The sequence below is a fragment of the Diadema setosum genome, chromosome 6 (genome assembly GCF_964275005.1).
Source record: "Diadema setosum chromosome 6, eeDiaSeto1, whole genome shotgun sequence".
In the NCBI taxonomy this organism is placed as follows: Eukaryota; Metazoa; Echinodermata; class Echinoidea; order Diadematoida; family Diadematidae; genus Diadema; species Diadema setosum.
In genome coordinates, this window is record NC_092690.1 from 4,979,484 (window position 1) to 5,051,572 (window position 72,089).

Genomic DNA, 72,089 nt, shown 5'->3' on the forward strand with positions numbered 1-72,089 from the left:
AACAGTACTCGGAGAAGGAACAGATGAGTCCTGCATTGAGATGCCGTCTTCATTGCGCTGCCATATAGACAGTGAATATAGTATGAGACAGTTCGTGAAAAGTTATTAGATATGAGGTGTTCACAGTGACTTATTCTAACTCTTCAGCTTTGTTATTTTTTTTTAAGTCTAACATACAATATACAGCGGTAGGTTGTGTATATGCGTCTTGAAGACATAAAATTACACTTATATATGCCTATATACACTAGACTTCAGTAATGTACACATCCACACACGTATATATTAAAAAAAAAATATGTATGTGCATGAACCTGAATGCACTATGTAATACTATACTTTATATTCACAGAAAATGAATAATTATGCGAAGTGTAGTTTCATTACACCGAGACCGATGCCCGGGGTGAATTAGGATTGTACGAAGGCATGATCATGCACTTGGAGTGTGTAATGGCAATTACGAAAAAAAAAAAAAAAATGCTTTATACACCTGTGTACAGGCGCCGCGCAAAAATCAAAGAACATCGTTCAAGACAGTGAACTACAACAAATTATTGACTGTCACGTGGTACCGATTCGACCAATTACCAATTGCGATGTTAATGCACTATATGTATGATGGAATATTGTAAGATACTGTAAGTAGTGCCTATACATGAATATACACACAGGACGATTTTGTGGATTGCATATTTTGTGCCTCGTATGTAATAAACGGATCCATTGTATATCGTAGTTGTTATGATATCATTTTTAGATACATTTTAGTCTCTTTAATTCTATATACTGAAAGACGTTCTCAGATAAAATAGCTAGATATAAATGAGCATACGACTCTTACACAGATACCCATTTTGAGATTTTTGTAGTAAAGTCTTATTGCTTATGATTTTTAACCTTTTTAAATGTAATTTTCTTCTCTGGTGATTTTAAACATGTTTGTTAATTGCGAATTATGTATAATCCCGCATTATTTACATATAACATATAACTGCAGTTATTATTTCTTTTTTTCGTATCTATCTTTCTATCTACCTACTCTATATATCTATCAATCAATCTATCTATCTATCTATCTATCATATCTATCTATCTCTCTATATAAACGTTTATTATCATATGCAAGTCCGATGTCAATATTAAAGGACAAGTTGTTAGTTCACCTTCATTAATATAAGGATTGAAAGAATGCAGCAATATTAGTAGAACACATCAGTGAAAGTTGGAGGAAAATTGGCCAATCGATGCAATAGTTATGATTTTGTGTGTGTGTGTGTGTGTGTGTGTGTGTGTGTGTGTGTGTATTGGAACCGCTGGATGAGGAGACTACTAAGGCTCGTGATGTCGTGTGAGCACAACAGTATAAAGAAAATGTTAAGAAAATTCAACATATTTTCACTTTTTCGCATAATAAAAGAGCACTTGACTTGCCTCTTTCTAAAGGCAATGGGAATGATATTACCCATAACGATTCAAGGGAATGTGTACTTTTTTTCAAAGGATGACATTTTGTGAAATTCTCTTTATATTTTCCATATATTGTTGTACGCATGTGACATCATACACTGCAGTAGTCTTCTCATCCAGCGATGACTGCACAAAAACTTCAAAAATTCATAACTTTTGAACGGATTGTCCGATTTTTATCAAACTTTCAATGATATGTGTTCTACTAATAGTGCTGATTCTCTCAATCCTTATGTTAATGAAGGTGAACTTGTCCTGTAAATTCTCTTACACCCGCTTGCGTATAGACATTGCACACACAGAGGCACATACACACACACACACACACACACACACACACACACATATATATATATATATATATATATATATATATATATATATATTATGGATATATTTCATACACACACACACACCACACACATTGTACAAAGAAACACACTCCCCCCCCCCCCCAAAAAAAAAAATAAATAAAAAATGACACATTCAACATTATAGTGCGCTAGAATAAATTCATGACAAACGTCAGGGCCGTAACTGTTGTCTTTTTTTAATCTAATTTATACACAGTTTTTACATAATATAGACCTACATCGCTTTGTGGTAGTCGGTGATCGACATTGACAGGGCTCCGAAAAGACGCAGACTTCGTGTTATGAGTAGTCGGCATTATGCCGGAATCACTTAATCACTTCCATGCAGAAACTTACACTTGCAAAACCCTTAACAGGACGCGACCATGACTAAAGGGCGGGGGGGGGGGGGGGGGGTAGGATTACTGTTGGCCTTGACCCAACCACGTGTACTATACCCTTGACCCTCGCCGCCCTCTCCTTCACACACACACACACACACACACACACACACACACTTTTTTTTTATAATATTCTTTTATTTGAGTTTCATTCAATGTGAAATCCATATTAACAATAAGATTAATACATCCACCAACAAAAGAAGAAAGCAGCTGTATTCTTCTTTCTTGTGCTGCTAAATCATTTTTCAAACATACAGTACAATATATTTGATTCTTTTTACCAAATCATACCCTGTTTTTATAAGGGAAATGACATAAAAATCTACATAATTCTCAGAAAAAGCTATTTTGATCAGCCTAATCAAGCCAATCCGAATGTGCCTTATCACTCACACACCGACTAAGAAATGTGTGCTACTCAATCACTTTTTCACTTAACTTCCTTTTTTTTTCTTTTTTTTTTTTGGCAGAGCACGCACTATATACATAAATATATCAGATAAAGTTTAACTCTTAAAGGGAAAAAAAATCTTGATCAACTTGATCAGATTGCTCAATATCCACTTCATTATATAAATTCTCTTACACTCTTTTGAGAATACAGCAGTTCCTAAAACATATAAAAAAGCATTCTTTACTTAACCGAACAAAACTCATCATTTTTTTTCCATCTAACCTATCAACCACCCCTCTCCCCCCCCCCGTACAAGCACAAAATAACCATATGTGTATATCATCAAAACAACCATATTCCTGCCTGACCCCTTAACCATTATTCTACCATTGCCTAACTACATCTACCTAACCCTAACCATCCCCACCTATTTCCCCGCTAACCATTACTCTACTCTAACCTAACTACATCTACCTATAACCCTAACCATCCCCACCTATTTCCCCACTAACATACTCCCCCCCCCCCCGTAGCCTTCCCTCAACACACACACACACACCCATATATGCACTAGACATCAACCAAAACAACAACAACATACCCACCAGTGCGCACTCACAAACACCAACATTTGCACGCCAAATCACACTACATACTTGTGGTATCTTGGTTACCTGTTTCTTTGACAGTTAAACACACACCAAATTAAAACCGAAGCTAACTAAACATTTTACATGGGGGAAAAAAAAGTGACCAGCATAATGCTGATACATACCAATTCCTAAACATTAATACGGCTAAAACCTAAACTGACCATACATCTGACTCTATGAAAGTTTCAACTGCTCCCATTTTTGCAAATGAAAACCGAGCTTACCTGCTTTAACCGCAACGTTCTTTTCCTCCTCTATAAAATCCAGAACAAATTTCTTTATCTTTTCCCTCTTGGGTAACTTATTTTGTTCTCTTGACCGAAATATTACAATTTTCATCAAAATTATCAAGGCATTCACGCATTTGATTCGATTTGAACTACCTCGTAAACCTAAAAAAATATCTCTCCATTCTAATTCTTCTAACTCAACTAAATCATAAAACTCAATAAGAAACTGCCATATCGGCTTTACTTTCACACAATCAAAAAATATATGTGAATAAGTTTCCCTTTCCAATTGACAAAAAGAACAAAGATTATCATTCACAAAACCAAACTTAAACAAATGTTCCCTTGTATATATCACCCCGTGTAACAACTTAAACTGAAATTCCCTATGTTTACTAAGTAAAGTCGTGCTTCTAGGTCTAAGAAATAAATTTCTAATTTCCTTATCACTGCAATCATACTTCACTTCACCATATCTTATTTCCAGAGTATACAATTCTTGTAAAGCTGTAACAAAATACTCATACACTATTTTTGATTTAATATTTTGAAATTCTAATATCTTACCAAAAATCTTCACCTGTATATCATAATTTAATACATCAATTTGCTGAAACCTTACACTCCCTGTGGACTCTTTCCACTTTTCTGGAAGAACATTATAAATATCATTTATCTTAAATATACCATTTCCCATAATACCTAAATTCGAAAATACCCAACGGGTTTAATAAAACCTCCTTGTAAAATATGATGTACATTATAAACACCTTTTTCATATAAATCACAATCAAAAATACTCTTCCCTTTTATACATACTTTTCTATTATTAAATATAACTGGATTCATCACTTCATCTTCAAAATTCCTACATTTATCCATTTCCTGCCATACCTTAACCATTTCTAAATAAAAAGGTGGAACTGGATTTGTCAATGTCAATCTAGACCATTCATAGTCACATAAAAATAAGAACCTTCCTCCTACTGATCGAAAACTAAAATCAAAATACATTTTCCACCCAGATTTCTTCTCACCATACAATAAACGTTTCAGCCACATAATACGTTGCGTTTTGACAAACAACTTAAAATTTATCATTCGCAGTCCCCCATTAACATAATCTTGATACATAATATTCCTTTTTACCCGGTCTTTACCATTCCACAAAAATTCAAAAATCATCTTATCCAATTCAGGAAATATCCATTGAGGAACAACTATGAGTGATGAAACATAATTTAACCTTGATAATGCATAAGTTTTCAACAAATGAATTTTTCCCATGAGTGTTAAATCACGCTGTTTCCACCATCCTAACAACTTTTTTTATTCTACTCAATATTTCTTTAAAATTGATCTCATTCATCCCCCTCACATCTCTTACAAAATTCACCCCCAAAATTTTAACTGCATCAACATATTTTCCAGATACAGATAATACAGGTTTCTCTGTATCCTTACCCATCCACAAAAAATTAAATTTTTCTTTATTTACAATTAAACCGCTTATTTTCCCGAATTCATCAAAAATATACTGTAACCTATTTAAAGATTTTATGTCCTTTATAAACAACGAAATATCATCCGCATATAAAATTTGCTTTATTTCATTTCCCCCAAAACATATTCCTTTTACAGTGTTATCTTTCCTTACTACTTGTGCCAGTGTTTCAATTACTAATAAAAACAAATACGGAGACAGGGGATCACCTTGCCTAACCCCTCTCTTGATTTTGAAATAACCAGTAGAGTGCCCTCCATTCATAACACAACTGCTAATATCCTTATAAAGCACCTTAACCCAGGAACAAAACGATTCACCGAAACCAAACCTATGTAAGACCCGAAATAAAAATTCATGTGCAACTGAATCAAACGCTTTTTCGAAATCCACTGTGACCAAAAACCCACTTGTATAGTGCAAAGAATGAAATAACATATCATCTACTAATCTTACCGCTTCTCCTATATTCCTATTCTTTATGTACCCAACTTGATCAAAATGAATAATCTCTCCCAAAACTTCTTTAATTCTATTTGATAAGACCTTAGATAATATCTTATAATCTACATTCAAAAGTGTAATTGGTCTATAATTTTTGATGTATAGTACATCCCTATTTTCTTTTTCTAATAAAGTAATAACACCTTGCTTTTCTGATATTGATAAAGCCCCTTCATCATATGCCTCATTCAGAGCATCTACCATCATTTGCCCCAGAACCGACCAGAAAGTGAGATAAAACTCCACTGTGAAACCATCGTTTCCAGGAGCTTTATTACCTTTCATTTCTTTTAAAACCATAAAACATTCATTTATATTAACTTTCCCTTCACAACTTTCTCTACTCTCTTCACTTAATTTCGGAATATCATCAAAAAATACACAATTTATATCATAGATATATTCATCATTATTAGAATACAACTTTTCATAAAATAACCTAATTACTTTCATTATTCCATTTACATCCTTTATCAACTGTTCTTTATTATCATATATTTCCTTAATAACACTTTTCTTTTTATTAGATTTCAACAATTGTTCAAAATACTGTGTTTTTGTTTCTCCTTCTTCAAACCATTCAGCCCTAGACCGAACTCTCAAACCTTGTCGAGAATACTCATATATTTTTCGTAACTCCGATTTCTTCTCCTCTATATCATCTACTACCGCATTGCTGGATGAAACTAATATCTGGTTCTCTAATTCCTCAATATTTCTTTCTAACTCCTCTATTCTACTTCTTCTCAATTTTGCTTTATCTTTAGAATAACTTATAATATATCCCCTCATTTTCATTTTCATAAAATCCCATAACAATCGTTTACCCTGAATACTCAAACTCAATTCTTCCCTTAATCTAATTATTTCATTACTAAATTTTTCAACAAATTCTCTATCCATACATAAACTGTTATTAAATTTCCAGTATGACTTACCATAACAAAATATATCTACCAACTGTTCAACCTGTAACAAAACACCAGAGTGATCAGGCGTTATTGACGTTATTATTTCACACTTTTTCACAGAGTGTTGTAAACTAGAAGAACAAAACCAGTAATCTAAACGGCTTTGAATAACAGGCCATTTTTGTCTAAACGTAAATTGTTGTTTATTCAGATTTCTCTTTCTCCATATATCTATCAAATTATATTTATTCAAAAAATCTTCAAATTTTTCATTAAAAACAGTTTTCAACACCTTCCTTGGTCCCATATAATCTAAACTTCCATTCATTATCAAATTAAAATCCCCTCCTATAAAAAACAATTGATTAGGATTATACAACCTAGATACACTAATATCTAATTTCTGCAAAAACTCCACTTGCATTCTCTCTTTATCTCTTGTAGGGAACTTGCTTCAGAACCTTGTAGATGTAGATGCCGTAGCTCTCACACACACGCACACACACACACACACACACACACATGCAGATGAAAAACGTTCCCCAGCCCCAACATGCCCCACCAGTTTAGTCCTGTTCTGAGGTGCTATATCTGGAGAAAAGATCTGAATTGAACCCAAGAGGTATATAAAATAGGCCTTCCCTCTAGAACGTCTTTAGTTTGTTCCCTTTGCCTGGCTTTTCCTGGTTGGGCAAAAACAAAAACAAAAACAAAAACAAAAACAAAAACAAAAACAAAACAAAAACAAAAAACAAGAAAAATGCTTTTTACATGTAGAGTAGTTAAATCTTCGAGGAAAATAAAAACACGTTTACCACAAGAAGGGCGTTTCTCCTCCCCCCCCCCCTCTCTCTCTCTCTCTCTCTCTCTGTTCCTTTTCAGTCAACGTCTATGTTATTAATAGACACCTATAACAGGACAGCAAACCACCCTCGTGCTATATGCACACCAACACCTCTATATTATTTAAATAAGTATACGAACAAAGCGTATTCTTGGGATATGCTAACAAAGAAATAAAAACAGAATAATGAGAAGAAGCAGGCGACGACAATGGCAACGGAGATGACAAAGAAGAAGAAAAGGAGGAGGAGGAGGAGGAAGAAGAAGAAAAACATAAAAATCGATAAAGAAATAAAACAAAAAACAAAAATAAACATTATCTGGTCCGAAATTGCTCGAAGCAAATATCGTTATTCTCTTCAATCTGTCGGATGTTAAAAACAGCGATTTAAGGAAACAACAACAACAACAACATCAATAGTCAGGAATATTTTATATAATCATAGTCGAGTGAGTTACGCCAAATACAAACCACATAAAACTTTATGTTTGTTTCTTCGTTTGTTTTTGTCTTTTTGTCTTCTTTTTTCTTCTGGAGGGGATGCTGTACCTATTGGAGTCAACGGTGTGCGTTATGATTTTACAGGCTGGGAAGCGACAACATTATATAACGTAGAGGGCGCTATTCGGCATCTGTCAGAGGCACAACAGGTGAGCTGCAGCAGTCGATTGGACAGTCTGTGGTTACTAGTACTAAAGTGTACGGCCGGGCTATTTACTATTAAGTATAGATGATAGAGCGGGGGCGCTCCCAGCCCCCCCCCCCCCCCCCCCCCACCCCCCCCCCCCCTCCAGATTTCGGGCCGTGGGCCGTCGACCGCGCGATCGCGACGAAAATTGGCACACACATTGCCTATGACGTAATTTAAAGTTATACCATTAAGTTAATTTTTCAAAAAAATTATCATTTATGCTAAATTATGCTAATTTATGCATAGGTATGCATGAAATCAGACAATTTGGTGTAAATCACTAAACAACGCTCAAAACAGGCACATTTTTTTGTGTAAATATTCTTTTCAGTGTCCTTAGCAAATGTAAGAGAAAAAAAAATGTGCCATCAGAAAAAAATGTCTTAAGTATTTTATTGTTTTTGAATTTCTTATGTAATTCTTTGCTTTTTGTACTTTATGTTTTTCATTGTTTTTTCAATGAAATTTGTCCGCGACATTGTTCCGGACAAGAAATATGTTATTAATTTATTTTAATCAATAAAACCCCAAAATAATCATCCTTTTATGAAATTTGCCTGTAAGCATCGTTTGCATTGGAACTGTACACGAATTCACGTTTTTGAGCAATTTTTGGTCTGACAGGCACGTACATATTAATGTGCAACTTCGGCACCGCGCGCCCGGGCATCGCAAATTTGGTGTCAAAAGACGCGGGAGACTCGAAAGAAAAAAGTCATGAAATGTCGCGGCGATAGCTTTTCGCGATAGCGACATCGCGCGGAACGTCGAGGGGAGCACCGCCCCCCCCCCCCTCCCGGCCTAGTTAGGGTTAAACATCAGATGAAATAATATTACTCAGCATTGGTTGAAGATGAAGAAGTAGAAAAGTGAGGAAGAGAAGAAGAAGAAGAGAAGAAAGGAGAACACGAAGAAAGAGACAAACGAAGAAATTCAGATAAAGAGGAATGAGAAGAGAAGAAGAAGAAGAAGAAGAAGAAGACTAAATTAAGGATCTGAGGAGATGGCCATAAGAAGACAAAGAAAATGAGAAGGGAGGTGACTCTTCCCAGATGTGAAGGAGAGAGAGAGAAAACAACAACAACAACAACAACCACGAATCGGTATAAGGGTTATGACTAGTAGATAGCATTATTATACTGTCTCTGTCATTACATATCCCTATTCAATATGCTACGAAAAAGTTAATTTGACCACTCTTTTTTTTTTAACGAGAACGATCTGTCTGTTTATTTTGTCTGTTTGTCTGTCTATAATATATGCCTGTTTGTTTTGTACGTCTGTCTGTCTGCTTGATGTTTATTTCTGCCTCAGCTTCCTCCCTTTCACTCTGTCAAAACAGCCAGTAGTACATATAGATTTTTTTTTTTTTTTTTTGTAACCGGTGAACAATAACGTTCCATACTTAGCCTGCTATTACCCATGAGTATCTATCTAGATGTATTCCATGTACTATCGAATACTTGAAAGTTTTTTTGTTTGTTTGTTTGTTTGTTATCTTTGTTTACTTTGTTTGGTTGGTTTTGGGCTGTGAACTGTATCAATCGCGTCTCCGCGGTGAGCAAGTTTCATAATAATTTTGTATTCATTGTCCTTACCTACTACAGCAAGTTCTTCGGCACATAATGGTTCGGCTAACATGGATTCCGAAATAATGAACGGCAAACGCTAAAAGGCTATGATGATATTACTTATTAAACTTCCGGGTCATGAGATTTAAAAGTGGAAAGGGTCACACGCCGAGTCCTCTATACACGACTACAGGACAGGATAGGCTCGTAGTATAGGCCCTTTTTATAGTATAAACTCTTCTCCGTGCATGGGCATTATAGCGACTCTTGTATTATGCATTCATGCCAGTGCATGCTTCCATATACATTATAGAACAAACTCGGAGCCCAGAAACAATAAACACTGAACGGCAACAACAACAACAAAAATGTTAGGCGTGGCTGCGGAGCGTTTTCCAAATTCCTGAATGAACCCATTACCCCACACTTCCTTCTTAATCGATCCTTATGACGTCATCTCATTGTCACAATGTTCCTTCTCTGTTCTACGTTTGTCTTTCTTTTTTTCTTTCTCTCTCTGAATGTTGTTTACAGAGTCCTTGACCATGCAGTATCCATCCATGTAGAAATTCAAGAATGATGTGATACTCCCGCCCCTTTATCAAGCATGCAGGCTAAAAATGTGTGCTTTGGTCCCAGATTAAAAAAAAAAAAATGTAGCAACTCTTGCTAAAATAATTAGCATTATCTGTATTCTCTTAGCAACAGCCAACCATCTCAGGAAGCAGGATTATTGTTATTCATTATGACAATTGTATGCACTGCATAGCGAGAGTAAATTTATCATTTTGTAGGCCTATTTAGCATTGATCACTGTATACTTACCACCGGGATTACTTTACTGTAACCATTTTTTCCAAGGAGCGCGGAACACTTTGTGTGTATGAGTGTGTGTGTGTGTGTGTGTGGGGGGGGGGTGATTTTCGGTTGTTGTTGTTGTTGTTTAGATCTTTTTTTTTTTTAAACGATGGGGGACAGGGGTGGGGGAGGCTGCACCCCCAGGAGGTTCCGCGGCTCCTGCTCTATAGAAAATGAGAAGCTCTCAGGGCGACACAGAATTCCAGTCATAGGCCGGAGTGTCACTCATGGGGGCGGATCTAGCTTTTTGCTATAGGGCTGGGGGGGGGGGGGGGGGGAGAGAGGGTGACCCAATGACCTTGGGTCATGACAAGCAAACCCCCCCCCCAAAAAAAAAAAAAAAAAAAAACAACAACAACAACAACAACGAACAAACAAACAAACAAGAAAGAAGAAAGAAAGAAAGAAAGAAAAAAAAAACATTGTCACATGCTTTGATGTCACTTCTATAATATACCCAAATCGGCGACAAGGAAAATGAATGAATGAATGAATGAATGAATGAATGAATGAATGAATGAATGAATGAATGAATGAATGAATCAATCAATCAATCAATCAATCAATCAATCAATCAATCAATCAATCAATTAATCAATAAATGAAAAAAAAAGTCACTGATTGCAATGTACTTGGATTTTCAGAACCAAATCTTTGACCCTGGATCAGGATCATGATGACCCCCTTTAACTAATCTCTCCCTTTTAACCCAATGGACCTATTCCAGACATTCATTTATACATTCATTAATGAATTTCAGATGGATAATTATTGCTAATCAACAGATGATAGACAAGCGATGAACAAAAACATTATGATATTATATTAAATGGGTTAGTCAAATACCGGTTAGTGATTGGCTAAGCACAGTCACGTGATGGAGGAACATTGGTAATGTTCGCCCATTGGCAGAACATTTTTGTAATGTTCTTCCATCATGGGAAAACATTTTCACGTAACAAATGACAAACGATACCAAACGATTGAACAATCATATTTTTCACGCAATCGATAAGATAAATTTGACTGTAAAATTTAATAATCGAACAGAATGTTATGATGACTTTTGTTGTCGGGAACATGTTACCAAACGTTCCACCCTCAGGGTTTGAAATGCTATTTCGGGATGCTATCTATCCCTCGACTTCGTCTCCGGACTTATAACCTCCCTAAATAGCATTTCAAACCCTTCGGGTGGAACATTCGGTATGTTCCCTCCCCCGCCAGTCATCATCAGTATTTATATAAACCAACCATCAGCAAAGCACAGCCCTGTTATACCAAATAGGCGGAGGTCGGTATCTTTATTTTTATTCAATAACAGTTCACCTGTTTCTTCATGGCTGTGGAAACTATTTTTAAATAATGTTGGGTGGTATTGTCTGTCCATGTATACCAGGAGATACCAGGCTGTACCGGAGAGAATCCTCCCTACCCCCTCTATATCCAAAAAAAAAAAAAAGTAAAAAACACTAAAGACAAAACAAGTCACTAGTGTGTGTGTTTTTTTTTTCTTCTTTTCTTTTCTTTTCTTTTTTTTCTTTTTTTTTTTTTTGACGGGGAACCAAGGAAGAAGGGAAGAGTTACAGCGATGTCTGTCTGGTATAGTAAGCTGATTTTGAAGGGGGGGGGGGGGAATCGAGTGAATATTGAGGGGTTCAAGATCTTTTGGGTATAGTATATGAATGGTTAGGAAAGGTAGGTATAGGGAGACTTGTTTTGGAGGTGGGCTTTATTCTGTTAGCTCTGCCTGTTTTATTCAGCATATTTCCAGTTTTCTAGCATGGGTTGAACAGATAGACTTACATGAGAGTGTTCAATTCATGCTAGAAACGTGGAAAATATGTTGAATAACACATAGCTAACAAAATTATAGCTAACAAGTATATGGCCTATCCAGAATAAAACCCTCTAAAATAATTCTCCCTATGCTACCCTTCCTAACCATATTACAAAGGCAAGGGAATAACATCTGTAGCAAACCTTGGAAATGCGTACTTTTCTTTTAAAAAGATGTTGAATTTTCTTTGAATGCATGTACTATAGTATTACATTATTTTTTCTTTGCTAATCATTATCGTTGTCCATGTATGACGTCATGAATTGTAGTCTTCTCATCCAGCAATATATACTGAACCTTTTTCGATGGGCTGGAACGCAGCGGCCGCCGCGGTATCGGTACTGCGGTACGGTTCGGGGAGCCCAGTGGGGAACGAGCTAGCATACTGTACGAGCTGAAATTTTCGCGGTGGTTTTATTTTCGCGAATTTCGCGAATCGCCTTTGAACCGAAAAAAAAAATAACAACACGCGAAAATAATAACGCACAAATAACTAAGATCAGTTCAACCGTTCAGTTCGACCCTCGCTACCGCGAAATTAACAATACGCGAAAATGTCCGCTAAGTAGCTCTTCGCGAAAATATCTGTACGCGAAAATTTCAGCTCGTACAGGTGTACACGGCGCGGACTAGTCAGGGAGTGCTCCCTGGTGTAGTTCAGTGCAGTGGGAACGTGTCGAACGTGTACATACAGGAAGCGCGCATCGGGCGGGTCGGCTGCAAATGAATCGGTACGCGGTACCGGTGCACGCATCGCATTCATTTACATACAAGTTTAGTCCCCATGTGGAAGCAAAGACAGGGTACCTCGGCCACTCGCGATGGATTTCGCTACGCTCTTAATTTACTAAAGTCCACTTTCCAGCCTCACTGGTAGAAAACATACTTTGCCGCATGGACTAGAGTCTAATCCAAGGAGAGAGAGTGATCCGCTAGAACTCGACAAACGGTAGCCAAATATCTATCCATCGTAGCAGCACGTGTGATAGCATCGGATTCACATCCTCTTCGTAAGCCGTAGACGTCGGGCCGGCTGCTTGAGAGCGTTCGCTGGTGTGCGACCTGGCTGGGAACTCTACTACTACGCTAGCAGCAGAGTAATCATTGCATTGTGTGCATGTGTTTAGCTGTAGCTTCGTGTACAAGCTACATTTGCAAGTTAAAATTCCATGTAGCGTGACCCTCGAATCGAGGGCTAGAATTACTATATGTCACCATTTGAATTAAATTTACTGGCAGTTTTCCTCGACTGTTAAGGATTTTCCTCTTGTATTTGCATTGAAAACCACTTGAGGAGGTTCAGACAGTGAATTGCACGTTATCACCCTGTCTCACAAGCGATTCAATAGACAATACAATACCGGTATTCAATATCCAGCTTACATTCTGTAGTAATCAATACTACTAGTACTACTATACTACTACTAGAGTGTGGACTGTGGTCTAGAACCGCAGTTTGCTAAGATTTTCATTTTAAGGCAAGGGAATCCAAAGTGTTATTACTGTTACTAAGTGTAACGTTACTTGTTAGCGCTACCTACTGTAGGCTAGGATGATGCCTTGAAATTTTACTTTTTCTATGATTGTGCAAAACTGTCTAAAAACTGTCAAAAAAATACTGGCATTGACTTTAGTAACACTCGTCACATCACGATGGGTAAAGCACTATTCTACACCACGCTCTACTGGAACGTGTTTATGAAGAACGTGTCATCGCGAAACTGGTACGACAGGATAGACAAGACAGTGATCCTTGGAGCATTACCATTCAGGAGTTACATCTCTCAGGTATGTTTAAAGCCAAAGACTGAAAGAGATAATTACAGAGATTAAATTTTGAAATAGAGTTTGCCGATGTACACTGAAGTTGAAATTGGCCAGGATATATGGTGTGATATTTCCAGGAATACTGTCTCATTTAATTTTGTAGGTTACATCCATGTCAAAGCTAATTTATGTTGTGTGTCTCAGAAGAACATTTTTCAGAGGGGAGGACTACTGGACTCTTTCTGATTATGTATCTTTCATTACCTCCGCCAAGGAAGGAGGAGGTTAAGTGATCAGCAGCGTTGGTTTGTCTATTTGCAAAATAACTCAAAAAGTTTTTCATACCAGTACCGATTAAAATGAAACTTGCATTCTCTTTGCACTATAACGCTTACTGTGCCCAAAGCTCGCAAGCAGGCTAAATCATGGTCCAGCTGGCGGATCTCGAACTTGAAGAGCGTCGATGGGTCGACACAAGGAACATAGCCTCATTCAATTTTGAAGGATTTTTCATCTTTTTAACACTATGTAAGGTCAATGAACGTGTGGCTCAAGCTGCACGTACTGCAGGGCTGCCAACTCTCACTCACTGAGAGTGAGACTCACTCATTTTGGTCCTTTCTCACTCTAAAACTTTATTTCATTTGCATGCATTTCTATTGATCTCACTCATTTTGACTCCAAAACTATAGCATTGGCCTATGGGAGTCTCACTCTCAATTAGTTTCCAATGTTGGCAGCCCTGACGTACTGGAGGTTTACATACATTGTATATGCGCCCTACAGTGTAAAGCGCGCACTCTACTCGGGCAAGGCGCCGTGCAATGACGTTACAAAAGGCTTGCATGCGTGTAAGGTTGGAATATGAGTTGCTGGCTTGGCGTAGGTCTGTGTTTTCTGAGTGCTTTTCTAGTTATATTGTTATTATTTTTTATGAGCAAAACACAAAATGTAAGGGAGAGGCTGCAGCCCCCCCCCCCCCATTCTACTGCCCCAAAAGTGAGCATTATGACCTCTGTAATACCATAAAGTATTCCCATTCAAATAACATTGACAACCTTCAACTTCCAAAGACTCCTCAGAAACTCCCATCTTTGTGCATCTGTACAACATTACAAGGACAGCCATCAGATCATTTTGCTTGATGAGAATGTGAATTGATGATTTCCAGAAACTAAAATAACAAATTTACCAATTTGCAAATAGCACTTTTAGAATCTGTGCAGATTGGTGTCCCATTTGACCTTGTTTTATATCAACTTCATGATCTCAGAAAAGCATGTTGCAGACAGGAGGGTGATTTGTACAGCTACACTTTGCTGATTGATTGGTATCTAATTTTTCAAGGAGAGTAGACCATACCGATTGCAAGAACTATTGAGGAGAGAACTTTAACTGAACTATATTGGACAACAGATCAGCTAGGGCAAAACACACACACACACACACACACACAACTTAAAGGAACAGTCTAGTATTGGTGGAGATGAGGATTCAGCCTTTAACCCGTTTAGGACAAGTCCCGAGTATACCCGGACAAGTGTGTATGGGAAATGCATGTTGTAGCAAAATTAGCCCGTCCTCAGTGCCAATGGGTTAACTTTTTGCAAAATACTGGGAAACCAGTTGTAAAATGTTACAGAGCATACCATTCTGAGAGGATTTCAAAGCTTATTTGATGAAAATAAATCAGATTTAAATTGCTGAAATATATCCTAAAACAAAGAAAATAATGCCTCCGGCGACACTTATTGGTGGAGGCATAAAAACAGGGATCCTAATAAAAGATGGGAGCCAGCTTTTATTATAGCTCTTAGTTTTGGATATCTCAGCCTACTGTAAATGAATATTGAATTCCTGTTGGAATTACATGCTCTTTCATATTTCATGAGAGGTTTCTCATTATCTCCCCCCCCCCCCCAAAAAAAAAAAAGAGAAGAAGTTAGAAACCTGAAGCCAGGTTCAACAAAAACTATACTACATTCCATTCATGTACATGTATACACTGAAAGTAGATTGGATAGTCAGTTTGCTGTCATATAAATGTTCTAAGATGAGGACTGGTTAAGCCATTTATTGCAGAAAAAAAATATTTGAAAATATTTGAAAAAAAAATTCTAACTTGTGTCACTTTCTGAATTCAAAGTCTTAAAAGAATGATGTGACATTAGAAAATAAAAATGTTAAAAAAATACTTCATGGTACAGATTGTGTTGTTTTACCATGATGTACCACTGTTGCAGGCGGTCTGCAAACTATCGTAAAGTTTGAAGCCTTCTGCATATCTGTCAGAAATTTATGCCATGATGTGTAGGTTATTGGATTTTCCAATGTTAAGTCATGGAAACCTCAACATGGTTTGATTCTAGGCCAGATGCACTAGTGTTATTCAAGTTGTGACTGAAGTCTCTAGAATGTTGAACAAATTCTGTCTGCAAAGTCTGTCTGTCACTTAACATTCATTACAAGGATTAACTCACCCTAATTCAGCTAAAAAATTATAAAATGTCTTGTACAGGCAGTCACAGAATGGGTAGGGTCCAATTCATAAACACTGCTCTTTTAATACTTTATCTGATGGTATTCAATCTGTACACATTTTGTACAAGAATGACTACGGTAGATAAACACAGCATGACAAGCATTTATAAGCCATCACCCTGTTCGGGTATTGCAAAGGAGTACAACATGTATATTGTATTTAACTACTAACTGCTTTGTAAGGAGCTTTGAGATGATGTCATCAGACTTGTGAAGTGAAAGTGAAGTGAGGAAGAAGAGTTGGAAGGATTTGGGATTTTGCATGCAAATTAAATCCAAGTTTCACACTACAACAGTTCTGCACATATGAGGTTGGTTTACAGGGCGCAGTTGCGTGCATTCCACGAGCCTATTCGTCTCAGTGGTCCAGGACAAAAACACTGACAATGGCTCATAGTCGTTCATCCGTATTGTGTAGGAACGAGCGTGACCTCATACCAACAAGATCCGACTGTATTCACTCTTCAGAAGTATTTCCAAAAGCAATTCATTGAGCGGCCTCGCCCTCAACACATGATGTGGGTGTGTGGGAGGCGAGATCCACTTGAGCATTTGTATGTCATGTTTGTGCTCGTGTGGACGACAATAAGTTTTGAATGGCTATGTACAATACTTTCTCAATCACTCTACTGAGATAAGTTTATATTAAATACAGAATAGAATCTTTTATTTTTAGACTGCAGTCGATATTGTTGGTTATTTTCAGTGAATCAAGTCATGTAGACTATGCCTAATTCCCACCAGTATGCTAAGTGTAAATTTGTTGAATTATTGATATGATCTGTTCTTCTTTTTTGTTGATATGTGATTCACAGGCTGATGAATGTATTGATTCAAACAATGCTGAGTTATTTGGTTTGTCTTCCCCCCATTGGAATAATGGAATTATACATGGGGAATGAAAGTTTTCATTGATCAGATACTTATAACAAATTTCAAGTGGACAAAATCTTTCCAGATAACATACAACATCACAGGAGAAAGCATAAATTGGTGTTTCTTTATTTCTAACACCCTTTACTTCTCAACCAGTGCTAGACTTGATGAGGTACAATGGTGTACAATGTAGTGTGAAATCTAGCAAACAGGGTGTGTGTGAAAAGCAAGAATGTGTTTAGTGAAACATGTTCAATTTTAGTTTAGTACGTGTACTAGTATACCACACAAATTGCAGCAGAATATTGAGAACTTGATAAGCAGTTCTTATCAGTTTTCTTTGCAAAGAAGACATTTTCAAAAGACACTTCCGGAGGAATAATATGAGTATAATGGTTGACATACATGTAACTTGCTCATGGATCTACTATCGGGCAAATCCAGGAATTCCGTAAAAGGAGGGGGGGGGGGGGGGGCGCCTTTACAACATTAAAGATGGTGCACACGCCCCCTCCATGTTTTCAAATTCATTTCTTCTAAAACAATAAAGGGGAGGCCCCCCCGATCCACCACTGACTATTTACAATAGTTGTTCTTTTTCGGTCCAATTTGTAAATCTGGTCAATATATAATGTCTAAACAACTGACAAGGATCAATTCTTTGATGTCATTGAGAATATGGCAACAAAAATTGATCTACTTCAATAGTGATGACAAGGTGCAATATAATGCCACTCGAGTAAAGAGTGTAACCATACTCTGAAATAACTCACAGTGTATCCGCTTCACAGTTTAAAAGGGATGCCGTATTCCGAAAGTTAGTCGCATGCCAATATCAATTGAGAGAGTTCAAACAAATGGGTGAGACGAACAATGGGTGTGTTTGATCGAAAAATCAATCGGGACTGGTCACCACTCCAGTTACTGGCCAGTGGCACATACAGTATATTGCACCCCTATTGCACACACCTACTGCAGACTGTGTACAAGTCTGCTGGCTTCTTTTGACACTGTAGTTGGACATTTTTATTGACCACCAGGAAGGCGTTGGGGAAGGAGAAGATTCCAATTTAGCATCAAAGGGATTGTTTAGTTTGGATTGAGATGGGGGATTCAAAATTTAACTTTTTGTGAGATAATTACATTGTAGAAACCACATACATCTGTAAATGACATATTAAAGAGTATATAGGTACAATCCTAATAGGAATTCAAAATTTATTTGATGAAAATCGGTTTAGAAATGGCTGAGATATCCAAGAACAAAACAAAACAAAGGGGTCATACTTAAAGGTGGCTTCCACATTTTACTCAGCCATTTCAAAGCTTTTTTTTTTCCATCAAATGAACTTTTGATTGCTCTTTGAGGTGTATGCTCTTGGATATTTCATATAAGTGGTATCTCACAAAAAGTTAAAACGTGACTTCACATCTCAGCCAAAACTATGCCATACCTTTATATTCTGTTGTAAACCCACCTCAGAGGTACATGTATAGTGCATCATCAATTTTTATCAGGTACTTAACAGAGGAGGGGAAAATTTCACATATTTGTTTTTTATAGCAAAATTGAAAAGTACTGTAAATTAGAGTTTAAATTACAGTGGAGTAGGATGGTACTCTGAACAAAACAGAAGCACCATTCTCATTGAAATTTTTAAAAAGCAGGTTGTAATGTTTCACACTACATGTGTATTCTCAGCTATAACTTTTGATGTTACATTGCAGCTCTGATTCCATGATAAAGACAGCTCATGCAAAGTTTCTCGGAGGTGTACTGCCAGAGACTCCAACTCTCCCGTTTTCGACGGGAGATCTCCCGCCGAAAACCCATTTCTGCAAAATCTCCTGTTCTCCCGCTTGAGATTTAATTTCTCCCGCCCTGGCTCTGTGTCTCCCGTTGGAAAGGATTTCTTACTTATTGCTATTGTATGTTGAAAAAAATAAGCCTTAGATTAGCACCAGAGAGCATCTAGAACCCTAGGAACTTCGCGCTTCGCACACATCAACTTGGAGTCTCCCGTTTGCTAGGGGTTTCAGGCGGGAGAAGCTCCAGATCAGAAGGTGCTTTGGGTTGGAGTACTGCATGTGCCCTGTTTTGACTTTTCCCGAACTGGGCTCACAAGATCAGCTAAAGCATCCAAACCCTAAGCAAATCATTCTATAAAGAAAATACTCTGTTTTACCCACATATAACCATGGTAAATGGTTGCCAATTTGAATGTACATCAAAGGAAGTTCAGCAGGATTGCAGCCAGATTAACATCTTTCACGATAGACGGAGAAAGCCTCACTGAGGTTGTAGCTCCCAGTATTAAAAACATGTCAAGATTTGTTTCCAGTGAACTTGGTAAAACAATTTTGGGTTTGCAGGATGGAGAGAATGGTTGTAGAGATTACCTTTGTTTTAATATATTCATACACTGTAGGCCTAAATCTACAATTTGCAATATGGGAGCAAACATTTACATGTAGTGGTAGATGACTGCTTAATGCACACAGGAAATTCTAAATGGATTAATATCTGGCTTGCCTTGTTCGATGATTATGGAATAGAAATTGTTATCGTATCAGATTACAATTGTTGTAGGTCAGGATAAAGTACATTTGCATAGTACGTTCCTGACCTATATTGTACAATATTATACAAAGTCAACATGGTACAATGTATTAAAGGGACTATACAGTACTGGTTGAGGTGAGGATTCAGGATTATAACATTCCTAAGTGAGATAATGAGAAACGTCGTAATATGAAATATATGAAAGAGCATGTAATTTTAAGAAGGATTCAACGTTTATTTGATGAAAATTGGTTTTTCGAATGGCTGAGATATATCCATAAAAGTGAAAATAATAGAAGGCGACAGGACACGCCTTTTATTAAGATCTCTTTGTTTCACCTTGTTTTTGGATATATCGGCCATTTCAAAACCGATTTTCATCAAATAAACTTTTGATTCCCCTTAGAATTGCATGCTCTTTGAAATCTCATATATAGAGTGGTTTCTGAATATCTCGAAAAATTTTAAAAGCTACAGCATGTATTAATCCTCACCTCAACCCGAACTGTACAGTCCCTTTAACACACATGTATGTATTTTTCCTTTTGGTAGGTCTCCTATCTCTGCTTTTACTCAGGGACTACACAATGTCTTGAAGTATTTGGTTCTTTTTATTTTTTTTTAAGTATTCATTTGGTGAAGTGTTGTATTTTTGTGTAAATCTGTTCACCTTTGACATTGATTTCTGAGATGGCATAGTGTGTTTTGTTTAGTTGCTTACATTTGCTATTCCCTCAGAGTCGACCTCTCTTACTTTATTCCTCCCTATACATGCAGAATCATTCTATTAAATTTAATACCATTCTTTTACTTTTGCAAATTATCCTTTTATTTAAAGCATCCAGCAGTAGTTTTCAATGACATAATTTCTGACATTACTTTTATCTTGAAAGTAAATGCATGGGCAGTGAATAGAATCGAACCATAGCCGTGCTGTTTGTAGAGTGGTTTTCTGGCGCAATGTATTATGGACAAATATGCCAAATATGGTATTGTCAGACAACACTCTAAAACTGACTGATATTTTTATTCACTAAGTGGTAGAATGTTGTAGCTATGGGTGTAGAAAAGTGTAAGGCCAAGATGGCTTTTGATATTTGTGGCTGTCTCCAGCTTTTCAATTTGAGAAGTTTTACTTCATGCCAGGGTACGTTTACTGCCCTGTTCATCTAACAAAGAAAAAAAAAGTGTACTGTATGTATGATACTGTACAATAATGAGCTTTATAAAAGCACATTGCATAACATCCAAACTACTTTTTTTTTCTTCATGTTGTTTTACTGTGATATCACAAACTGTTGTACAATCTTCACATCCAGCAAATATGGTGCCGGAACTTTAAAAATTTGTATAAATGTTCTGTTGAATGGATTGTCTTATTTTCCTCAAAGTTCACTTACAACTATTTTGGTGTGCTAGTAATATGTTTGCATTCACTCCATCCGCATGTACATTGCATGTTTGGGTTTTATTCCCCTTTAAAAAAGGTATACTTCATACTGACATAGTAGTGACCGTGCATCCCAAAACAAACAAAAAGTCGCACCCCTTGATTTTACGTGAGGACTCAAGAAAGGTGAAATGGGTCAACGTATACAATTTTTAGTTTTTCATATTTTCTGAAAGAGCTATTCTTCTGCATTATTCTTGAGTTTGGGATCACGAATTGAATGGGAAAGTGGGTTTTCAGCAGTTTTTCTACAAGCCCTTTTTTGGTAGAGTATTGTGATCAGGTTTTTAGAGGCCCCTTTCATTTCCTGAAAATCCTTTGCACCCTCTTCACTTTCAACTCTTAATAACTTTTGAAAGGATGATGCTACTGCTCTGAAAGTTGACATTTATCATGGTCAGAATGTGGTAATAGACCATGCTCAATTTCAGCTTAATCTGATAATCCCTTAATTGTTGGTGCTACAGTGGTTAACATCATGATTTTGTCCCATTCATGGCACAGGTAGCATGGCTTAGTAAAGATTAAAGGGTTTGTACAGTTCTGGTCGAGGTGAGGATTTAGCTTTTAACGTTTTGCGAGATATTCAGAAACCACTCTATGAGATGTCAAAGGCATGCAGTTCTAAGGGGTATCAAAAGTTTATTCAATAAAAATCGGTTTTGAAATGGCTGAGATATCCAAAAATAATGTGAAACAAAGAGATCCTAATAAAGTTGTGGCATGTCGCCTTTTATTATTAGCTTTTTTTTGGATATCTCGGCCATTTGAAAACCAATTTTCATCAAATAAACGTTCAATCCGTCTTAAAATTACATGCTCTTTAATATTTCATTAGAGGTTTTTCATTATCTCACTTAGGAATGTTCAAAACATGAATCCCCACCTCAACCAGTACTGTACAGTCCCTTTAAGCACTTGAATAGACCCTGTACTTCATAACCTCTTTTCTCAGTTCACACTTTGCAGAGTGTGTGCTTTCTTTCCAATATTTAATTAGGTTAGGAGAATCCTTTTGAATTGAGTTATACATCATTTTAAAGCTTAGAGTCTGCTCTTTCAGAATCTGCCCTTAACTAAAAATCCATGTCTGGCGACTTTCTGTTTGTTTTCTGGTGCAGGGTCACATAATATACTGTATGTAGATTTGTAGTCAGTGGCTCCGATGGGGACACTTTAAACTGTCCATCCTCTGATGATATACCTTGTCTTTACTGACCAGTGGTTCTTCTTTCCTTTTGATTTCTTTTGCTTGTGTTTCAGCTGAAGGAAAAGGAGAATGTGAGAGGCATTATTTCCCTCAACGAGGACTTTGAACTTCAGGGTCGGACACCCAACAAAGAGGTTCGTGATTTTCCATCCATTGTAATGTACAGGGTGCTCCCATTACAATTAATAAAAAGTTAAGCTTCCCGAATCTGTATCGGTAACGTCTGCAGTGCAGAATTCCCTTTGGTTAGAATGTTGATTCAATATACATTTGTAGCGAAAGAAAACTGCTGGTCTCGAAGACTTCATTATAAAGGGACTTGCCTGTGTCCCCTGGTTTGACACATATTCTTTTGATCCATGAATCTGGAGTTCTACAGTTTATTAGATTAACAATGCAGGGATGATCCTTCTGAATAGTCACAAATACACATACAGTACATGTACCAATTCAACTCTTTCTTCATGGACAAAGCAGAAAACCAAAGGAACAAATAATATATTTCAAATTTTGATATACTTGTTTAATACACCTCATAATCATTACATCAAGTACTGTCTAACATTATATGATGTGGTGTGTTTTTCAAGTGCACTTTGTGATGGTTGGGCATAATGTTTTCAAGGTCATGCTACATTCACGAGTAAAACATATATGAAGCCCACTCTGTCTGTTTATTCAGGTTTCATGCAGTGTCTAGCTCCATCTAGACAGGGTGTGTTCAGCTCATTGTCGCAGCGTCCATGAACTAGGCATCTGTCAATATGTTGACACTGTAGGTGCCACTTGCTCCACAGGTGAACCTAGTGCCAATTTAAAATGAAATAGAGATACAAAGATTGCAGTCTGATCCATGAAAAGTGTTGATAATGTCTGGTCCATCTGAGGTCGGGCAAAACAGACAGTGCAGCTCAAAACAGAAGGGGAAAACAGCAACAAAATGCAAAGATGAATGTACTCGAAGGCTTTGTTTGCAATCCTGGTTTATCGATTGTCGATGTTCAGGGCGAAACAAATAGAATCACCCGCAGTGTCAGAGAACATCAGCTCGTCATGCGTGGGAGACACACACTTGTACATCACCTTCAGCACATTTTTCCTCGACCATCTGTCTAGTCGCATTCATGTGCTTTTAATATCACTCACTCCACATCACCAAGATGTGTGGTAGTACATAGCAGATTACCCTTTCCTTTATTATCCTGGCAGACAAGTCCATGAAATAACATATGTGATTTGGTGTTGCTTTATATCCCTTTATTTTGATTTACAAAAAACAACAGCCAAATTGCTAGTATATCATACAGTAGACTTGAAAAAAAAAGTAATTCGAGTCCTGATGTCGTCATTTTCATTATTTCAAGTGCAGAATTATTAGGATCCTCTAAATGATGAAATTCATGTTGGAACATTGAAATGGCAATATGTAGAAACACACTAAAGTGTATTGCTTCTGTCTCAAATTTGGTGGTTTTTTTTTGACCTTTCAACCTGTTATATATTTGGTTCAGATGTTATGCAGCAGTAGAGAATCTTTTCAACATTGTACAAACAGAATATGAGTGAAAATAAAAGTAACCATGAAAAAGAAAAGTCACATGGCACTCTTGACCTTTAACCTTTCTGATTTTTTTTAAAAACCATTCTTATCCTGCTCCCTCTATGTGCAGGAGTGGGCCAGCCATGGCATAGAGCAGTTGCATCTTCCCACGGTAGACTTCAGTGGCGTGCCCAACCAGGACTTTCTGGAGCAAGGGGTGCATTTCATCCAGAAGCACGCCGAGGAGGGGAACTCAGTCTATGTCCACTGCAAGGCGGGGAGGACGCGGAGCGCCACCTTGGTTGGATGCTACCTCATGGAGGTACGGAAAGTTGTTGATATACAACGCACTCCTGTTTATAACGAGCACAGTTAAAACAAAATGCTCATTACAATGATGTAAGAATTCAAGTCAAAAGATTGTCATCTACTGTATAAGCTGTTATTTTCGTGAGGGTTTAATTTTCTCGAATTTCGCAAATCACAGTTGGACCGCGAATTTAACAACACGCGAAAATGTCACCATATGTATGCTAAGGTAGTAGTGCACTTATAGAGGCCTCTGTGTCAATTCGTGAAAACAACATCTTGCGAAAATGTCTGTGACCTCCTCATTCGCGAAAATATCTGTCTGCAAAAATAACAGCTTATACATTCATGTTCTTTGCTTTTTGACTGTAACAAAATTTTAACATACGAAAACAGAAAAACTGACCAGAAATGAATATTATTTATTAGTGGAAAATTGAGCAAAGAAAATGGGATTCCATCGGGAATCATTTTGGCATCCATATTTTGAATATCCGATCACATGAACATTCTCCTACCTACCAGGTACCCTTTTGCACATCTGGATAGAGAGGAGCAGTGTTAATATAAAAGTGAAGATAGGATTTGAACCCAGGCCTTTGTGATGGAGGTGCACTCCACTAGACCACTTCATCTCCACTGTCTTGCTGTTCTATGAAAATATATTCTCTCTGTAAAGTTGAATGAAACTGAGCGTCATTTTTAGCCTTCAATAGCCAGGTGGGGTGGGAAAAAATAGCACCCCTTGACATTGTGTGCAGTATTTCTTACTGGAAGTGAATTTCATGCTGAAATTTTATGATTATTTTCTTTTACATCTCTTGCACAAGTTGAGACCCTATTTGCAAAAATGTGTGGGTACTGTCGTGTACAATATCGTAGATATAGTACATATTTGTGACCAGTATCACAAAAAATGGCAGTTTGTGATTTTTGTGTGTGAAATGTTTGGGTTTTACAAGAAAAGTTGTTGGAAGAATTTCTTTTTTTTCTAACTTAATTTGCTCAGATAACATTCTCTTAGGCTATTGTTAACTATTTAAGATAACAAAACAAGGAAAAACAAAAGCTTTAAAACAAGAAATTAAAAAAAATACATAGTCTGAAATGGGAAGCAAAGGGAAGCAAGAACCATTCGACTTTCATGTTGCTAATGAATATTCATATGTCTCTAATTTGAATAAGCATTTCCCACTTTTTGTCGAGCCCACCGGAGGTGAGGGGAGACTAGGAGATCGCCTGCGGCGTCTGTCCGTACGTCATCCGTCTGTAACGCTACAAAAACTTCAATAACTCTTTACTCTGGGCTTCAATTGCAATCAAACTTCGAGGGAAGAGGGGTCATACAAAGTTTCACATTTTATCGTATATGAAGGTCACCTCAAGGTCAAAGCTCACAGGCAGGGGTCAATGAACTTTAGGGCCCAATGTTAAGTTTTTATGGCGCGTTTCTATTATGGGTCATAACTTTTGATACATAACTCCATTTGTGACCAAACTTGGATGGTAGATGTCCCTTGGGGAGTGGATGGTCACCACAAGGTCAATGGTCACAAGCATGGGTCAACAAACTTTTAGAGCCCAATGTTAAGTTCTTATGGCGCGTTTCTATTATGGGTCATAACTCTTGATCCATTGATCCGTTTGTGACTAAACTTGGCTGGTAGATGTTCCTTGGGGAGTGGATGATCACCACAAGGTCAAAGGTCATAAGGAGGGGTCAAGAAACTTTTAGAGCCCTATGTTAAGTTTTAATGGCACGTTTCTATTATGGGTCATAACTTTTTATCCATAACTCCATTTGTGACTAAACTTGGATGGTAAATGTCCCTTGGGGAGTGGATGGTCACCACAAGGTCAATGGTCACAAGCATGGGTCAATGAACTGTTAGAGCCCAATGTTAAATTTTTATGGCGCGTTTCTATTATGGGTCATAACTTTTGATCCATAGGTCCGTTTGTGACCAAACTTGGATGGTAGATGTCCCTTGGGGAGTGAATGGTCACCACAAGGTCAAAGGTCACAGGCAGGTGTCAACAAACTTTAAGGGCCCAATGTTAAATTTTTATGGCACGTTTCTTTTTTGCCATAAATTTTTACCCTTTCATATCTCTTTTTATCTGTTATATCCCATTTGCGTACAATTTCTTGTACGCGAATGGGCGAGACACATTATATTGTTCATTATATAATGTCAAGATATACACTTACACATCACCTTTCTTCAATTTACAAGTACAAAAGAGATTTCTGCTCTGGTGTATTAAACAAAACTATGAGAATTCAATATGTTGGGGGAAAATATGCATATTTCCATTATTGACCAGATTGATAAAGAAGAAAATTGGATAATACATGTAGTTCATAAACATAACTATGTATTCCTGAAATATATCTGATGGGACACAGGTACAAAGTGTATGCCAAGTATGGTAACAATCGGTCAATAAATGACAGAGCTCCGGGGTTCGTGGATCATTGTCGACATAAATTGAAGAAAGAGGAAATGGATTTTGCTAAAGTTGCATTATCATATTTATCAGCTTACAATGCTGTTGATATACAGTACTGTCATATTACCGGCACAAATTGCAGAATTAAACTTTTTTACTCACCATCTTTTCCTTTCTCTATCTCTGTCAATAGTCAAACCACTGCACACCACAGGAGGCGCAGGTGTTCATGCAGGCGAAGCGCCCTCACATCATCCTCAAGGACAAGCACTTCCGCGCCATGTACCGCTACTATGACAAGCACGTCAAGAAAGGCAAAAAGGGACCTGTTAGCCCCAGATCGCCTTCAGAGAAAGCTGACGTCCCGGACTCATAAAAGGTGCAGGAAACCCGCTCCCCATCTGGAATCGACAAATGATCCATGCAAAAGCGATGTCGAGCAAATGAAATAGGAAAACAGTGGTGACTTGCTTGAATGGTTCCAGACCCAGTACCCGAATGGGGATAAAAGGCTTGCATGATTGAACTTAGCCTTTTGCCAAGGCCCCCTTGCTGTATGGTGAAGAGAGGGCAGCCGGGTGGGGTTGCTCAAGGGCCTTTCTTGAGATCTGCATTCCATCCTTTTGTTAGCCCTTTGAAATAACCACTTTTGCTCCCCGATTTTGGGAGCAAATGTCGACCAATCTGCATGTCTGTCTGCCCGATCCTGAATTGCATACAGCGAATGCACGACACAGACCTCCACAAGTGGTCAGTAATGCGTGCGAACAGGCAGGACAGCACCCAGACGGAGGTTGTGGGGAGCACGCCATTCCATTGGTCGACTGAAACCTGTTAATATGACTATTCAGTTATGAGGGATCATGTGTCATGAATAATAATGTGTAAAGCAGATCTCAAAAGGCCCTCGCACTGTCGTGATCATCTGGGCTCACTTCGTTCACCTGTTATAGCCATCATACAGCGAGAGGGCCTTGACAAAAGGCTATATTGAACTGGGGCCCCCGTTTCATAAAAGATGTTAGGATAGCAACTCTTGCTAGAATAGCAACTTCCCATAGCAACAGCCAGTCGGGAAACTTGACTCTTGTCGTTACCATGACAATTGCCACTATTCCAGCAAGAGTTGCTGTCATGGCAACTTTTTCATATGAAATGGAACCCTCGTCTTCTTTCATTTACAGCCCCCAAGGGTACATTCGAAAACCACAACTAGCACAGGTCTGCAAGAATGGAATTGCCCATCAGCGAATATGTACATTGAAGCGTACATTCATTGGTGGCATCCGACACCATTAGAGACTCTGGCTTCATGTGTGTGTGGAGCTTATACGTAAACACTGCATTCAGACAATCTCCCGCTTTGCGGGGAATGTCCCATTTACCAGGATTTTTCCCCGGTAATCTCATCGTGTAAACGCTCGGTGGCAAGCTTGTCAAGTCTGGCGACAAAATTTTGGAGGGGGACTGACCTTGATCTCTCACGCACCTGTTTTCCTCATATTAATGTGCACATGCTGGAAATGTGGCGGCGAATCAGGCAATAGTATAAATTTGCAGTTGTGCACCCTACTGCACCACGTACGGTGACCAAACACTCAGCTTAAACTACCAGCCGTGATTTTGTCTCCCTTTCAGCAGGGAATTTCAATGCACGTGTGGACGGTCAACCGTAAAATTCTCCAAACTGCCCCCGCAAAGTGGGGGATCGTCTGAACATTGGGTACGCTGTACACAATGTGGTACAGTGTACAGGAAATTTCAATTTTATCCGAGTCAGGCCAATCTTCCTATTGCATGGCTTCCCCATACTACAGGTTCTTTCATTTCCTGTAGAATTTTAGTCAATCATGTTAACCTGGTAAGAGATGGTGGCAATGAAATTGTAATTGGTTGTGAGGTTATGCTGACTTTTCTGTCGTTCTTGTCATTTGAAATAATACAAATGTAGAAAGTGTAAATTCCTCTGCAGGAGATAAGTTTGTCTGTGTTAGAGAATTTGTTTGTCTAAATGAATATGTGATTTTTGTCAAATCAGCACTGCTGCCTGGTTGTTTGTTTTAAGGAAATTGTGAGCTGAATAGATGCATCTACATTTCTGAATACTCTATGTCACTTCAAGTCGAAATGAAGAAAACAAAGACTTTTGTAGTCATATTCAATCTAGTGTTATGGATTATATCCTTTTTTATGCCTCCACCACGAAGTGGTGCCGGAGGCATTATGTTTTCGGGTTGTCCGTCCGTCCGTACGTCCGTCCGCTTTTTGTTACGCGATAACTTGAGTAATATTTGCTGGAATTTTACCAAACTTGGTCCAAGTATGAAGTATGATGGGGCAATGATTTGATTAGATTTTGGGTGAAATCGGCTAAAGGTCAAATGTCAAAGGTCAAGGTCAAATCATGAAATTGTATCCATTTATGCGATAACTCAAGACTGGATGGAGCAAATTTCACCAAACTTTCTTGGAGGATGATGTATGATGGGACAATTACTTGATTAGTTTTTCAGTGAAATCGGACAGAGGTCAAAGGTCAAAGATCAAGGTCAATTCCTAAAATTTATCTGTTTACGTGATAACTCAAAACTGGATAAAGCAGCTTTCACCAAACTTGGTGCAAGGATGATGTATGATGGGACAATTAATTGAGTAGATTTTAGTGACATTGGCAAGAGGTCAAAGATCAAAAGGTCAAGGTCAAATGATAAAAATGTTGCCATTTCCCCCATATCTATGCAATGCCGGCAGTTATTTTCTTGAAACTTAGTGTAGACATGTACATGTACTACTGCGTAAAGATTATTCAGAGAGTTTCATGTCATAAGGTCAAAGGTCAAAGGTTAGGTGAAATGTTGCAATATCACGTTTCTTGCAAATAGTTCAATGTATCTTCATGGAACTTGGTACATATGCGTGTACTGACTGGCAGGGATTATCTAGGGAATTTAGGGGTCATGGGTCAATAGTCAGGGGGTCAAAGGTCAAGGTCAACTCCTCAAAATGTTACTATTTCCCTCATATACTAGTATATGCAATGATTGCATTATTAGTTGTAGAATTTAATATATGTACATGTATTACTTAATGGAGATTCTCTTGGAAATTTCTAGCCAGAAGGTCAAAGGTCAAAGGTTAAGGGCCAAAGGTCAGGTTTAAATGCAAAAAAAAAAAAGAAGATATATTTTGTACTGTAATTACACTCTTTCTTCATACCTTGAAAATTATACTTAATGCATAAACTTATAATAAGGTCGGTCAGAAGTCAAGTAAAAATTTTCAATTCCCCAAATATGTGTACCTGCACTCTTTAATAGACAATTATAGCAAACCCAGTTCGTGGAAAGTGAACATTCAAGATATTTCTGACAAACCTGTTATTTCGATATTTTGCCAGTTATGTGAAACTGTCATCACACATTGTGAAGACATTGTACTATACACCTATTGGGAGAATCATGCATTATGGCGGAGGCATCAGTCGCCATAGCGACATTTCTAGTTTTATTCTGAGGTGATGCATTTTTGTTTTGTAACTTTATATGCCTTACTGAGTATTCTTGAGATGTAAACACTATTATACATGAAGGAAAATATTTTGTACATCCTTTATGGTTACATGTTAGTACTGTTAGTACTATAAAACACAATATTTTCATTACAACTGATTGACAAATTGTCCTACATCGACATAAATAAAGAATTTCATGAATTTGGATATTTTCGTGGCATGAAATTTTCGGCGAATTGGAGCCGGCAGCCTTTTTCGCGGCATGAAATTTTCATGTGCTGCCACTAACATTCAATGCATATAGTGTAGACAAGAACTTTCGCATGCATTTCAATTTCACGAATCTTGGCTCGTGAAATTTGTGAAATTAAAATGCACACGAACATTCTTCGCTTTGTTTGAACAATTTTAAAACAAAAAAAAAAAACACTTCTAAAGTTGTCTGGGAGATTGTATCATCTTTTTTAAAGCAATGCATCAAATGAGCTTCCTTAAAAGTTTCATGAATGTAACTGAAGGGTCAAATTGCATGTCAAGCTATGTCATTTTGTGAATGATATACCAAAGAAGTATTCAGAGTTGTATCTTTAATAACAATTGGCCAGATATGATGGCACTACAACAAAATTTAGTATTTCTTGAACACTGATGCACAAAAAACAGTTTAGTTTTCATATCAGTATTTTTTTAGCTCCTTAGTCAGCTCCATATACTGTGAATTGCATGTGAATAAGTTGCTATGTACATTGCATGTACAGTTGAACCTCTATTATCCGGCCTCCCTTTTTCCGGATCTCTCTATTATCCGGACGCAATCTCGCCGTGATTTTTTTATCATTTTTTAAGAAACTCCTTGAGAACTCCTACACAAACACACATGAATTACATATACTTGATACATTTCTTAATAATTATTTAGGTAAATCATCCCAAGAATTTATAAAAGAAAATGATTTCATTCTTGCAAACACGAACCTCTATTTTGGGGTCTGTTACTGAGTGTAACAATGAAAAGGTTGCAGCATACACATTACTACATGTGGTACTACAATGGGTTACATCAGTACATGTGTATGTATATGTACATGTATAAAGCATTGAGTCTCCCGTATCCGGCCAAATCCCTTATCCGGATGAGCCCCGGTCCCGACTTGTCCGGATACGAGAGGTTCAACTGTACATAAGTTGTATGTACATTTCATTACATAAGTTGTACAAATGTATGTACATTGCATGTATACACATTGTAAGTTGTGTGTACATTGTATATACATAAGTTGTATGTACATTTCATTACATAAGTTGTATGTACATTGCATGTATGCACATTGTAAGTTGTGTGTACATTGCATGTACATAATAAACCTACAGTTGTATTCGAAGTTGTATTCTTCCTAACTGTTCCAAGGATATGTAATGAAAAGTGTTGAATTGATCTCACCTTATTTCTACACCTTTATGAAGAGCTTGCTGTAAACATGGCGATTCAGAACTGGCTGACTCTCTGATCATGACCCAGTGTAACCTTGCTGTATAATTATAACAAAAAAACCCCCTCTTTTAGCAAGGTAAATTTTCAGAACTCAACTCTTTATATTTCTGCGCTTTTGTGCCCTGATTTGGTAGGAAACCTGATGTAACCAGGTACACTGTAATTGTTGCAGGTTTTTAGGTTCTGGGTATTGCACTGTTCCCTGTATAAACGTGATAAACATCGCCCTCCCCCCTCCCCAAATACCCAGAGTGCAGGAAAGCAAAGTGCAAGACTATGGTGCCCTCTATTGACCCATCCGCCTAGTTCCTAGCTGCTGTCTCAGTAAAAAATATGGTATGTTCTACTTGCATTTTCCTTGTCATGAAATTAAAGTGCATCCATCAAACCTGACATTTTTTTATGCCTCCGCCACGAAGTGGTGCCGGAGGCATTATGTTTTCGGGTTGTCCGTCCGTCCGTCCGTCCGTCCGTCCGTCCTTCCGTCCGTCCGTCCGTCCGTCCTTCCGTCCGTCCGTCCGTCCGTCCTTCCGTCCGTCCGTAATGAATTTTGTGGACAAGGTAACTATCGAAACCTGTTGAGGTATCCTAATGAAACTTGGCATGTATGTGTATTAGGGGGTGAAGTTGTGCCTATCAACTTTTGGGTGCACATGCTCAAGGTCAAAGGTCAAAAGGTCAAGGTCAAATACATAAAATTTCACTATTTCCACCATATCTATTGAATGCCTGAAGATATTTTCTTGAAACTTAGTGTATACATGTATTACCCAATTAAGATTCTCTGGTGAAAGTTTGGGTCATGAGGTCAAAGGTCAAAGGTCAAAAGGTCAGGGTCAAATACATAAAATGTCACTATTTCCACCATATCTATTGAATGCCTGAAGATGTTTTCTTGAAACTTAGTGTATACATGTTTTACCCAATTAAGATTCTCTGGTGAAAGTTTGGGTCATGAGGTCAAAGGTCAAAGGTCAAAAGGTCAGGGTCAAATACATAAAATTTCACTATTTCCACCATATCTATTGAATGCCTGAAGATATTTTCTTGGAACTTAGTGTATACATGTATTACCCAATTAAGATTCTCTGGTGAAAGTTTGGGTCATGAGGTCAAAGGTCAAAGGTCAAAAGGTCAAGTAGAAATATTAAAACTTCTTTTTTTCTATGTACCTTGGAAAATTGTTCAAGGTATCTTCATGGAACATAGTATATACATGTACTGACTGGAAGTGATTATCTAGAGAATGTAGGGTTCATGGGGTCAAAGGTCAGGGGTCAAAGGTCAAGTGCAAGACTTCAAAATTTTACTATTACCCTCATATTTATGCAATGCCAGCAGGGTTATTTTTTTTACACTTGGTGTATGCATGTGTAACCTAATAGAAATTCTCTGGAAAGTTTTTTTTTTTCTCTTTTTGCCTCAAAGGTCAAAAGGTCAAAGATCTATTGAAAGTGCTGAACTAACTTTTTCCTCCATATCTCGGAAGTGGCTCAAGTTACCTTGAAACTTAGTACATATTATGCATGTTCTACCTGAAAGTAATTATCTCATGAATTTTAGGGTCAAGGGTCAGATGAAAATGGTAACAATTTACTATTCAATTCAGAAATTGCACTTTTTCTCCACACCTGTACCTTGAAAATTACTCAATGCCTAAATGTATGAATGGTTCAAAGTCAAGTTAAAGTCCTTAAATCCCTAGATACATGCTCTCCTATTCATCCAATTAAACCTACGTCGAGGAAGGTGAACATTCAACACATTTGTGACAAACTTGTCATTCCAATATTTTGCCAATTTTGTGAAAATGTAATCACACAGTGTCCACATGTACTATCTAGACCTATTGGGAAAATCATGCATTATGGCGGAGGCATACCAGTCGCCAAAGCGACATTTCTAGTTTTCAATATTAGTTTAAAAGTCTTTTTTTTTTTCAATATGAGGCTTCAGACTAGGAATTGATGTCATTATGTGACAAAGTTTTGGAGGGGTGGTTTTATTGCCCATGATAATAGCTTTTATAGTTGAGATACATGTGCAGAGGTACAGTCTGGAAATTGTCTTTGTACTTATTTCCACTGGATATTTTACAGCAATATTGCTGTAGTAAAATACAGCTTTCTCCTCAGTACACAAATGTTATCCCTGACAAGGTCTATATTGAATTATTGCACCACCACCTTGCCACACTTGATAAATCAAATGGTGGTTGCTTTTGTTCTTGATATGTTCACACATTCAGTACTGTAGTTACCTATTAGTCATTGTTTGAGGATTGGCAAAATCAGTTGTAAGAATACCACACCACCCTTCATATTTTCTCTTTACTATATATGACCAATGGCTGAAATATGATTGCCAGTGATCATATAGTATTGGGTAGTCACATAGCTCGATGTGGCAAGAGACCCAGAAGAGGTTGAGGGGGGGGGGGGGCATTTCATGAAGTGTTTTGTCTGACAAACTTGTCGGACATATTTGCTCTCAGCCATATATTTCAGGAGCTTATAACAGTCAGAAAAAAAATATATGACAAAATGCTTCATGATATACCCCAGGTCAATGTACAATTTGTTTATATTGAGGTGATTGAAGATAAAAGAAGAGTTTGTTCGCAAAAACCGATACGTCCATATTTGCCAAATGGAGATATTTGCGATTAAAGGTCAAGAAAAATAAAGAGATTAATAAGAAAATTTTTGGTTCTTTTGACCATAACTTCAAAGTACCTTTATATGTAGTGACTAATATATCATTTAAAAGGTGTTATTTTGAACTTTATTACAGAGACCGTACTTCAAAATCTTCAAAAATGGACTTGTCGGTTTTTGCAAACAAACTCTTCAAAAATTTGAAGATGCTGGATATGTATACTTTTGAATTTTATAAACTTTTTTTTTTTGTGTGTGTGTACAGAGGAGAAGTGGAGACAATGCTAACAACTCAAAGAGTGACTTTTATTCAGTTATGTACATTACACACATATCATGTTCATATGAATGCAGTACAGAAACCATACTTTAAGTGAGTTTAACTGGAGTAAAATCAAACGAATTGAGTATGGTGGAAGAACTTTATTTTTAGTATAAGACAGACTGTAGTCAAATCATGGAATTTTAGACGTTGCACTCGTCACATGGCAGAGATTTGGTTGTAGCCACATCAAATATTGTATGCAAATAAGGCAAGACAATGACATTGGTCATCATTTCTTAGCTCTCACATGGGTTTGGGAGACATATATGTTTCTTTAACATATCTGATTTGAAGATGTGGTGATTATAAAGTCATTGATTAATTAATTGAATAATTTATTAATTAATTAAATGAATTGTTACAAGGCCAACAAGTCTTGGACTATGCATGCAATTTTGGTGAAAATTCACCTATTCTTGCTGTGTAATTTTTGCTTTATTATCAAAACCACATGAAGTTGTTCTTTAATGATGAAATGTTTTAGAGATTCTTTGATCAAACGCCAGTCTCTACCTTTTATTTATCGTGTGTGATGGAACGATGTATCAGCAATATGATAAACATAATTACAAAGTGTGCGAGACATGCCGACAGAAACTTTTGAAAGTGACCTTAAACTTTGTTAAGTTGTACTCGGGAGCGGATCCAGGAATTCCACAAAGGGAAGGCACCTTTACAAAAATAAAGGAGGCGTGTGCCCCCATTTGTTTCTTTTTATTTCTTTTGTTTTAACAGAAAATAAAGAGGGAGTGTGCGCCTGGTGCGCCCCCCTCTGGATCCGGCACTGGTACTGCTCATATTTTAGAAGAGGAGTTTGATGTGTTGATCACCAAATACATTATATAAGGACATTTCAGCTGAAATTCAGTTAAGGTAGTCTAAACTTAGAACAAAACTTTGCTTTCTTTGTTATTCTGCCTAAAGATGTGTGGCCGATTGTGTACGCCAACAGACCTCCAATTGGATACAATGAACATAAATGCTGACACTTCACATCATACCTAAATGAATTTCCAATGAATAAAGTAATATCAGATTGTGGGGAAAATATATATCTTCATATGTAGTATAATGATGGTTCATTGCATTCATATTCACATTTTGTTTTCATTGTATCACTTTAAGTTTGAATTGCCAGAGGGACATTTTATTCTCCAGTGAAGTAATCAATATATATGAGATCCATGCGACCCCATCTGAGCAATAAAGATTAACTTTTATCTATTTCATACTGTATTCAGTGAGTTGTTGGTTGTACTCATTTGTTCGTACATTATGCATTCATATTCTCAAGCTCTCAATTGTTTGTTTGGGTTGTTGGGTGTTTTTTTGTTTTTGTTTTTGTTTGTATGTTTGTTTGTTTGTTGTTTTTTTTTTTTGCACCTGAGTTCAGTCCTGCATGTTGCGTGTGTCAATACAGGGAGTATGCTGGTTTCTTTTAATCTTTGGTGACAAACAAAAGTCTGATTTGTGATTAAAGGTTTTAATTATTATCAAGGATATTTGGGATTTTAATTAGCGGTAGAGGACGCTTTATGCTCTTACAGGTGCAGCACAATGTATAAGTGATATACATGCAACTCCTGTTACAACCACGTCCCCGGGACCAGCAGTTTTCTTTCGTTGATTTAAAAAAAAAAAAAATTGTATTATTGAATAAAAATATCTACAAGCCTTTCCTTTAAAATGACACTATGAAATGACGAATGATGACAATACAAACGACAGGGCTTGCGAAGGGTTTTCAAAAGTGGGGGCCCACTTCCGGGTTTCACGAGCTAACAAGCCAAAAAAAAAAAAAAAAAAAAAGGCCTGCGCAACTTCTGGTGCCACTTCCGGGTTTCTTGAGCTGACAAGCAAAAAAAAAAAAAAAAGAAAAGAAAGAAAGAAAGAAAAACGGTCTCTTCCTACGTCCTACTGCCACTTACGCACTTCCGGGGTAAAAGAAGTGGGGAGGGACCAAAGTGGTGATATCTTGTTTTCCTCTGTATAATGATGATGATGATAATAATGATGATGATGATAATAATAATAATAATGATAATAATAATAATAATGATAATAATAATAATAATAATAATAATAATAATAATAATAATGATAATGATAATGATAATGATAATGATAATAATAATAATAATGATAATAATAACAATAATAATAATAATTATAATAATGATAATAATAATGATAATGATAATGATAATAATAATAATAATGATAATAACAATAATAATAATAATAATAATAATAATAATAATAATGATAATGATAATGATAATGATAATGATAATGATAATAATAATAATAATGATAATAATAATAATACATACATACTTACATACATACAATTTCTATAGCGCCGTTCTCCACTTTGATTAAATTTGATGCTCAAGGCGCTTTACATCAAAGCAAAAAGACTGAAGATACAAGACCATCACCATAATAGAAGAAGATGAAGAAGCAGAAGAAAAATAAAGACATGAAAGTCTGTCTTCATAAGGCACTGGTCTTCAAAATGCACTGCTAAACAAATATGATTTTAAATTACTCCTGAAAGATGTTATAGAGCTTGAGTCTTTCAGCTCACGAGGAAGTGAATTCCACAGTGTTGGTCCAGCGTGAGCGAAAACTCGTTCCCCCAAGATTTCCTAGAAAACGGAATATGTAAAAGACCAGACGTTGAGGATCGGAGAGTTCGAGAAGGTTGGTATTGACGAAACAAACAAACATTGTAATCAGGAGCTGTTCCCTCAATAACGTGATAAACCAAAAGAAGTATCTTAAACAGAATACACTCCTGTACAGGCAACCAATGAAGACTCTTCAGGATAGCTAGGGGTGATATGACTGCGTTTACTTGACAAAAGAAACAATACGTGCTGCGGCATTTTGTAGCTTTTGTAATTGGGCAATTTGTGAGTTTGGTAGATTGATAAACAAACCATTACCGAAATCAAGGCGTGAAGAAATAAGTGCTTGAACAAGTTTTTCCGTGGCAGAGCGAGTCAAATACTTGCGAATAAAACCAATATTGCGCAATAATGACAACGGACTGATTTAGAAATGTTGGTGATTTGATGAGACATGTAGCCATGTGAGAGTCAAACATAACACCCGGATTGCGACAGTGACTTTGACAGAGGGATATCGTTACCTACAGTCGAAATGGATTTAATATCCAACTTATTCAGATGAGATTTAGAACCAAAAAGGATAAATTCATACTTGCTGTGGTTTAGAAGCCATGAGTTAGACCTCATCCAAGCATCAATATCAATGATGCAATTTTCCTACAGCGCAGTGCATGAGATGCTTGGATTTGATGCGGTGGAAAAGATACAAAAACTTGTATGTCGTCTGCATATACCGAACAGAATGACTTTGAAATATTTTGCGCAGACCGATCAAATAGATAGAAAAAAGGGTGGGCCTGCCAACAGAGCCTTGAGGTACACCACAGCCTAATGGCTTTGAGGACGATGTGACACCATTCAAAAGAACAGACAGTGAATGGTGTGATAGGTATGATTTAAACCATTCGAGAGCCTGTCCCTGGATACCCAAAAAAAGAATTCTGTGATCTACAGAGTGTCGAAGGCCGAAGACAGATCTAACAAAACCACTGTTGTGACGGATCCGGAATCCATTTCCCTTAAGATATAACTGGGAACATTCATCAAAAGGGTTTCCACACTATGGTGAGGGCGATAAGCCGACTGTAAAGGATCGAATAGACCATGTTCCAGCATATAGTCTGAGAGTCTCGAAAACACAACTCTCTCTAAAATCTTGAACAAAAATGGAAGATTGCATACAGGACAATAACTTGTCAGTGATTCCTTATCCAATGAAGGTTTTTTTTTTTTTTTTTTTTTTTTTTTCAGTAGAGGACGGATCAGACCTTTCTTTAAAGAAAAGGGTACGGTAGCTTGCTCAATACTGAGGTTAACAATTTGAGAAATAATCAGTGCAAACGTGGGTTTAAGAGAATGGTTGGAACCGGATCCAAGGGACGTGATTTAGGAGGCAATTAACAAAGAAGGAGAAGAATTTCATAAGTAGTTGTATGTTGGAGGGTTTCTGCCGGCCATGATGAATATTCATGAGGTAAAAAAAAAAAGTGTATGGTGCAAAAAAGTGCTCCCCCCCCCCCCCCCGTTCTGCTGGCCATGATGAATATTCATGAGGTCATTTGTCGCTTTGTTACGAGAAAAAAAGAAAGAAAGAAAGAAAGAAAAAGGCGAGCTTCCCGCTGCACGCTTCAAAGATTTCCGTTCGTCACTTGGTTGAGGGTATTGCGCCATCTTGTGTTCGTGATGACATTACACGCGGGCTGCAACGTTGTCCAAATAATTTCCAAAGTCGATATTCGCAGTGTGTGACTCTCTAATAAGGCCTATTTGTGATATTATGCCTTTGATGATAATGTCAATGATTACACCTTGTTTTATCTGAATTATTTTCAGTGTCATGTATGCCTAGATGCAACATATGTTACTCGTTTTTCTCTCGAGATTGCGTATAAGATCTATATCCATTGCCGTGAAATAAAAGGATTCAATAGTGTAGGGAGAAAGCCATAAGGCCTAATGAAGGCGTGAAATTTGATGGGAAAACCAGGAATGTAGTTTTAAATATTTTGCTTCACGCTCATGTGAAAAGAGAAATGTGAATACTTCATTTGTATACATCAATACACAAACACATGAAACAGACGCTGATTTTATTTGAATTGGTTTCATTTGATTTGATTTCTGATTTGACACTGTATAACGTTAACGAAAAAAAAAAAAAAAAAAAACTTCCCAAAATGATTACACACTTTGGAAGAAAAAAAAAATGAATATACCAGTCGTACAGTAAGCGTTAATAGAGTGTACCCATATAAACCCGTATAGACCTATACAGTGTAGCTATAGTGCTCCCCAGCGTCTGTTATCTTAAATAGCCATAACATTCCTTTCACTTTGAGTAGTTTGGATATTTGGACTTGAATCTAAAACTAAAAGGGAAAATCCACTCTCAAAAGTAGTACATGTGATAGGAAACAAAAACAAAAAATGGGGGAAATACAGCTACAGGGAAAGTTTGATCAAATTCGGGTGCAAACTGAGTCCTTTGTGATTTTGTGATCGATGAAACGCAAATTGGTATCGAACGCGAGTTATTCGTCTATTTGCACCTATATAGAGTACGAAATTTTGACTTTCACACAACATTTCCAGTTTCAGTTGTATACTGATAAGCATCTTCAATACGATTGTTGTATGATAATAATGTGTAAGTGTGTGTGTGTGTGTGTGTGTTTAATGCAACGCAAGCATGCACACACACACACACACACACACACACACACACGCACACACACACACAACACACACACACACAAAAAAAAAAACGTTCCGACAACAATATTAAAGATGAAAGACTTCTCGAATGTTTACGCACAGGACAAAGGAAAGATGAGCTCACATACTACATCTTATTGAGTTGTCAATAGTGTGCTTAGTAGACCACACGTTCACATATCAAAACTTTCTTACTGATTGATTGGAATCTGATCAAACAGTCACTATCCTCTTCCTTCCTTTTTTTCTGTTTTTTTTTTTCACACAAAGTGATTTTCAGGATGAACTTTCCCTTTAAGTTAACCACTGCCCTCATCCGAGCTTCATACCTTCGTTGTTTTGTGTTTATGGCTACCGCAATTGTTCACCTCAAGTGTCATTAAGAAAGCTTTTTTCTTTGCTGGCCAAACTTTAAAACTAAAATTGAAACTTGGCACGCCTTCATGCATTGTCTCTTCCCTAACGGGGCTTTTTAAATTCTTATCTTATCTAATCTTATTTAAGTGAATTCTATATTATTTATTCCTTTATTCATTCATTTTTTTTTTTTGGTGGGAATGTTCTGTTTCAAATATGAAACTATATGTTTATATAGGAGGTATGGAGGGAAGGTGCATAATAAGGTATACACGTCAAGCTCTCACTAAAGTGGGCCTGATCACATCACAAGACCTTCTTTCGTAGGAATGGGAAGCGGTTGGGGAGGGATGGAAGTCTGGAAAAAGGGCAGCTAACCTGTCACTGATGAGGGCTTGGGAATTTCATCAAAATCTTGTTCTCGCGATAACATCAGAAATTCTATATGCCTGGCGTGTGATGACTGCTGCAAAACACCTGAAATGTTCGTTCGTCTCGTTTGTTTGTTTGTGTGTTTGTCCTATTTAAAGGGTGTGTACAGTTCTGGTCGAGGTGAGGATTTACCTTTTAACATTTTGCGAGATATTCAGAAACCACTCTATGAAATGTCAAAGAGCATGCAATTCTAAGGGGTATCAAAAGTTTATTTGATGAAAATCGGTTTTGAAATGGCTGAGATATCCAAACACAAGGTGAAACAAAGAGAGCCTAATAAAAGTGTGGCCTGTCGCCTTTTATTACTATCACTTTTTTGTGTATCTCAGCCATTTGAAAACCAATTTTCATCAAATAAACGTTGAATCCTTCTTAAAATTGTATGCTCTTTCATATTTCATATGAGGTTTCTCATTATCTCACTTAGGAATGTTCAAAACATGAGTCCCCACCTCAACCTGTACTGTACAGTCCCTTTAAGTTTGAGCATAAGTGCGTTGAAGGGAATTTAAATACAACATGTAAATGAAATAAACGGAAACGATAAAGGACCCTTAATTCAAAATTGATTCATCATTCACTCACTCATTCATTCATTCATTGGTCAGGCTTGTTATCTTCAAAAAGATATAAAGAAAACGATATGGGACCCTCAGAAAATACATAAGAGAACGAATTGGTGTTAATACAATTCTAGAAAAGGAATACAGAAGTTAGTCCATTCTACCTTCATCACGAATGTGATAACGCCGAGTCGAACTAAACGAACATAGCAGCTCAAGATTCATTAGAAGTAATGACGTCAGTTTCTATTTTATTTAACATTTTGCCAGAGAAGCGATGTCGGTCGCGTGCGCACAAAATGCAAATTAGGGCTGATGAGAACATGACGACACAGAATCACAGCTCGCCATTGAACTCTCTTGATTATTATTATTCCCTTTTCACTGCTACAGTGTGCATGTCTAATGAAAAATTACTTATGAATTGCATGTATATATATATATATATATATATATATATATATATATATATATATATATATACCATGTGTCCCCCCAAAAAGAATTACAACGGTAGCCTCCGCAACGATAGCTTTAAAAATAGTGAATCAATCCAAATGCAATTTCAGGTTATGAAACTATAAACCTCCTTGCTATAACTCATTACCCACATCTTACATAAAGCCCCATTCGATTTGCTTCAGGGATCAAAGAGAAACGAGGAATTTTGTATAGCATGTCAGAAATCTCTTCCCTACAAGTTCTGTCTATTGTGTTCACACATTAATTTTCATTTCCAAGAGCATCCAAGTGCTAAACTTGGAAGAATCAACCTCATGACATGCTTTACAACAATCCACATTATTTTCTCTGTGACCGCTTAACCAAATCGAATGGGGTTTTTCTGCAAAATAAAGCTAAGATGTTATATTTTAAGACTCTGAAGTAGCATTTAGATGGTGTAATCATATTGGGTGTTCTCAGTGCGAAAAGTGGATTGTAATTTTTTTTTGGGACATACTGCATAATATATAAAATATATAGTTTATATATTCTTTATGATTTGAATTTCGGTCGATTATGTTCAACGGTTTTTCTTTTGTTTTTGTTTTCAACAAAGAAACGAATACTGATAAAAAAATGGCAACATAGTGTTCTCACTTGTGCTGCATAGTCGCAATTCGTTTAACAATCTGTTTGTATTTCATTCCTTATCAGGTAAGTCTTTGCTTGCTTGTTATTTTCTTTGCTGTTGTCATATTTCATACATGCATAATTACATATTTTCTCTTTTTTTCGAAACGCTGTGAGCTTCGGAAGGTGGACATTATGCGCTATGGAAATAAGTATAGGTTTTCCCGGCCAATTTCGCACTTTTGTCAGTCCATTTGATAAAAGGTTTATTCAATTTAGCGAAAATCCTCGTCACTGCACATTCTGTCATTCAAAATTGCAACTTGTTCGTTCAATTTAGCATTTCGATCAATGAAATTCGCACATGTGCCTTTCGAATTCGTAAAACGGGCATTCAAATTGGCACGTGCTCTTCAGTCATTCAAATTCGCCAGCACTCGCGGAAAATGGTAATTCAGTCATTCAATTTCGCGTATGGGCAGTCAAATTCCAAACATTTTCATTCAAATTGGCGTAATGTTATTTGAAAAGGTGAGAATCGTGATTTATTCATGTTTAAACGTGAATTTTTGTTTCATCCACACACTGTTAAGTATTATAGTAAAGGTATCTTTGACCCTAAATAACTCAATTTTGTTGTTCTGTAACGCCCCTCTTCTTTCATACATGTTATCAGAACTATGCATGTACCAGTACCATACATTCACTTCACTTTCTTATGTCCAGTTATGGCAGCACAAGTTAGATACAGCCGTATCTCTCAAGAAGACAGGGAAAGAATCATAAAAACATTTAAGGGTAATAACCTTGACAAATTGATGGCTAGAGATGATCCAAGAACCTTATTCCTAGTGATGATTAACGCAATATAGCACCCACCAAAGGAAATAAATGAAACATGCAGATGAAAGAAATAATCACGATGTAAATTGAAACCTCCTTCTCCCAATTAATGTCAAAACAAATTTAAAATTAATGTATCTGTGAATGAAATAATGCTATCGATAGCTGATTGAACACTATAAACGCATACACATATTTTAAAAGTACTGTTGCAAAGATGATATCAGAATAACGAATGAATACGAAAATATGAAATGTTATGATTCTTGCAAACGATACCTATGATGAATGAAAATGAAAAAAAAAAAAAAGGAATAAGAGCATAAACGTGTCTGCTAAATTGACTGCAGTAAATGCGAAATTGGATGCCCAAGAATAAATTCGAATGAACGAGCGCAGCGTATACGTGATCACGTGACTATATCATGCTAAATTGAATGAACGATTTGCGAAATGGTGCTTGTCTTACGAATTTGAACTGAAAAAGTGCTGATTCGAATGATGTTAAAGGTAATTTGAATGCTCCAAAATGAATTTGAATGAAAAGATTATAAAATTGAAATACCGAACATGCCATCTAGGCTAAATTGTGCTAAATTGAATGCAGCTATTAGGAATTGGACTGAAAAAAGTGCGAAATTGGTCGGGAAAACCTATACTACTGTTATTATTATTATGTATATATTATAATCATATACCAGTGTATACACATTATGTCTAATTTGTTGGTGTGTGTGTAGGTGCGTGTGTGTTTCCAGATGTTCACATTTCCGAGTCTTTCGTGTTTTTCCTTTTCTATCTATACTACTACAATAATTAATTGAAAGAGAAATTGAACTTTGGATCAAATCCAGTATTGGGGTCAGGTGGGAATTTCGCAGGAAGGAAACAATAAAGTTTGTTTCACCGATCACGGATGAAAACCAAAAAGCAAAAAGTGAAGAATGCTCATGCACTGCTCGCTGGAAACCCTTATAGTTGTTTCTTTTCTTTTCATTGTTTAAAGCATCGTGTAGCCTTGATCGAAAGTCTATTCGTTTATCACGCGACCAGTCTTTCTATTTTGTCGTAATTATCGACTATTCATTGTCCAAATCGAAAAGGCAATCTCAGCTGCCTTGATCTGTCTGGGTTACCTTATCAATACCCAGAAAACATACAATGGTTGTTTTGTGCTGCATCTTACTGTTGGTTTTTTATTTTCATTTTGATACTAGTAATCTATTGTTAGTGTGACTTAGCAGAAGAGACCTCTTTCATCCATCTGATCGCTCTGTTGTTCATAACATAATTATGTAATGTTCGGCTGCAGGTTGCAGAACTTTCAAAATGTTTTTACCACTGCATAGCTGATTAGTATATTACAACTTATTTTAGGTTTTTCCTTTTGATTGAAATTTTGCTAGCTTTAGAATCAATTTAAATTTAAATCTGAATTCAATTTTAAATCAATGAGATGTTACTTACAAATTTGTTTTCTCAAAGTGGAAAAGGTTCACAGATTTTTTTTTTTTTCTCAAAGTTTCTGAGAGTCTCTGAGTTTAGCCTGCTCGATTTCAGTTTCCTTTACGATATGTAACAGTGATATTTGGAGCTGTCAATATGAGCAGGACGAGCTGATTGTTCCGAGATGGGACTTCCCCGGGATTTGATCGGTTAAAGTCGAAAGACGAATTTGACCGTTCTTTCAATTTCGTTCTCGTGACCTGATGCGCGATTGAACGTGATCAATACTTTTCTGCGCAGCTACAATTCAATTTGCAGTTGAGCCCAAACTCTTCGCGTTGTCAACCCATTCGACCGCACGTCCACACAGTGATAGATACCATTTTGTGCTGCAAGGGTCAGGAGCGATCGACCGTCAGACAAAGGAGAGGAAAACGAAGATGTCGACCACGATTCTTTTATTTACGCTGTCAGTGACTGTCATCATGTCAGGTGAGCACTGTTAAATTTTGGGTATTTTCTTTTTTTAATCCACTCATCATTAGCTCGCAATTTGTTTGCGATTGAACAACGACACAAATTTTGACCTTTTTATCAAAAAATTCACATGCCTTCAAAAGACAACATAATAGGCAAGTATGTCTTGACTCCACAATAATATCCAATCGGTTTGAAAATAAAAACCTACAAATCTCCCAAAACTATGACAACTTTTTAAATAATAATGCAGTATTTTTTTTTGCAACCTCATTCCTTATCCGTAGTCATTATTGTTATAGATTGGTGTAGCTTCAAAAAAAAATGTATATTAAGATTATGATTTATTCTCCTTTTATTAATTTTCACAATAGTATTTTGAAGACATGTGAGAGTTATAATGGGAGAATGACTGTCATATTATGTCGCCTCATCATCTCGTTACCACAATGTTGTGAATAATTTATAACTGCTGTAAGACTTTGAGCAAAAAGAAAAAAAAAAGTGAAACTTCAAAGTTCACTGATTTGTGTTCCTGTCACTGGTTTCCTGTTTGTTTAAATAATTTACACTGTTTGTCGAAGTGCCATTCCCATAGCGTGTAACTTGACTTTAACAGATCGGAAAACTCTCTTTGCTGGGAATAATCTACGAGCGGAACCCTGTGAAAGGTTATGGGTTTAGATGTTGTCTAGTTTTTGTTTTTATATCTTTTGTTTTGCCTTTTTCTGTCACATGTCTCAAATTTACTTTACTGAAATGTTGGCAAAATGTCATTATTGCTTCTTTCAATTAGGGTTACTTTTCGGTGGAAATATTTAAGCCCTCTTGTGAGGTTCCATAACTTTCCTATAGGGCGGATCCAGGTAGACGCCTTTCCAAAATTAAAGGGGGAGCATGCCGCCCCCTCAATTTTTCGTTTTGTTTCTTTTGTTTTAACAAAATGTAAAGGGGGTGGGGGCGCAAGGTGCGCCCTGTAGATCAGCCACTGTTTTTCTATCTTGATAGAAGGATATGTTCGATATTGATAAAACTTCTATCTTCATATTCGTCAAAAAAATGACTCTGTTGACTCGATTTTCTGGAACTTGGTGAAAACTAATGTGCTTGAAGGTGCAGTCAAACATAGAAGTGTGTAGATAAAGCGCAATGCTGGCCCAATACAAGTGAGCTGTTCTATTTCAGTCTTATCTGTACGATTGACAAACGCTATGTTACACCGTCCTGTCAGGGGCGGATCCAGGAAATCTGAAAGGGGGGGGGGTGGGGCGCAACTAATATTTCTAGAGCCACTTCCCGGTTTTATTTCATTTATTTATTTATTTATTTTTATTTCGTTTGTTTTTTAACGATAATAAACGGGGGCGGGGGGGGGGGGCATGCGCCACTTACGCCCCCTCTGGATCAACCACCGCCTGTCCTTCAAGAGTTCGGTTTGCTTTTATATATATAATCTATATTCCACATATTCTTTTTCCAAACACAACGAAATTCAAATAAAACAGGGTACTTACAGCATGACGTACATTAGACACAGATTGTTTAAGAATTACAATGTGTAATACAATGTTAGATAATGAAATGATAAACAAATTTAATCACATGCCTTACAAAGAGAATGAATAGCATTTTTAGAGTTTTTAGAGTTGCTTGATTGCCACTACTGATCCAGGAAAACAAAATGAAATGCATATGCTTTGGTATACGATGGGGGAAAAAAAACTCACATAAACGAAGAAATTAAGTGTAAATGGAGGAAGACAATGATGTAGACCTACGACTACGAAAACATGCGTATAGAGTATTGAAGTAAAAACAAAGAAAAGGAAATAACCACAAAGCAAAGGAAAGATATGACATCCATCATTATGTTGTCCAATTAGCTGTTACACAGTTGTTGTTGTTTTTTTTTAACTTTGACGTTTGTAAATGTAGCAGCCACTGCCAGCATTGCGGGGACTACTTCCGACGTCGTAGCCGCCCACGCCGGAGAATCGGCTAAGCTGCGCTGCAGGTTCCAAGGGACCACGAACCAGGGTATCCGACTAACTTGGGAGAGAGTGGACGGGAAGTCCATCGCCAACGTGACTGAGTGCGCGGGCATGAGCGTCACGCGGTGCGCGACCTCGGTGTCTGACGTGGACAAGTACGAAGTGACGGGCAGTCTGAGTGAGGGCGTTGACCTCGTGGTACGCGACGTCGAGCTCCAGGACGATGGTGAATACGAATGTCTGGTGATAAGCACCGCGGGACTCGGCAAAAATATAGTTCGCCTCGCAGTCTCCTGTAAGTTCATGCGATGTGGAGTATTTCAACAAAATATGCATAATGAAATAGCATTACATTTATGATCACGTTATTAATGACTTTGAACAGAAACGTCATTTCACCTTTTTGAAATCGTTTTTACCTCCAGTCACCTAACATCGTTGACAATATTCTTTTACAAAATCATTATGTTGTCTTAGATCACAAAGAGATAAGATAATGCCTAGTTACAAGCCCTGCTTTCTAGCAGTCCAATCCATTTCAAACAAATTTGATTCGGTATTCGTCTCAACATTTATTGCATTTCAGTTCACAGTATTTTGTTTGATTATAATATTGTATTGATTTGGTGTAATTGTGCATTCAAATGTGCGTTTGCAATCGCGTTTTCCCTGGAAATGAAATAAAACTTAATTGAAACGGTATCAATGAAATTATGATATCATTTAACATCGCCACAAACAAAAGAAAAAAAAATAGCTATCTGGATGCGATGATGCCTTAAGTCATCTCTTTTATCTTTTTCCTTTTTTTTTTTTGAAGTAGTGACGAGAAAATGAGGGTTTAGTTCTTTCGATTCCATTCACCGTTGGACTCGAAACGAAAACTCTAAGATTGAGCCCGAAATCAGATTCACTAGGTCAGAAGAGTTTGCAGCCATTGGCGTAATCTGATATGGAATGCAGCGCCACGTCTTGATTTTCCTTTCGTAGTGATATATAATATTATTACTCTCTATTGCAACTGATTGTCAAATTGCCATACATCGACGTCTGTCCGGTGATCAGGAGGTCGTAGGTTCGAATCCTGCTCGAGTATGTACGCCCATGATTTTTTATCATGGCTAATCTCAAAGCAGTTATCAATGCAGTGCTTATTTACGTCGATGTAGGGCAATTTGTCAATCAGTTGCAATGAAAACATCTCGACGGAAGATTTTCATGAATTTGAATAATTACTCTCGATCTCTATAATTATGTTTGTTTCGCAGATCCTCCGAAGAGAGTTGATATATATGTCGGCGGCATCAACGTGACAACTAAGATTGCCTATCTCCCCCTGAGCAAGCCACGTAATGTCACCTGCGAGATCAAATCCCCATCCAACCCGCCGGCTAATATGACTCTCGAAACTGGCGCCATAGAGGAACAAGTCAGAGACCCGGAGCATTCCAAGGTGCCCGAGAATCCATTTCTGTCCACGTCCAGCCAAGCGGTCACCCTTTTTGCCCAGGAGGGGGACAATGGCAAGACATTGACTTGCATGGCGAGGCATTACAACCTGACATTTCGCGCTAGCGCTACAGTTGATGTGGGACGTAAGTGTCAACTTTCAATTTGTTGTTGGAATGATCATTATGACAATAATCTTGCTTGTTATTATGGGCATTATCCTCTCATGATCGAGATGCAAGATCTTGATAAGAAGAGGAACGTGAATCAAACAAGGCACTGAAGATTACATAATACTATGGACAAAGGAAAACAAGTTGTGGAATACTGTCAGTTATCAGGCCTTAATTGAACAATGACGTCGGCCATTATTCATTATGTCCAAATACATGTGGTACGCCATGACAATGATTGTATCAACGCTTCTCAATGGCTAAGTAATTCAACTATATTATAAAGAATTACATTTTCTTTAAGTGTTATACGGTTATTGACACCCCTCCGTGGAATTTACCATCATTAGCAACAACTGGGCGCAAGAGGTATACCTGTAATTCCCTCTTAAATCTATGGCTAGGAAAAATTTGAGTGAAGCTGGGTGTAGGGTCTACAATTATTGATAAAATTAGTTGTAAACATAGGGCCTATATAGAAAATATAGCAATTAGATAATGAAATCATTTTTCTTTGATAACATGGATAACATCACAAAGGAACAAAAGAAAAGAGAATATTTGTATTCGTGTCACCCAACTGTAGACCAACCAATAATCATGTTTTATGTATAGTCATATAGACCTATAGGCCCTGTATGCCAGCTGCGGATGAACCTAAAAACACCATAATTTGTCGAAGGTATTTTATCATTTAAATGTCAATTGGATGTAAGAGCAGATCATATCCTGCCACATAATTTTGATGACATATTTTCTTCGAATTTCATTAATGAAATATAAATATTACATTAAGACTAAAACACTGAATGAAGGCCATTGAATATATCAAACTCCCTTAAGTTTACGGGATAATGCAATATGAGATTGAAATGTATGGCTGATGTAGGTGTCATTATTTTCTATAACCTTCACAAGACTGGTGAGAAAGAAGCATTAGGCCTATATATCACACTGCAAGAAGATCGATATTTTGTGTGTGACCTTGCGTCACAAACCAACAAAAAGTCGCATGCACTAATTTTGTGTTAGGACTGACAACAGGTAGAATGGATCAAACCAGCCAATCTTTGGTTTTTCATATTTTTTGAAACAAGTCTCCTTCTACATTATACTATAAAGTTTGGGATCAGGAAACGAAATGGAACTTGTGTTTTTAGCAATTTTTTCTCGAACACTTGTTGGTGGAATGATGTGATTATGTGTTTCCTCATAGGTGATAGAGTTCTATTTTCATTTCTTAAAAACCCTGTCCATACTCATCACTTTCAAATCCAACAACTTTAAAAAGAATAATAGTACTGCATTGAACGTTAGAATTAATCATATACAGAATATGTTAATGAAGCATGCTTAATTTCAACCAAATCTGGTAATCCCTTCATTGTTGTTGCTTCGGTGGTTAACATCTGTTTTTGTTCCATTCATAGCACAACTAGCGCGGCTTGGTAAAGATTAAGCACTTGAATAGACCATGTACTTCAGAACCTCTTTTCGCAGTTCACACTTTCCAGAGTGTGGGCTTTCTTTCCAATAATAGCTATAGGTTAGGAGAGTCCATTTGATTTGAGTTGTACATCATTTTAAAGCTTAGAGTCTGCTCTTTCAGAATCTGGTCTTAACTAAAAATTCATGTCGGTAACTTTTTAAATAAACTTTTTAATTAAACTGTTATCCGTGTGATATTCATGTAGCTACCACCGGAAATTTAACAGAGTATAGTATAATATTGATACCGATGGTAAAAATGGAAGGAATATCACAAAATATTGTACATGGGTAAGTTTGGTTAACCAACTTTAATTTTTTTTTCACCTTCTAGCTCAACCAAAGAGACCGAACAACGTCGAAATTTCCGCTGCCTCACCAACGTCTCTGTTGGCTACTTGGCAAGCAGGCGACACGGGGAGTACGTTTCCAAAGTATCGGGTCCAGCTATGCCCGATGTTGGGCGGGAACGCTTGCCAGACGATATCCAATATCACCTCCACCCGTTACCGCCTCGTAGACCTCCAACCTTTTACGTTGTACAGCATTAAGGTCAGCGCGCACACAGTCTACGGCTACAGTGACGAGTCGACACCCGTAAATGCCTACACAAACCGTAAGTCATGCCCCAACCTCTCTATACGGCATACTGCATTATTTATATCGTTCTATATACTATAGACAATGTCACAAACTGTTTCCATCTTCCTATCCAGTTATAGTGGCAATTATGTTTGGTTGCAGTTCGATCGTTATTCCGAAAGTTCATAATTCCGAACATAACATTACATCGCATAGGCCCTTTACGGTTCTACATTCCGAAAAAACGAACACGAAGTTTAAGTTTCATTATAATTATTGAACGTCCGTATGTACGGTCCTTTTTGTTTTTGTTTTCTTTTTTTTTTTTCGGACGAATAAACCTTCGGAATACAGTGTAATGAACCTTCCGAATAATGCCACGAAATATATATCTTTGGATCGAAGAGCTGTCCTATTTCATTTTTTTTTTTTGGGGGGGGGGGGGAATAAACGAGCATCCGATAGGTATTTACGGAATTTGTGTATTTCTGAACGGCAAACTGTATAGGAAAACGAACTTTTATTTCATTTTCGGATTAGTGATGTTTTGGAATGACGTAACCCCTTGACTTTAACATGTTTAACGAAATCTATGCAAAATTACAAATTTTGAAAGAGACGTCTGATTTATCTAGACTTCAGTAACGCGTTCGTTTATATCTCTGCGTTGACTTAATCTGTACACACATAGTTAAGAGATGATCGCTCTGAAACGTTATTGATAAGATCTGCATTTATTTTGTTTTTCATCCACTTTATATATGAATAGTTGAGAGAACGCTCCTCTTAAAGGGTGTGTACAGTTCTGGTTGAGGTGAGGATTTAGCTTTTAACGTTTTATGCAAGATATTCAGAAACCACTGTATGAGATGTCAAAGAGCATGCAATTCTAATGGGTATCAAAAGTTTATTTGATGAAAATCGGTTTTGAAATGGCTGAGATATCCAAAAACAAGGTGAAACAAACAGATCTTAATAAAAGGCGTGGCCTGTCGCCTTTTATTATTATCACTTTTTTTGGGATATCTCAGTCATACTCAAATTATGAAAACCAATTTTCATCAAATAAACGTTGAATCCTTCTTAAAAATATGTGTTCTTTCATATTTCATAAGAGGTTTCTCATTATCTCACTTAGGAATGTTCAAAACATGAATCCCCACCTCAACCAGTACTGTACAGTCCCTTTAAACTTCATTTAAATGATCTAAAGTAAAGGCCTATACATTTACGCAGCTGCATACTTAATGGAATAATCAAATAGGGCCTATTTATTCCTTATTGACAAATTCACCGTTTCTGTGCTGCATCATAACAGTGATTAGAGAGAACACAATCCTGTATTCTGTTATACATGGAAAGCTTTTTATTGATCATATTGGTTTCCGGTAATGTAGTTTACGGAGAGAAAGCAATCTGATATTGAGCGAGGACATTTGGATCGAGCAACTTAGGTCTCGCAACGCACTATAGTGAGCCTCGTTACACACATCACTTATCTCGTCTGGAAGGCAACTTTTGAGCGACCACAAAACAACTTTTGACAGCTAACGAAAAAAAATGATTTATGTATTGAAGGAAATATGAGCGTCGAAATAAAATATACAAATTTGACGTACCACTTTCAAATGCTCTCACTAAAGTCTTGACAGCTGTCTCTCTGCCGAGGACACTAGTTTTGAAAGGGCAAGAGCTGAAGTTAACTTCCCGAACTGATGATATATACTGAAGATTCATTCACTTGTGTAAAAAACAGAGCACCCAAAGGCACGGGCTTTGTCTTGAAGGAGGAAGTATATGAGTCCGACTTAGAGCACTGTAACTACGACAGCCATGACTGGGAGGGGGGGGGGGGAGGAGGAGGAAGCTTAGAAAGAAGAACAAAAGAAGGGTTTGTTTGCAAAAACCGATAAGTCCATTTTTGAAGATTTTGAAGTACGATCTCTGTCATAAAGTACAAAATAATACCTTTTAAATGATATATTGGTCACTACATATAGAGGTATATTTTTGAAGTTATGGTCAAAAGAAGCAAAAAATTTCTTATTATTCTCTAAATTTTTCTTGACCTTTAATCGCAAATATCTCCATTTGGCAAATATGGACTTATCGGTTTTTGCAAACAAACTCTAGATCAATGGGTTATGTATGCAATGAGCCATGGTGCGCTTGCTATGTCAGAGCATACTCGATATTTGATACTCTAATCCCTCTCGCAGCTCAAAGAAGCACCGTGTGTGCCATTGGGAGGTGCCACAGTGATGATCTCTATTTACAATAAAAGTGTGCGCTGTGCGAGTATTAAAAATCTGAACACATCCTTCTTTAAAGGATGAGTGATCCTGAAGAAGGCTGCAAGGTTGTAATACAGGGGAGAGCAGCTTCTTTGAATGTTGTCAGGGTGGTGGCATGCACGATTTGACTAGGTAGGCGGTTCCAGATCCAAATTGTCCTTGGAAAGAATAAGTAGACTCTACTCGAATGCACCACTAGAAGTCTTGGGTATGATAAATTTGACGTCATGATCGTCCCTCGCATGGTAGGTTGCAGGGGTAACTGGTGAGGGCATTGTTAGGCTTACCACTCCATAGTGGATTTTGTAAAAAAGTGAACATTGGTTCACGAGTCGCCGGTGGCCTGTAACGTGTGCCATCCTTGTGCCAACACTTGATGGGTAGATGACGTAGATCGCATGAATTACTTTTGTTATAACATAGGCATGCTTGAAGCCCCCAGTTAGGAATTACCATAAGGAAAACAAAACCGAATTGTCTAAACACTGTACTACATCACGTGCTGATGGTGTCATTTCTTTGTCTGTGCATGTGTTTTGCCGTATGTGTGTTGTGTGTATAATAATGTTCCCATGTGTTCATTAGCCGTAGACGCTATATTGTAAGTTATATCAGTTTGACCTGATTATATGAGATGAAATTTGGTTATTTCACAATGTCAGTAATTACAGTCTCTCACTAACCTATCTGTGCACTTATACTATTAATTATAGCTAATTATTGTTTTCTTTTTCTTATTGGGTTTTTTTCGTTTTCGGTTGTTTTGATTACCTATATCTTTTACACTGAGTTTCCTTCATTGTTTGGTTTCTTTGTTATTTTTTATGTTAATCATGTCGTCAATTTTTGCTACATGTATTATTAAAAAAGAAATCGCCATTCTTGCTCTTTTATTCAATATTAAGCCTTTACCCATCATTGGAATCTCACAGACATTTTTTTTTTTTTTTTACCAATTCTCTTCTCGATCTTAGCCATTTGTCATGTAAATAATTTTTTCCTATCGATATAGGATTATGATCTATCTAATGCTCATTATGAAGAGTTTGATCGAGAAATGGGCTAGCCCTATTAAAAAAAAAGTATTCGAAATTCATTATCAGATACAGGAAAAAATCAGTGACATACCTCACTTGTAACATGACAAGGTAAATTCTTGAAGATAATGATTCAAATATCCAATGTCATTCGTGTGGAATATTCCCATTCGCTGCTTATGGTAAAGTTAATGATTATGTAGACGTCGTGTCATCAGATTATCATAACTCCACTTTTGAAATTTCGTCTTGCGAAAATCACCGAAACTGCAATGGACCTATTTCTGCTCGTTTATTTTCAATTAAACTATCGTATAATCTATTGTTTCATATTCTTTATCATGTTAATAAAAGCAAATACGCCTTCCATGGATGCACTTGAAATGACTGATTTACATTACTTGATATCAGTTTAAAAAGAATGATTAGCACTTTTGATTATCTTTTTCTACCGACTTTACAGCTCTTTCCCCTGATGAAATGGGTGAGTATTGTGTAATTGAATTAATTAATTTCATTTGCTAATCCTTGGATAAGAAATTGATATTCATATTTATCAGTACACATAAAGAAACATATCTGCAGATCTGCATTAGTCTATGGGCTGCCAGAGTGTAAAGGCACCAAAGTTACTTTATTACAATATCCCACACCAGGGCCGATCAATACGAGTCATAATGGTAATAATTATGATATAATGCTAAAAAGATTTACTAACAACTTTAATAAAACCAAATGAATTAATCATTGGTCACCAATTACCCAGTACTACACAGTGCAAGATAATGGGAAAGAACATAATAGGCAGATTCAAGATAGGCGACTAAGAGGAGAGTAAATGTGAACAATTTTTGTCATAGGAAATTCTTAATCATGTTGATTGCCAATCCCTTGGATTATAATTTTGAGTAAATTCTAGTATTGCAGATGTGGATTGTCAATCACTGAGTCTATATTGATTTGGGATAATAGTGGTCGAATCTTGGAAAAAAAAAGGAATAATATCTGTCACAGATTTATAGTTTTCAAATACATCTCATATGGAATGTATTAGTAATAGACATAGGAAGGGAATTATCGACATCATCTGCACATATCGCCGTGTCTTCATATTGGAATTAGACTTAAGGACAATATATCTTTCTTTTTTTCTCTCTCTCTCTCTCTCTGATTATACCAGTCGGTAAGCTTGTACACACTGTACTAAAAACCACAAAGTGTGCTTACAATGAATTGCAGGCCTCTAACTTGTTTCACAACCTGAACACCGCAGTCAGATCCTGCACTAATGGTAGGCGCCCTATGCAATGAAGGCGAAATATATTTCGGAGGTTCTAGAGGCATACAATACTCTAACGTGATTGTCTATTCCTCATTTTCTGACAGTTAACGTGTGCGGTCGAAATCAAAAGTATAGAGCCTATATTCCCATAAAATCCACGTTATCAAATTCTGTTATTGACCACATAAACCTCACAGGAACTAATTATTAGAGCAGTTGAGACCTCCAGGCAGAAAGTGAAAACTTAAATTCAAGTGCTGCAGCATCAGGTTGTCGATCCGTTTTTACGATTTGTTGGTGGGGGGGGGGGGGGGGGGGGGACAAAACTTGGGTTGGAAGACTGTGCGATGAAGCGGTGCGACCGAGCGGGGGGAAAGGGTGTGGGAAGGGAGTATCCCTCCCTCCTACACGAGGGACATTTTTCATTTTCAGGCCGGGAATCAAGCGATCTGCTGCACACTTTTGGTGATTTATTCCCCATCAAAAAATAAGAAAAATAACAATTAATATTCACTGAGATATTAATGACTTAATAGCGCTTTCTCAGCTCTTGCTCCTCAATGTGCGTCATCACTGTTTATGTTTATGGAAGTTGACTGGGCGGGGTGGGGGATGATGTGGAGGTGGTATAGAAGATTTAAATGAGAGGAGAAATTTCCTCCCACACGAGAACACTTTTCTTCTTCTTTTTTTCTTGTAAACTGAAGTTACAGATCGTGTGCACAATCTTGTTTAAATATTCGGGAATCTGTCTAAATGATTAGGACACAAATAGTCTTTGAAAAAGAACAGAGCGAGGGAGGGTTTTGGATTTTCACAATTGAAATCCGACAGTTTGGTGCACAATATGGTGTACACACACACATACACACACACCCACAAAAATCAAACAAGGATATTTTTCAGACTTGCGGAATTATTGGGGGAAGGAGGAAAGATGGTTGAAAGGGAAAAAAAATAATTCACCTGCATGTTCTGATTATAGGTAGTACGTACACTGTAGTTCATATAGGAATGAAATCATGATTTTTATCCAGTTTGCCGAAATAATTCAGTTAAACCCTTTCTATTCCAGTGAGTCAAATATGCATAAAACTAACACACGTACTTATGGACAAAATGAAACGTAGCATACAGAGTATGAGATGTCTGCAGTAATTCTTATCTACACATGCTGATCGTGTTATTGTGAACTGGTTAATATTCTCACAGGCATTCTCGCTGTCTATGATCCTGGTAAGGGCGTCCTGGTCGTCACGGCTCGAGATAATACCACTAGCCAACTTCCCCCTGGCTTATGTGTACAACTGAGCACATCTTCCACTGGGACGGAGGTCGCCGCAGCATACAGCAACTGCGTCGGTATCGGCGAAGAACTGCCGGTGCCGCCGGGCACATCGTGGAACGACGTTCTCGTGGTCACCTGCGGAAACAACGTGTGCAGTGCGACCTCCAAGCCAGTGTCTGCAAACAGCGGTTAGTTTTAAAACTTCACCGCGATGCAAAAACGCCCCCCCCCCCCATCAATGCTATCTAGTATTGAGTATTCACTTCCATTCAAACAATATCAGAGACATGCAGCTCTTCAATTTGGTATTACTGCATAACAGCGTAATAAAAAATCCTTTGTAATATTTCCGCACTTGAAAATAGAACTTCACAAAAGTAACAATTAAGACACACAATCCATTTCATGTTTTTTTTTATCCATTGCAACAAATAAAATGCGAATCCCCTTACAAAAAAGAAAACACACAACCGTTCACACACGCACGCACGTACACACACACGCACACACCCATTTACACCCGTACACATGAAAACGTCAAAGCTAACAAACAAAAGCATATTAGTCAGCAACAACAAAAACAGTAAGAAATGGAGAAAAATTGGGTAAAGAATTCGAATTTTCACACGAAATATTTAAACAAATACACAGATGGCTTTGAAAGACCTCCCCCAAACCAATAAAAAAAAAGAAGAAGAAGAAGAAGAAAGGAAATGCTAACGCGAATTGCACAAGAAGTGCATATTATTGATAAGGGGAATTTACATCCCCCTTATTCATGGAGGAAGAAAAACAACACAAGTTAAGGAACAGGATCATGTTGTTCAGCATTGTGTTGAGCATGTTCCTCACATTGGAAAGTGTACCTATCTTTTATCATCATCATCTTCTTCTTCTTTCTTTCTTTGTTTCTTTATACAAATACCAAAAATTGAATGAACCAGTTGTTAAATTGGAACCAAAAGAGGATGACTTCATGGAAAATCTGATGAATCTACAATGGAACATTTTCTAGAAACGCGTAGATTTCAAGAAACTTATGGAAGATGTGTTTTCACATGCATGGCAGTTGTAACGAATGTCAAATGACCAAGTACAAAATGTATGTCTGGTAACAACTCCCAATCTTTCTCGGATCTATTTGGACGTTATTTTTGTCTTATATCGTTTGTTATGTCGGTAGGCAGTAAGTTGGGACTCATTGTAGGACTCAGTGTTGGAATCGGCGTTGCCTTCATTGTCATGGTTGCCGTCATCGTCTACAAGAAGAAACAACAGGGTAAGTTGGAGGCATTTTTTCTTTTTTGTTTTTGTTTTTGCAGAAAAGACACATTATAATATCTACACAGCATTATGTGTACATCTTTCTTTGCCTTTTCTGTCTACAGGGTGTACTCTATAAATTGACAAAAAAAGGGGGGGGGGGCAAATCGAACGACAATGCGAATGCGTAATTCTGTCAATTTATTCCCTTATCTATGAAGAGCCAGGTTTTGTAGCAGTGTTTATGAGTTTATTTCTTTCTTTTCCCTCTCTGAATTGAAATTGACTGTAACGGATAAAGAAATATCGAGAAAGAACATTCAAATGGCTTCATTATGATCTAAAATGAACTATTAAAGAAATACTTCGGAATTAATATTATACGTGTACAGTAAAGCATGTCGTCACAAAACATTGATACAGGTAATACTCTCATGCAACGACTAAGACACAGTGATGATATAATGGCCTTGCAGCTCTCTGTCGGTTTTTACAAAACAATTATTGTGCAATTTTTATTTTGTGATAATGTGTAAATGAACATTAATGTAGATCCTTCTCACTCTACCGTCATTGCTGCTAAATCGTCTTAACTCTGAAGCAATTTTCTGAGGATTTGATTTCTTCTGCTTGAATTCATTCATTAAAAAGTAAAGTAAGGATTAAATGAGCATATTTACAAGTAAATGGGAGACGGGTGACGCCATGACGTCATCAACTCTCTTTTTTTTTTCACTGTTCTACTGCAATAATGAAACTTTTATTCTGCTGCCTGGATGTTATTTTGATCATGCAGAATTTACCTTAAACAAATGATAAGGATTCCCGGTTGTAGAAAACTTCGACATAAAATTTTTCGAATTTTCGACAAGACTGTTGTTTTAAAAAAATCTTATATTGGGAAGTATGGCCGAGATACTATAGCACAACAACAACAAAGTTAATTGCTTTATACAAAGCCATACATACATATATAAGCAAATTACATTTTACATAATTACAAAATTTATTATACAAGCAAATAAAGCCTAAAATATAAGGAGATACCAGTATTTTTCTCATTAAAGGGGATGACTAGTAACTGATCAGTGGGAATCAGTGGGAATGCTGGGGGATGATTGTTCCAATCATTGTGGGATTTATTTAAGAGTACATTGTACACTCTATATCTATTGTTGTGAGAAAATTATTTGCTTCAGAATGGTCTCATATTCAAGTAATGTGCAGTTTCATGTTTCCAGGTTAGCATGCCTGTGCAGTGATGGGGCGATCGCTAACGGCCCGTTTTATTTCTTCTGCAAATGGTTATTATGCCTGAGAACTCTTAATTATGTTAGAAAACTGAAACTATGATCAATTTTCTTGATACTTTCTTCATGGCGCTGTACTCACGTGTCACAACACGAACTCTTGTGGCTTTCCCATTATCAAAATATTACGGCGCATGGATATTGAAACTATGAGACTTCGTGAAATCTATGAAGGATTGTCCTCTTTTCTTCAAACTCCACTAATGAAACCGTATGAATTTTATACGAATTATCCTTTTTTTTGAAACGCCACAGATATTCTACTATGCATTATCTGTGACAAAACCTCTGTTAGGGGGAAACCCCCTTTGAGCCCTCTCTTACTTATCTTGTTTAACAGGTGGTGGCGCTGCACACGGCGGAAGGACCAATAGCCGGTCAAACCCACCCCCTCCCGTGGAGAAGCGACCGCCTCTAAGCAGACCTCCTGAAATCTACGTAAGAATTATTTGTTTTTTCTTTCTTTACTATGTGTGTCTGTCTGTGTGTTTGAATGCTTTATTCATCAATTTGTTGGAAAGTCCAGAATTCATTTGGAGTCATAAATGGCAATACCAAATGATTACAATACACTATCGATAATGCCGAGGACAAAGTTTACAAAAAAGAAAGAAAGAAAGAAAAAGCAGCAAATGCAAACTATACAAGGAGTAGAAATTGGAATCTGCATGGAATACTAAATGTTATTGTTCTTTATCTATATATGTGTTATATGTGCATTTATTGTCCAAATTTCTGTTGGAGAACTGTTTTCTCCTCCCCCAACCCCCTAAAAAAACAAAACAAAACAAAAACAAAACAAAACAAAACCGAAGACCTGAAATACCTGCAGTAACATCAATGACAGATTACCAGTTTTGCAACTACATGTCGTGCATGAGTGCGTGCATGGTCTCTCTTTTAAATACGTGTTAATGTATTCAGGTGTGTATGCGTGTGTGTACTTGTTAAGGTGTTACCCTGTTAACGTGTGTGTGTGCATGTGAGTGTACCGCAGTGCGTGATATGTACAGTACTCCCTTGAAACTCCCTTGGTGGTTTGACAGCTTCGAGCCCTTTTCAAATTCAGAACGCTCAAACTGTAGACAAATTTAAATCAATGCTTAAAACTCTCCTATATATATATATATATATATACATTTATAGTTCAATTCATTTTTTCATCTTTATTTCCACAATATAGAGTATGTCCCCCCCCCCCCCCAAAAAAAAATACAATCAGATTTTTGCAGAAAACCCCATTCAGTTTGGTTAAGCGGTCACAGAGAAATGCGGATTGTTGTAAAGCATGTCATGAGTCTGATTCTTCCAAGTTTAGCACTTCGATGCTCTTGTGTGTGAACACAATAGACAGAACTTGGAGGAAAGAGATCCTGACATCCTCTACAAAATTCCTCATTTCTCTTTGACCACTGGAGCAAATCGAATGGCGTTTTCTGTAAGATGTGGGCAATGAGTTATAGTTTCATACCCTAAATTTGTATTTAGATTGATTTACTATTTTTAAAGATATCATTGCGGAGGGTCCCGTTGTAATTTTTTTTTTTTTTTTTGGGGGGGGGGGGAGACATACGGTATAATCTTATGCATATATATATATATATATATATATATAGACTATGTCACAATATTTGCAAGTATATTTTGTATTTCAATTTAATTTGTCATTGTCTAATTATTAATACATAAATCATTAATGCGCTTAGAAAGCCCGTATTATCGGTAGTCATTATTGTTATCATCATAATCATTAATATGATTGCCATTATCTATGCAATTGTTATGGGCTTCTTGCTTTGAGCAGTAGGCCTATACGTATCAGATATGAAAGCAAACTTCTTTTATTGCAAAAGACGGTGCTCAAAATAATCTCCATACCCGACCACTGCTGACGCTTTTTATCATAGAATTTTGAAAATGAAAGATTTGTATTTTCTCAACTTGGACGGGATATGTGTAACTGTGAGTGTAATCAGTTACCTAAAATATCTTACCATTTATTTCATCGTAATAGTCATATACACAAGTATCTCACGGGACAATCCAGTAAATTTCAGTTCTTATTTCAATAGTGAGAACTATACATACCCCAAAATTGTTTATAGAACCAAGTTTCTGGTATAGCTCAGGTAAGAGCTCGCAAGATAGTAGTAACATTACATTTGATATAAACAGAGAAAGTAATTGCTGTCGACGTACAATACTGCATAATACTTTATTTATGTCGACATTTTCGAACTCTCTCCCGTCCTGGCAATGGGATGGCTTGTTCACATGTCCCCTTTTCTCTTTTTCTCTTTTTCTCCTTTTCCCCTTCTTCTTCTCCTCTCCTCCCTTCTTTGTTGTTCCTCTTTGTGTTGTAATGTCATTGAGTTTTTCTATTTTGCCATTTTAATGCATCTTTTGTTTACAAATATGGATTTTTTTTAATATCTTTTTTTTTTTTGCGCGGCCAAATGTGTGTGTGTGTGTGTGTGTGTAAATACATATATATATTATACATATTACGACTGTTTCTTGTCACCATTCATGGTACACTCTTCTCAATGGATATTGTTTGTGCCGAAATATCGACATCTTATTTCAAATTCGTATATTTGTTAAAATATAAAGTATCATTGACAGTGTATATGCTTTTATCGTAACAGCTAACAAATGATTTTACTAAACATTGAAAATTTTGGATAAATATGTTATACTTGCATATTGTTTCCGAGTGATCCACGTCTAGAAGCTCTGCTTTTTAGTCGATCACTTTTTTTCATCGCTTTATTTACATCTTAATATAATTTCTCCAAAGTATGCATCGTTTGTCTCGTACTCACAAACATTTATACATTCGCACGTACATTTCGTACTTCACTTTACAGATTGCACATATTTTCTTTTTGTTTGTATATAATAAGCCAGTTCGGGGTTCCACTTTGAGTATGAGCAGTAAAAGGTCATTAGTACCGGCAGAGCATGTTGGTTTTTTATTCACTGAGATAAGCATCTGTGATGTAATGATTATTCAAGTGATCATTATGAGTGGTGCTTGCCAGCACATTCACCTGACAGCAAAAGCGGTATTTGACAATGTCAATAGGAAAAGATTGTTAATACATTCAAAGCGAAATAATGAAATGGATGCTTTCCAAATAGTCCATGGGCCAGGCCAGATATTGGTACCATCTGAGGTGGCAAAACCTTTTTGGTGTCATTTTGTTTGTCGGGCATAGATATGCCTATCAAGCTATGATAGCATTTCCAAATGAGTAGCTTAGTCATAATAAATGAATTTTTAACCAATTTGGTTTCGTTGTAATATGCCTATACTTCTGAATCGAAACTAACCGCTATACAAAGAAGAGCACTGTCTTCTGTATGTTCCATAGAGCTGTAAAATGCAGCTCTATGGTATGTTCACAGGTGTTCTGTTGTAAACGCGGTGCGCTTAGTCTTTATTCAAGGCAGCGAAGGGAATATCCATAGGTTATGATGTCCACAGCGCTTAGTCTTTATTCTAGACGGCAAAAGGAATATCCAAAGCATATGATACAGTGTATATCCTTTTATCTAAAAACAAAAAAAAAAAAAAGAAAAAAACAATTCCTCGTGAATTTTACCGTATTTTTCAATTATTTTTCATTTTCCGGCGAAAACGCTACGGTGAAAACAGTAATACCACGCCAATGTCGCTTTATTTCCATCCAACAATATAAGATAATGCAAAAACAATGAACCGGTACCCTACGATACATTACAATGAATAATATTATAAATGAACAGAGTGATTTTTGTTTAAAACTGATGTATTTGTTGATAGGATAGTATAAAAACAGTATAGATAATCCCTTTTATGAGGAACTTTAGATATGATAACGGCACATTGGTCTAGATAAAGACTAAGCGCACCGCGTGACAGCTGTGGACATCATAACCCTTTGGATATTCCCTTCGCTGCCTTGAATAAAGACTAACCGCACCGCGTTTACAACAGAACACCTGTGGACATACGGAAGACAGTGCTCTTCTTTGTATAGCATTAGTTTCGATTCAGAAGTATAGGGATTTAAAAACGAGACCAAATTGGTTAAAAATTCATTTATTATGACTAAGCTACTCATTTGAAAATGCTATCATAGCTTGATAAGCATATCTATGCCCGACAAACAAACTGACACCAAAAAGGTTGTGCCACCTGAGATGGTACCAACAACCCATTTTTCGGGTCTTGGCCCATGGACTAAAAGTGCTAATTGATGGATCATTCTTTGTTTGAACATGACTGATGAATTCCATAAATTGTTACGTCGAGTAAGCTGAAATACCTTCTCTCGCTTGAAAACTCGTGGAGTGCCTAATGAACTGAGAAAGAAGAAAGGTTGTTGCGACACGGATTGTCGCCCCGGGCTCGGGGTGGTTCCTCCGGTGTTAACCTTTGGTGGGATGGGTATGACTGGTAAGTTATACATATGTGTGTGTGTGTGTGTGTGTGTGTGTGTACGCGCGCGCGTGTGTGTGTGTGTGTATTATGAGCTGCATGATATGTGATGTGTATGATTTGTTGTGTGTGTGTGTGTGTGTGTGTGTGTATGTGTGTGTGTATGGAGTATTATAATAATACAATATGTAGAAACTGTGCATGTGTGGTGGTTGTACAGTGGTAGTGGTTTGTTTGTCTGTGTGTATACGTGTGCCTGTATGCTTACGTGTGTATGTGGAATATAGTGGCGCTACTGTGGCAATACAAACGCGTTCAGAGTGTATGAGCACGTGTTTAAAAAATTCACACCAGCGTTGATCTAAAAATAGTATGGGTGTGTGAACCAATATCAGCGGTGAGGCGGGCTAGGCGAGAGAGAAACCGAGAGAAAATACGTACGAGGGAGGTACCCTCCCCAAATGTTATTTGTCTTTGTTCATTTTTCACTGCATTCATTTTCTTCCATCAGTCTTATAAACTAGAACGTCCATGCCACTATTCTTTGTCCCAGAATAGGTTTGGCATGCTTTATGCATGAGCGAATAATTTCCACACGCCGAAAAAAAAATTTGTCAATCGTTAGTTGATTTTAGCACAAACGAACTGCCATTGCATACCGCTAATACATACGTAATACAAAGAAACACCAACAAACACTCAAACAAATCCTCATAATGCAAATAAACCAACTCAACACTTTTTTCCCTTGATATTTATTGATTTCATTCAAATCATTCATAAATCGACCCATTCTGGGTGTAACATGAAAAAAAAAAGTTACAAATGGCAATTCGAAACACAAACAAATCCATTTGTCAATTTATACCACAAACAATCTCACTTCAACATAGATAACTCAATTATAGACCGACCCTACTAACAATTTCTTCACGAGAAAGTTTTGACATGTAGGGCCCTACCAAACCTATATTCCTTGAATACATTGGTTTGGATCATGTAACACCTTACTTACAAGGGCATATATATACATAAAAAAACACAAATACACTACACAAATCTAGAATGAAATCAGTCATAAAAAAACCCCGACCACCCCTTCCCCTCCCCAACCGAAACAAATCTAGGGCCTACATCTATCCTAAATATTAAATCCTACCAACATCGGTCATACCATTTATAACTATCCTTCTTCAAATCCAATCCCCAACCTACCAACCCCTGATTAAACAAAACCTAAATCATCCCACACCCACATTCACCACCCCAAATACATACATATACACACACACACTTTTTTTTTCAATGATATTTTATTGATTTCATTCAAATTAATCATAAATCAACCCATTCTGGGTGTAACATGAACATAAAAAACGGTACAAATGCCATTCAAAAGGCAAATCCATTACCAACTTATACTGCCCATCATCTCCCTTCAAACATAACAACTCGATTATAAATCAATCCTACTGACCATTTCTTCACGAGAAAGTATTGACATGTACAAAAAAAAAATGTATATATATATATATATATATATGTATCTTTGACTATGGTATACTTATACTGCCAATCATCTCTCTTCAACATAACAACTCGATTATAAATCGAGTATGTAAGGGTATATATATACAAGGGTATACACATAAAAAAATCAACAAAAATACGTTATACAAAACTAGAATGAAATCATTTCATTGAAATCAAATCCCCATCCCCCACCAACCCCGATGCACTCAAACCTATCCCACACCCCCACCACAACCCCAAACACATACATCCACAACCACCACACACATACACCCCAAACACCAACACACATACACACCAACACCAAAAACGCACATACACACATACACCCCACACACAAAACACACCCGAAGCGATACCACCTTCCTTCCTAATGAAAACGACTTCCAAATGTTGATTGATACATACAACATACAAGCGTGTAATGGCCGTATGCAGAAAAGCATCGTCCGCCCGCACCCAATTACCGCTCCAAATACCCATTCAAATTCACCAAACAAAACTCATCAAACTCCTAGCTGCGGACAAAATCTTATAACTTTTACACCACCAAAAACTTATCCCTCCCCGCGCGCGGCCAATGACACATTATATTGCCTTCACCACTGATAACTACACTGTACTAATAAAAAGAAAAAGAAAACAAAACAATATTTAAGCTCTCGTTTCAGAAACATTTTCCCATTTCAGCAATGTAATCCCAACTTATTTCTTTTTATAGCAATTTCTTTTTCTTCATCCCGAAAACTTATTATTCTTTTACAAATTTCCTCCAAAGTAGGAATTTTCCCCTCCGACCTAGATCTAAAAATGATATATTTCAAAATAAAAATTATTGTATTATAAAATTTTACTTTTGGATCCCTTCCCGTAACACCAAAATGAACGTCTCTCCACTCTATATTTCGAAGATCTGCCATCTCAAACCTATCTATCACTTCCTGCCACAAATTCTTAACATACACACAATCCCAAAATAAATGTTTATATGTTTCTACCGATTGCTCACAAAAAGAAACACCGGTTATTTGCAACGAAACCAAACTCGAAAAGATTTTCCTTTGTATAAACAACTCCATGTAATAATTTATACTGAAATTCCCTAAGTTTTGTTAGAAGTGTTGTCATTCTTGGTCTTAAAACTATATGTGTAATTTCCTTTTTCGAAAACAAATAATCATTTTGGCCATTTTTCATTCGTAAAACATACAATTGCTGTAAATTTGTAACAAAGAGTTCATACACCTTTCTAAATGAAACATCTTTCAATAAAATTACATTCTCCAAAATTTCAAAGAAATATTATATTCCTCTTTATCAACAGAATAAAAATCATACATATTTCCCTCAAATTTCTGGCTTCTTACAACAACCTCCCCTATTTCCCAAACTTTAACTATATTTTTACTATCTAATCCTAACCTGTGAAAATATACTGCTGATCTCATACGATCTTTTTCCATAATTTGCTTCACTAAATAAATATTCTTCCTATATAAATTTTCACAAAAAATAATTTTCCCTTTACACAAATAATCCTTATTATTAAAAAAAAAAATTGGATTAATCTTGCCTTCTTGATAATTCCGGTTATTCTCCATTTCTTGCCATGCCCTCAAAATTTCTAAATAAAACAATGGTACATTAAACTTTAGAAATCGTATATCATAATTGCACAAAAATATGAATCTTCCTCCCGCAGTCCTAAAAATATAATCAAAGAAAAGTTTCCATCCCATGAGCTTCTCACCATATAACAGACGCTTCAACCACATAATTCGTTGACTCTTAACAAACAATTCAAAATTTGTCATTCTAAGACCGCCCTCACTATAATCCTGATAACAAATAACCCTTTTAATTCGATCTTTACCATTCCATATAAATTCAAAACAAATTTTATTGATATCTGCCACTACCCACTTTGGAACCTCTATTGATGAAGATACATAATATAATTAAGACAGAGCATATGTTTTGAGCAAAAATATTTTTCCCATTACAGTCAAATCTCTTTGTCTCCACCATCCCAAAAGTCTTTTAATCTTACTCAGTATCTCTTTATAATTCATTTCTTCTCTGACCTTAATATCCAATGCAAAATACACTCCTAAAATCTTTATTTCAGTTACAACATTACCCATGGGTAATCTTTCATGTTCTCCCTTTTTCTTCCCTATACTCATTACCTTTGTTTTATCAATATTAACCTTCACACACACACACACACACACACACACACACACACACGAAGGTTCGTTATTCCGAAGTTTCGTTTTTTCCGAGGCTTCATTTATCCGAAACACACAATTCCCTATACCTAGAGGTTCGTTGATCCAAAAATGAAATTCGGAATAACGAACCTTCGGAATAATGAGTCTTCGGACGAATGAGCCTTCAGAATAACAAACATTTGCAATAACGAAATGTAACCCCCTTCCCACTACCGACGCACACCCGAATCGATACCACATTCCTTCCTGATGAAACGATTTCCCAATGTTGATAAATAAGACATAATGGACCGTATGCAGAAAAGCAGCATCCGCCCGCACGCAAGCTCCACTTCGAATTCATATACAAATCTGCCAAACAAACTCATCAAATTCAAAGCTGCTGATAAAATCAATATCAACGTTTATGCCAGCAACAGCTTACTAGGTATCCCTCCTCACGCGCAGCTAAAAAAACACATACGCAAAAAACTGATATAATAAACACATTCTTCCATCACACACACACACACACACACACACGTACAAACGGACACTAAATTATCATGTGCACGCGCACATACACACTTCCTTGAAACCTCACCATGACTTTTTACATGGCATGTTTGCATGGATGTAGCCATGTAAGTTATGTGTTAGCATTTCAATGATTATGTCCAGAACGATATTACCCAGCAAAATGTGCTTCGAGGGCGGGCGACAATCCGTGCCGCAAACGCCCGTCACGGATTGTCGCCCCGAGCAGGAGGCGACAAACCGTGTAGGGGCGACAATCCGTGTCGCAACAAAGGTCATTTGTACCAACGTGCCCATGAGCGAACTCCGAACTGGCTTATTAGGTGATACGCTAAAGGCGAATCACCTATTGCGTTTGCTCGAAATTCCCATTTCTTTCTGACGAATTTTGTGAACGAAATATCTCAATAATGACTTGACCAATTCACATGAAATTTTCAGTCATCATACTCATGACAATATCTCAGCACAGCAATATTTTCATGACGATAACTTATCTGTGACGTCATCTATACGCCATTTTGTGATTTTCAATGAGCGATCATAACTTAATAACCATTTTCGGTAAACGTAAAGTTCAAGTCACGTCTGATCATCCTGTACTATGCTAATTACTCAGGTCACTATGACGTGCGCGTACGCGCGCGTCAAAAATTTAAAATGCTCAAAACGACTTCCCGACCGGTTTTCTCGAGGTTTCAGACAGTTTTCAGCGTTTCAAAAAATTCCGCGCGTGCTTTTTTCGACTGATTTGGATTCCTGATACATTAAGTAACAATATCCATTGATTTCCGATCGATTTTGACCAGTAACAAAGGAATGCACTGGCGTCAAAGTTCAGACTCCGCGCGCGCGTCTATGTGTAAATATAGTGAAAAACATTATTGTCTTGGTTTATTTCGCCATAGCTCTTTAGAATGACCGGTAACCCTATGTTTTATTGCGTATTACAAAAGCATATGAATTGTAAATAACATTTCAAGTAGCAATATTTCTATGAATACACTATGACGTCATCATATCGTCATCTGAAATCAAAAAAGTGGAATTGAATTTTTTGAGGTACTGTTTCTGACATTCATTTGCTGGTATCTCTGTTGTTTTAGCTCAATATTATCCCAAATTTGGATATGTTGTACTTTGAACAATTCTCTTTCAAGTCCATGTCATTGTTTTGCAATTTAATAACGTCATCATACTGGAAATTATGATTAAAATCAAAGACTCAAAATCAGCCAAGTTTACGTGTTATGTCTATGGGAGGTGATTTTTTTTTTTTAAACCATGCATTGACTTGATAATGTTCAAGCACCTTTACCTCGGCTGATTTTGCTCCATTTCCTCTGAAACTTAAGTATGTCGTAGCTGAGCCTACAATAAGCTGCACTAATCATGCATTGTATTTTTTTCAAATCTCCTCATCAGCTTGCAGCTTAAAACTGAAAATGAGAATGGAATGTGGACGAAACGATTTCTGATTTAGGTTCCTCATATTTCCTCGTCGAGACGTACATGTATAGCTGAGAGGTTAAAGGCGACGTCTCTGGCGCCAGAGACGTGAGGTTGCACACGTGCGGGTTCGAACCCCACAAGAACACGAAACAAAATACTTCTATCTTTTACTTTTTTCTTCTTCAATGGAGTAATTACACCTTCGTCCATGTAGAAATTGCGTTCTCATGTAAACGCACCCATACGCGCGCACACACACACACACACACACAATATCCCTTTGTTTTGTGTTGGAGACCACATTGCTTCGACTGCTGCAAAATTTTGCAGGCTTATAGGGTTTGTCAAACTTATATTATTATTATAATGACGACGAGATGAGACATAGCGCCCTCTTGGTTATGTAAATAATGGTCAAAGTTCATATTTGAAAATACAAATGTTAAAGTGAAGGTGACTTTATCGCCATGTTTGATTTCTGTTTTCTTTTTTTTTTCTTCTTTTTTTTTTACATTTTGAAGGCCTATTGGTAAATGTTCAGTTACATAGCCTGTCTTATTGACTTACTTGCACACTCCGAAATATGCATGAAATTACCACTTGGGTGCATGACAGAAACAATTTGATCTGAATTATGTAGGACTGTATAGAAAAAAAAATGGACTTCACGAATGTTTCTCAAGATGACTTCAAGTCGCTATATAAAGGGGCCCTGAAATCCAAATGCACGTTGATTTATGTTGATTAATGATACCCTCAACATCACTTTTGCGGTGAAACGAATATCTAGAAACATTCCATATATTTTAAACGATTTTTTCTTCTATTTTTCTTCAGATTACTTGGGGACGCCCACAAAAAAATCCTTCCAAAACAATCAATATTAATATTCTTGAGATGAACTCATCTGTCAATCATTGCTAAAGTACTGAAATGTTTAACAAAAGACATTGGAATGCACCTTCCCCTCGACTCAGCATAACTTGCATGTTCTCTCGCCATGTCTTTTGTTAGTTACATTAATATGACAGAAACATGCAAGTTATGCTGAGGAAGGTGCATTCCAATGCTATTATGTGACGCCACTTCTGCATGCTTTAGGCGAGAGCTACATCTACGGAGTTATACCTAATGATGACCTTGATAAAAGTGTTAACTCTTTTTTTTTTCACTACTATTATACAAGAACAGTCAAGCGTTTGATATGAGAGGTGAAATCCTATGTAATTGCAAACATAATAATTACCTTTAACATCAATTCATATATACCATGCACCCGTTGTACGTCATATTTTATGGATTGGTGGATATGAAGGATTGATTTGACGTTTGTCTCGGGTCACATTTTTGTTGAGTGTTCTCTCCTTGTGTTGTACCTCCACGGTATAAGCTATCAATATCTTACTGTGATTCACATTCTGTCACGTCTTAAAAACATAATACTGAGCTTTCTTTAGATAGAGCTTCTTTAGGCATTCAGGCATTTCGAATGTTTCTAGAAAGCTATTTTTTCGAAAATTTGTTGCCATTGCTTGGAACACGTAATTGTATAATGTAAAAAATTATATCATATAAGAATACTTATATATATTTTTATATCGATCGTGTTAAAGACATCGCCGTGCTATTGTTTTGCTGTGACTGTCACTGCTATGCGTTTCTATATTTTCCCTTCAGAAATATTTGCATTAAAAAAAAAAAATCAAATTACGTGAACACCAGTGTTGGAGACCTGAGGCATTTGTCCACTCACCCATTCATTACACATGAATGGGGTGACAAAATATCATCACACAATGGTAAAACCAAGGCAAAACGATGCAGGATGTTGCTGATATTTTCCAAGACGTTTAATACGAGACCTCGTTGAATGTCACAAACGTATACCTTAATGGAGACCTCAAGATCATTTTTAAACTTTTGCATTTAAGCATCTATAAACTGCATGGTTACACTTAAATTTGGTACAGAATTCCAGGATTTCTAGTAATTGGGATTAGGAGTAAGAACGTTATAAAAATTGATAGCAAATTACAGTTAACAAAGAAAATGACATAGCAGCTTCACATAAAAATGCGTGATTAGGTGCTCGGGAAAGCAGAGGAAAAGACGAAAGTATGCAAAATTCTACTCATGTGAACCTATAAAGCAAGTGTGATTGTAACGAAACTACTATACGTAACTGGAATATGTGAGCCTCTGATGTCATCATCCTTGTTCAATGCACATGTGTCTCATTATATGTGGCCCTATTGATTAACCTACTGCATAATAGGAGATATTAACAATTATCTGGAATGCCC

The 72,089-nt window shown here is 37.0% G+C and overlaps 2 protein-coding genes across 2 annotated transcripts in view; both read left to right on the top strand.

The window, feature by feature from the left end:
- Positions 1-13,803: 13,803 nt before the first annotated feature.
- LOC140229914 (phosphatidylglycerophosphatase and protein-tyrosine phosphatase 1-like) lies at positions 13,804-28,016 on the top strand. The gene is made up of 4 exons (XM_072310113.1): positions 13,804-14,015; positions 22,688-22,768; positions 24,305-24,496; positions 27,131-28,016. The coding sequence occupies exons 1-4, from the start codon at positions 13,881-13,883 to the stop codon at positions 27,311-27,313; spliced, it is 591 nt and encodes a 196-aa protein (XP_072166214.1). The 5' UTR covers positions 13,804-13,880; the 3' UTR covers positions 27,314-28,016.
- Positions 28,017-45,431: 17,415 nt separating this feature from the next.
- LOC140229431 (uncharacterized) overlaps positions 45,432-72,089 on the top strand; it is a 26,879-nt gene continuing 221 nt past the window's right edge. Inside the window, exons 1-8 of the mRNA XM_072309680.1 lie at positions 45,432-45,483; positions 47,404-47,754; positions 48,728-49,054; positions 50,904-51,185; positions 54,946-54,966; positions 56,977-57,240; positions 58,236-58,331; positions 59,966-60,063. Of these exons, the coding sequence (XP_072165781.1) occupies positions 45,432-45,483; positions 47,404-47,754; positions 48,728-49,054; positions 50,904-51,185; positions 54,946-54,966; positions 56,977-57,240; positions 58,236-58,331; positions 59,966-60,063 (1,491 nt within the window). The remainder of the gene's footprint in view (positions 45,484-47,403; positions 47,755-48,727; positions 49,055-50,903; positions 51,186-54,945; positions 54,967-56,976; positions 57,241-58,235; positions 58,332-59,965; positions 60,064-72,089) is intronic.

Coding starts and splice junctions, on each gene's coding strand:
- LOC140229914 (XM_072310113.1), top strand. CDS start 13,881: ATGGGTAAAGCACTATTCTACACCACGCTCTACTGGAACGTGTTTATG. Junction 14,016..22,687: donor TCAGGAGTTACATCTCTCAG/GTATGTTTAAAG, acceptor CTTGTGTTTCAG/CTGAAGGAAAAGGAGAATGT. Junction 22,769..24,304: donor GTCGGACACCCAACAAAGAG/GTTCGTGATTTT, acceptor CTCTATGTGCAG/GAGTGGGCCAGCCATGGCAT.